General features: G+C 47.1%; 2 protein-coding genes and 1 long non-coding RNA gene across 4 annotated transcripts; 1 reads left to right on the top strand and 2 right to left on the bottom strand.

Annotated features, from left to right (window-relative positions):
* Positions 1 to 1,202: 1,202 nt before the first annotated feature.
* LOC119371952 (NEDD8-activating enzyme E1 regulatory subunit) lies at positions 1,203 to 2,997 on the bottom strand. The gene has a single exon (XM_037642402.2). It carries the CDS (start codon positions 2,931 to 2,933, stop codon positions 1,320 to 1,322), a length of 1,614 nt encoding a protein of 537 aa, XP_037498330.1. The 5' UTR covers positions 2,934 to 2,997; the 3' UTR covers positions 1,203 to 1,319.
* Positions 2,998 to 16,508: 13,511 nt separating this feature from the next.
* On the bottom strand, positions 16,509 to 23,174 carry LOC119371955 (uncharacterized). The gene is made up of 3 exons (XR_005179363.2): positions 23,036 to 23,174; positions 22,157 to 22,309; positions 16,509 to 16,744 (listed from the first exon to the last, which is right to left on the bottom strand). It is a non-coding gene; the product is annotated as an uncharacterized LOC119371955 (long non-coding RNA).
* A 4,560-nt stretch (positions 23,175 to 27,734) lies between these two features.
* Positions 27,735 to 66,937, top strand: LOC119371951 (uncharacterized). 2 transcript variants are annotated; one of them, XM_037642399.2, is made up of 9 exons: positions 27,735 to 27,905; positions 35,468 to 35,754; positions 37,388 to 37,547; positions 45,313 to 45,494; positions 50,771 to 51,115; positions 53,191 to 53,457; positions 61,283 to 61,411; positions 65,893 to 65,960; positions 66,621 to 66,937. In XM_037642399.2, the coding sequence occupies exons 2-8, from the start codon at positions 35,473 to 35,475 to the stop codon at positions 65,923 to 65,925; spliced, it is 1,398 nt and encodes a 465-aa protein (XP_037498327.1). In that variant the 5' UTR covers positions 27,735 to 27,905; positions 35,468 to 35,472; the 3' UTR covers positions 65,926 to 65,960; positions 66,621 to 66,937. The 2 variants fall into 2 exon arrangements, with proteins under 2 accessions (XP_037498327.1, XP_037498329.1); XM_037642401.2 differs by lacking the exon at positions 27,735 to 27,905 and adding an exon at positions 28,648 to 28,894 and having other exon boundaries at positions 61,283 to 61,410; positions 65,895 to 65,960.
* The last annotated feature ends 4,835 nt before the right edge of the window (positions 66,938 to 71,772 follow it).

Here is a 71,772-nt window from a genome sequence, read left to right as displayed (position 1 = left end):
ATGGTTCCATTATGGTTAAAGCAGCACAAAGAACACAGACAAAGAAAGAGACAGACAGAATGTGCTCGTCGTGCGTCTTTCTTCATCTGTGTTATTTGCACTGCTTCGATAATATAATTGTAGGGGTTCTACGTCCCAAAACCACGATATGATTATGAGGTATGGCGTAGTGAAGGGCCCCGGAAATTTCGCCCACCTGCGTTTCTTTAACATGCACCTAAATCTAAGTACACAGGCGTCAACTATTTTCACCCCCACTGAAAATGCGGCAGCCGTGGCCAGGATTCGATCCCACAACCTTCGGGTCAGCAGTCGAGCACCATAACCATTAGACCACCGTGACGGGTGCACTGCTTTAACCATAACGGAACTATATATAGGATCGTCAAAGTAGGTGAATAGTCAAACGCTCCTAGAAAGCGTTCTGCATTATTAAATGAATAACCTTTGTTGGAACCTTTGTTGCAGAGAGGATATTTACGTAGGGCTCATCATTTCATTGCATATCTGATAGAAAACAGAGCCCTTATCTGGGGCAACTGTAGTGGCATGTGGTACAGGTGGCTTTGCATATGAGCCAACTTGCCATGTGAATTGTCTCCAGTGGCATGCAATGCAACTGCCAGCCTCCTCTCATGTAGCCGCCACACGGGGAGAGGTTGATAAGAGGTGAGGATGGCTGTTCTTGCCTACCAATTCACTGCAGGATGAGAACTTTCAGCTGAACTTTCTCATACTTAACAGTATGCGAGTCCCACAGATAGGTGATACTTGACAAATAACTTGCCCTGCAATTCAGCCGGTCGGTCCTTTCGCATCAACACCTCTGAATTGGCTATTAACCACTGAAATGACTGAGAGAAGCAGTAAAAGTAAAAGTCGGGTAAAACGAAGGATGTGCCCGACTTCCTCCTCGTCTCTTCTTATCTAGCATTCTTTTAACAAATTTGACAAATGCAGAGCCCATAGTAGGCAGAGTACCTGCACAGCAAGATTCTAGGCCAACCTAAAAAGTCTAAGCTACATGCTATGCTTATGGCACCAGCTACACAAATCTTGTGCCACATGTACCATAATCACAACCATTCTCAATTTTGCCATTAGACATGCGTAGTGAGACTGGAACACCTCACTGGTGATTTGCCATCAATTTTGTCAGGATCCACATATACAATCTCGCAAGATAAGACAAGTAGAAGCACTTGGCTTCACATTTAGTTTATCTCAACACAACTTTCACAATGACATCCGGATTTGCAAGTAACACATAGCCCAAGAAATATCATGCCTAAATCTACAGTCACAGTAGCCTGTTCCCACTACAGCACAAATGTTTCCGAGGTGGTGGTCATGCCATTGAATATAAATGTGTTGTTCAAAGGCACGTACTGTCCCGTGACCAGTTTGATGACCTCCTGAGCTGCACAACCGCCAACAAATGCAGCCACCGTGTGGATCTCCGCTGCCCCATACCGGCACATTTCATGGACGTAGTCATCCTTGGCAACCGGCCCGGAGCCGAACTGTTCGAGCACTTGGCACAGCGACGCCTTCAGCTTGCTGATGTCGGTCTCGAGCTGGTCTTCGAAGAAGCCCGGGTAGCGGTTGTACTGGCTGTAGAAACGGTCGGCAGCTCTCAGCATCAAGTAGAAAATTATCTCACTGTCCGGAGAGTCCAGGCTCGTCAGAATGGTGTCAACGGTGGCCTCCTTGGCGTCATACTCTACCGCCAGAGAGCGACCACGCACGAGACGCAGGGCGTGGGCATTCTTGCAAAAAACTTTCACCTCAGCTTCACTGATGAAGCCTTCTGGCTTTCCCAGCAAAGCCAGAAGCTGCTGGACCCTGTGGTGAACAGCCCTGACGCCCTTGTCCGCTTCGGCATGGTAGATGTTGAGAAGCTTGACATATCGGTCCGTGTCGGACGTCATGTCTGGGAGTGTTCCCCTCACGGGCAAGGCACCTTTACCTTCCTCTTCAACGAAGTCCTTCAGGGCACGGATCAATATCCAGAACGGCTTGCTTTCGGCGGTGATGTTCAGGCAGGCCTCCTCTTCGAAGAGTTTCTTCAGGTGATGGGGCACCTCGGTAGGGCTCAGAGACTTGTTGACAGCCTTGACGGCTTCTTCGAAGTTCTCCTCGTCCTCACTTCCCTGGTCTCCCTTGGGCCTTATCCATCCCTTGATTAAGGCCTTGAAGGCCTGCTTTTCTTGGCCGCTTTTGGGAAGGGCCCGTGAGCCGTTCTGTCGTTGCCACTCGTCTAGAGCTTTGAGAAGGATGACCACGTAGGGCGTGTGACTGTGCTCCTTGTCCGTCAGTTCGGCCATGTTGATCGAGTCGACGAAAGCGCGCAGAGCGGGAAACGGCCTGTCCAGGCGGAGGTCGTCGAAGTCGTTGTCAGGGTGCGTCTCCACGACAGGGTGTTCGTTCATCTGCAGTCGCATGTAGCCGATGAAACCATAAGAACGACACACCAGAAGGGGCACGTTGGCGTCCCACAACCTGGCGGCCAAGGCCAGCAGGGTCTTCTCCTGCAACCCGGTCGCGATGACGGCCGAGAAGTTTGAGAAGTAGGCGGGGTTGTGCTCCAGCAAGTTTTCTGGTGTGTCTTCCACGAAGTCTCCCTGGACGTCCGGGTTCAGTTCGACGAGAAGTCGCGTGGCGGCCTCCGCTCGCGGCTTCCCGATACTGTCGCTGTCGAGGAAGAAGTTGTTACCAACGTCTTCGGGCGTCACTGCGTGGCCGTCTACAATGGTGAAGGCCCCGACGCCTGGGAGTACGATGCTCTTCAGGGCTTCGGTGCCGGTCGCCGTGGCGTTGATGAGGCACACGTGAGACGACTCGAGGGCCGCTTGTCCGTGGTCGCCCCACAGCCTCAGCTGCCGGTCGTACTTCTTGCTCTTCTCGGAGTCGGCGGACCTCGGCCTCATCATTCCACTACACGCGACGGAGAACGGAACGACGCGCCACCGGCTTCAGAATCAGCGATCGAGCGTAAACACGGAAAACTTAGTGTGAAAATGCTGCGTACATACCTCAAATGCAATCGCTAGTTTCAAACTATAATTTACGATAATTTACAACTAACATATTACTGCGCCGCTTGCAAAACAAAATCCAATAAAGCTTGCCGTAGTCACAAAACAACATAACGCAAAATTAGTGTTATTTTTTATCAACAGATGGCAGGTTAATTTGTAAGTTTAAAAATATTTTTCAAGTAATGGTTGGTTTTGACGTAGGGGTTGCGCTAATATTGTTTTCTGAAGCTTTTCGTCGTTGCCAGACAAAATAGAGCGGTAGAGCTGCTTCGTTATTTTCTTGCCTCAAGGAGCGAAATGATTATTTAAAGCTCGCGAAAGGAGTGCGACGCTCTGCCTTAGTGCATCGGCGTGCATGACGTAATTTTCGTCGCGGTCATGGCAAATTGCAAGTAGGGCTCTTGCGTGCGCGTCAGCTTGAGTGATTTGAAGGATCTATGCCAGTGCCACTGATATATGGTTGCAGAAATCAGTTTTGGCACCACCGAGGGCCCCACACAAAAGAAAAACACGCAAGAAAGAAAACGATGTTGGGACTCGGCAAAACGTACCAGGGGTTTATCCTGAATTTCGATGGGAGGAGGAGGAGGGGGCGGGGGGTATAAATCTTTGAAGGGTACGTGCGTGTTTTCACGTAGATGATCTACGTACATAGTAACACGCACTTATTTTGAACAATGAGGGTATCGGCCATTATTTATGGAGCGCACTGAATGCAGCTTCTGGACACAAAAAAAAAAAGAGAAAAACTCGCAAGAAATACACTCACTTGTTTGGTTACAATTCACTACATCAACCCAGATTTACTAATCATGCCGGCAATTTCTACATAGTAATTTGGCCAGATATTTGCCGCGGCCAACATCGCGGGGGTCGTGAACTGGCTCCAAATATCCAGCTTTTACAAATGCGCCTTTTGTCAGACTGAAACAGTGACAACTGCATGGCAATAAAGGCCTGCACTTGTGCTGATAACGCATCAGACACTTTGTCCGCCAAAACACATCACATCCAACACCCATTTTCTCATCTCACTCAGCACCTTCACTGGCCAGGCAGACAAGTTGTTAGCAGAACTTGTAGCTGGGCTAGTTGGTGTATAACTTCGAGCAAAAAAACTTAGATGCCTAAGCTCCAGCAGCAGAAAGAAGCATCTTTCTGACGCTCTTTTGTTGCGTTTCTTCTTTCTGCTGGTGGTGTTTAGGTGTCTAGGTCTTTTACTCGAAGGTAGGTTGTTACTATGCCTGGAAGGTGTGCATTTATCACATGACCAGAAAGCAGATTGAACATACTCAAATAGACCCCTTCAGCAGTGGTACTAAAGTACTCTGTTTGGATCAGTGCAACTATTTCTCATATATGCCATGCAAGCAGCAGGACTGGTCTACGAATTAACACGTATGAACACGTGGCAACCACCTCAGCGTTGCATTATCAGCGGTGTTCTCAACACCACACTATGACCTCAGATGATACCCTCAGTGCAGAGTGACCAGCATCATTAACAACTCGTGAACATCCCTACATTCCCAACGATGCGGAACCACAGGACGATGCACTTATGGACGACTGGTTTCACCTTCTTGAGCACATCACAACAACTGCGTCATGATTGGAACCGAAAATTGCTGACAAGTCGAGTGAATATGCTACTGGCGAGGCATTTAACTTCTATGTACCCCACATATTAAACAATAATGCATCCTGTGAAAAAGTTAAAGAATACGTGACCAGCCAATTGAAAGAATACAATGGAGACCCCTTTACTATAGGCACTTCACCTGGAGGCATTTGAATTGGGTCTCCAAAACCATCAAAAGCCATGACATAATGACCATCGTAGCTACTAAACTTGGCCTCACAAATAGAGATCGGCAAATTTTCGTTGTTGTGGGTATGTTGCAAATGCCACACACAAACATAAGGCTGGTTCAGGTGCACAATTTTTAGCACCCATGGTGAAGCCAATCTGCAGCGAGTGCTATTCCCAATGCTTCTTGAACACAAAACACAATTTGTCACAAGGTGTTACTATCACACACAAGTAGCCATTTGAATAAACCTTTGTCCATGCCAAACCGGCCATGTTGTTGTTAAAGCAAATGTCACGTTTTATCCCTTGCATCGCATGCACAGCCAACCACTTGAAGGGACACAAACCTTAAACGGATTTTTCCACAGCCCACGCTAGACTGTAGCTCCATCGACAATGGACACCTTGAAGTTTCCGCAGACAGGCCTATCGCAGGGAGCCCATGGCGAAGTCAAATCCACTGCTATGATGTCCAGTGATCAACCACCTAAATTACGTGCATAGACTATGATTTCAGCACCGCCTTGTCGAATAAAACAAAGTGCAGCTGTTACTACTTGCTATGACTTAAAGGAGACCACCTTCTCACACAGACAACAAAATGAAATCAACAGAGAGACATGTTCAGTTAAGGATGAAGATCATTCGCTTTTATTAGCAACGAATGAATGTTCACATGTACAGTCGCACCCAGTATGAGTTGCAACATGCTGCCCATGGTCAAAGCGGCGTCACACGGCCCAGTGGCGCCGACATAGGAAACAATCAGTGACACAAACCCTCTTTCGGCTTTTGGTATTTCCAAAGCCCATTTCATGTTTGCCGTTGTTACAGTGGGAGCTTGGGGCCCCTCCAACCATGGCCACCTTGTTGCAACTGATATCGAGTGCTACTGCACATTTCTAACTGCTTCACAATGTCGCAGATCTCTTCACAGCAGCAGCCCTAGACAACTGTCTGCCACCAAAGCATCATCCATCAACACCAAACTTTATTTATTCAATCATTTATCAGGTCAACCAATGAGAACAGTGGGTGTAGGGCACCGTTCGGTGCAATCACAGGAGGTATCGCATTCATATCATTCCTCGATGCTCATGGAACTCCCGCAGCCCTTCAGGTCGATGGAGTTTAAAGGGTGTCTGCTTTCAGACAGCAGCTGCCTATGCTAGTGGTTGGCGCGGTGTTGTTTCAAGTGCTGCACAAGCAGGTGCTGACTGCCAAACCTTGACGGACACAGGTGGCACACATAAGACAGTCGATGCTCTGCATGATAGGCCGCACGCCTCAACAGATGATTTGCTCCGAACGGTTCACCACAGACAGAACATGTGGTCAAGTCGTCGTCCAACTCTGCACCGTCACCCTCGGCTTGCTTGGACATGGTACAGCAGGGATGCTCTTCCTGTTGGGACCAAAGCATAGTGTTAAGATATAACTGCTTCATCCATTCTGTAAATAGGTAATTATATATTAATAATAATTACTAAGGTTTTACATCCCAATACCACGATATCCTTACAAGAGACGCCGTGGTGGTGGGCTCCAAAAATTTCGACTACCTCAGGTTGACTGGGAAGTAGCGGGCACGTAGTGATAACGCAACAAAAGTACATGAGATATGGCAGAAAGACTTCAAGCTAATGCACCTAAATCTAAGCACATGGGCCTCTAGCATTTCGCCTCCATCGAAATGCGGCCTCGGCGGCCGGGTTTGATCCCGCGACCTTCGGCTCAACAGTCAAGCACCATAACCACTAGACCACCACAACGGGTTCTGTAAATGGATATTAGGAGGACTTGTTGCTGGACTAAATGTCTTTGCGTCGTTTCAAGAGGACATCACCACTAAGTAGTGTGTGTGAATGTGGCTGAACTATGTGCAGAATGGCACTACATTCCAACTGGCGACCAAAGACAACTGACCATTTACCACTCACCCCCTCAAACCCTAGTGCATGCTACTGCAAAGATTTCTTCACTGTTTATTTTTATCAGGTCATATATACAAAGAAAAAAAAAAAAACAAATCTGGCTTTTTCTAAATGACTACGTCAAGTACGTGGGAGTGGCCCACTTCGGTTTAGGAAACTAGCGCCACCTGAAGGACGTGAATAAAGTTTTTCATAAGATACCATACCATACTGAAGTATGCAACACAACGGCGGTGCCACTGCACAGAGCGTAATGAAGGTGCATATCACGAATGTCTGGGCTTACGTCGCAGCTTTGTAAATCTCACCTGCAAACTGTTACACTGTTGTCCACTCGAATGTATATTTTAAATGTGTAGCAGAATGAACTAATCTTGATATTCTGACGTGATTGTGGCATCGGTGATTAATCGGAGTGGTGCACACGTAGTGGCGCCACATGAATTGCGGCTTTGTTGACCTTGTAGCACCTACGTGTGCACATTTCCAACTGAAAATTTGGTCCTCGTGTTGCAATTTAGTAAATGTGGTACTGTCCTTACAAGGATATCAGTAAACTGTCATTCGTGGTTTGTCTCTGGCATTGCAAGCAAGCCTGTATTTGTTTATCTTCAGATTTCCTTGTCACAATACTGGCATCCCAAAAGAAACATAGAAAACTTAAGGGAGAACTTATGCAGTAAAATATTAGTTAAACGAACTATTCAGTTGTACGAACATTTTTAAATCCTCCACAGAAGTGTCACTGCACCCAATGCTAACTCACTTCAGCTTAACCATTCACTGCACAGCGCATTTCAGTTCAACGAACCTATTCCGTGACACCATCAAATGCCTCACAGGTCATGTTAAACATGTTCACAGGTCACTTCAACAAGCACAACTGCACATTTTGTAGCACAGTTTTACCGCGTGTTTGTGCACATGTTTTACCATGCAATCATACAAAGTTGCTAAGTGTAACTAGCTCCCAAGCTTAAAAAAATCTCGCCAAACAGCCTAGCTCGTATGGAAGCACTGGCCTGCATGTTGCGCCATGCAATATACACTCCAAGGCAAATGGGAGTGTGCCTCCCAATAATCGTCATCTAGCTTGCTTGCGTTTTCTTTCCTGAAAACTGTGAGCAGGCTACTTTCCTGTCAACAGTGCTATGTCACACTAATAACCACATGCAAATCATGACCGGGAAGTAGTGGGCACGTGTTGATGACGCAATGAAAGTACGTGAGATAAATGAGGATTATTGCTATGTGGCAGAAAGACTCTAACATAATTACAATGAATCTACCCTCCTCCTTCAACACCTCGCTGCACCGGCAACGCTGCAGTTGATTGTGCCTGGTGTTACTGGTCAAATCACAATTGTGCCTGGCGTTACTGGCCAAATCAATTACTGGACAATCATTCTTATAAACAAAAGTACTATATTGGCTTATGCTTGAGTCTAGAATATCACCAACAGGAATGTAGCCTTACCTCCTGCTCTTCAATCTGTTCAGATTCATGCTCCTCCAAAGGCTCCTGCTTGATGGTTACCGGCAGAACACCGGTGTCGCCCGGCACAAGAACAATGGTGCTATTTTTGTTCACCGTAGCAGGAGTCCCGTCGACAGAGTTACTGTCACTGCCGAAGGGGGTTTCGATACGGGGGGAAGGGGCAGCGTCCACTTCCCTCTGAGGCTCCGGGTCAGCAGGTGTCTTGGCCACATCTGCCGGTGAAGCTGAGATAAAACAATGCGTGTCAACTTAACGCGCCAGTCGCTGCACCACTTTACGAAGAGATCTTAACCCTCTGTTGCCCAATGTAGCACTCCCGTAACGCCGTTCTTGTACCTCGAAATTCCGATTCAGGTGAGGAAATCCTAACCCACAAACTATCGCATTGTTTCGTAATACTCGAATGCCAGCCTAATCAGTCAATGTATCAGAAGGCAGCCGAGGTGCTGCTCAAGCCTTCATGTGCCAGTGGCCTATTAAGGAAACTATTAACCTCCCATTCTTCATCTCATGCGAAGCTGTGTAAGACTAAGACTAAGAGGTGGACAAATGTGGTGGTCCGTGAATGCGCAGAAACTCTAACGAAGAAGCAACGCTAGCATACGCTACCTCGAAGGGTCTCCGCACTTTCACTAGTCTCTCTTCAGGTTTTGTCACCATATATAGCTAGGGATGATACTCGCTGCAGCCTGAATCGCTGCCCTTGAAATCCTTTAGGTGTTCTAAATATCCTTCGAACTAACGTCACCAAATGCAAAGTTTTAAACACGCATTTCTCAAAGACAGTGATAGAGAAATCAAAAGCCACAACAGAAGAAACTTGTATAGATCACAGCTCATGATAAAAACCGGGGCCGTACGCTTCAGATTCACTGATTAAGGGGGGACATGGTGTGTGGAGATATTTTCTGTATCTTATGTCCAAATGTGATGAAATTAAATAGACTTGTTTGGTTTTTCATGCTGGTTTCAAATATACAATAATTTTTCTTGTAAGCAAACTGGTTTACGAGATACACAAAGCTGCCTCTCTATTGTTTCCAGAGACAATAGGAGAAAAGCCGTTCAGCCAAAAGTGAATATTATGAGATAGCTAGATACTACTATATGCAATAAGTGCAATGCTGCAAACAGTTTTCAGATCAGATCATAACTAGTCATTCTGCAGATGATCGAAATTCAATGTTTGTACCATGACTACCGTAAAGAAAAAACAAAATCAATTAAAAAAATCTATGAGCAGAAAATTAGAATTCTGCTCTCAGCACTTTGTGATACACAGCTTGGGCTTTATGTTAAAAAAGTAATTACAGCTCTAGTTGTTCTAGATCATGAGATATCACTCCGACAAGCTAAATAAATGACCCAAAAACATTTAACGTTCAGCTCGTACTTGTTGCACAGATCTAAACTGCAGATGAAATACTGATCTTATAACACTTCTCTTAGGATTTACATGCGAAATAATAGCTGTAGATGTCAATAATATAATTTAAAAAACACTTTTTTCTTTGATGATTTTTTGGTCTCCACAAGCCATGTCCCCCCTTAACCATCTGTACAGTGCTTGGGCAGTGATTCTTTTTTTTTCGTTCGTGTGCTTTACCTTTATGCTATTATCTCCCCCTTTCTCTTAATCAACTCCCGAGCTCGAATACATGGGCAATAGGTGACATCTATTCTGAGCAAATAAAAAATAATTAATTTTGACACGGCTCTTGGAATGGCGCAAGTTGAATTGCTTGTTGAACATGGTAGTGTCTTCAGCAAAGTTACCGTCTGCAGTAATATGTTGCACAGTGAAGTTAAATAAAGCTAGCTGTCCACTTGGGAAACGTGCACAAATGTGCACATCGCGTTTCAAGCCAGTTGAAGTAACACGTGTTGCTTGACAAGCTTCTACAGTTAATGTGTACAATTGTAAACACCGCCGCTGAAGGGGATATCAGTGTCATAGCGAGAAGCTGCAATACAAGTTGGGACAGAACCACTGCGAACATAAACCAGTCACAGAACCAAGGCATCAGCTTAAGCGAACACACAAACAAGCATAAATGAGGAATCAACAAAGAAACATACTAAAGGCAATATCAATTAATCAATATAAACAGTCAGAGAAAACGTACGGTAAAAATCAAACGTGTGGAACAAGAAACTAACAGGGTGCGAATATCGAAACAGTCAATGAAACAATGCTGGTGTACACTGCATGCGCCGCTATACATATCTTCCTGCCAAATGTGAAAAAACTCCTTTCTTTTTTTTTCACGTAGTAGTTCCGTGATGGCACTGCCTTCTACTTGTCTTCGGATAAGGCCCACGTGTCGGCTACAAGCAGTGGCAGCCTGAAATAAGGAAGTCACTTGACTCGGGGTAAAGAAAACAGGTGCCTGGTTACCAAATAGGGTTCCTTTTTTATTTCTTTCTTACACTCTCACGCAGTAGTCAATGGCCTTGTTTATTCAAACAATAGAAATAATATTTTGTACAAGTTTTCAATAGACAAAAGTCACATAGAGTGAACAGCTGTCGACTACAGCATGTAGGTATGTATGTTTTTAAAGTGGAACACTTAAAAGAAATACTAATTAAGTTTGGACTGATTAAGCGTTACTTTGAAAGTTGCTTTTCATTAACATTTACACTAGCATGGCTTATCTTTAATTATAAAAATGGAGGTTAAATTTATTGAACTTCATGACTAACTAACAGCACTGGTACACAAATGCGACATTATGGAATTCAATATGAATTTATGGCTTTTGGTCATTGTGGCATGATGCTTGGAAACTTAATATCAAATTGAGTCCACAGCTTTAGCAAAGATCCACAAAACAGAACATCTCTGCTGGTAAAAATTTAACTAGGCCCAAGCAAGCAAACACTGTCAAAATCCATGACATCCCAACGAGCAAGTGTGAAGAGTAGATGTTTTTTGTGATTCACTCAGCATCTTCTAATGCGTAATTTACTAACACAACTTAAATCACCTTTCTCTTAAGTGTCCTTTTAATGGATGCACAGCTGGAGGGATAAGAACCGACACAGCATTTCATTCTGATTCTTATATGCGTCAAGCGTCGTGCTGTAAATTGGTGTCGCCACTTGGCACTAGAGAAATTCAGATGTTACTTGGCACCTCAACTATCACAATTTATACTTGTGTTGGATGTGCAAGCGAACGATGCTCGATTAATGATGACGATCAGACATAATACGACAGCAAGCTCGCAGCACTCAGCATTTCTGTGCGATGAAATCTCAGTAAATAAAAATCGTTTTGTGCTTGACTGCTGCTCCCTTATACATCTTTATTAGTACATGAAACCTCAACCAAAATGAAACATTTTCTTGACTCATTTGTGGTATGTTAAATTAGGTTATATGGTACAATATCTCTGCGAGTAATTTGAAGTAAAGGCGATACGTCTAATCAAACTTGCGTATCTGAGGTTACATCTCCCTTTCTTCTGTAGTCCTACCAAAGAGTTTCTCGCAACTACCTAAAGAGAAATCTGATGTTAACACCTGTTATGTGCATGAAAATGCTGCCGCATGTCATATTTGAACTGGCAGAGTTCTTAAACAGGCCAGACACCTCGAAGACGTGCCTGGATAGAAGCAGTCCGTCCGTCACAATGGTTCATTCTGTACTAAAACAGCATGTAAAAAGCAGTTCTATTCTCAGCAATGCGCAGGAACAAGTTTTAGAACTTTGTTTTGAGAACTTCCCTTAAGACGTACAATTTTACAAAACTTAAAAAGTACTGATTAGCTGCTAAAGTTCGACGTCAGACGACAAGGTCTGTGCTCAGTCTGCTACAGTTTGTTGCTCATTTCTTCTTTTAAATGCTTCATTATGCAATGCAGGAGAGTAAACATTTTATTTATTTACTTATTTATTTAATTCAAAGTACCTTAAAGGTCCCATGGGGAGTGACGTTCACCTGGAAGATGTCATACAGGTAAATAAAAGTTATAAGTTAAAAGCCATAACAATATTTTAGCCCAAGTTTCGCTCAGTGTCAGGCAACAAAAGCCATTTTGTAACCCTATGACATTAAACAGGTAAGGACTGAAGGTGTAAAATTTGGTAGAACCCACACCATCATACTTTATGGAACAAAAAGAAAAGAAAACAGAAAGAATTGAAATTTTTAGTCATAACTATGCGGATATCATTTCTGAAAGAAAGCCCGCATAAAGTACATTGGAGTTTAGTCGATTACACTAACACATAGGCAATAAGAAGCACGAAAGTGCACTAACTTTGACCACCTGTGTTCACTAAATGAGCAGCATGAGCAAAATATGTGAGCCTTTCCACATTCAGAATGCGGTCACTGTGCCCACGAATCGAACCCACATCATGTTGAGTGGCAGATTGCACCAGCCCCTAAACCACTGCGATGAACACTCATTCTGACTGGGTCTCCTGTGTTTATTTATACGTTACACATTGTACAAAGGCTCAAATGAGAACATCCTGCCTGTGGTGTCCTTACACAGTAGAACACAAGTCACGTGTATAATGTGACATGCACTAAATATGTAAAATAAATAGGTCATAGCACTTGGAAAGCACTGTAAGAAAACACTCAAAACATGACACTGTCATGTAAACATATATGCAAAAAAATGTCATATCCTATAAATACATACAAAAGATGTTCAAGTTGACAGAAAGACTACAGATGCACTTGTGCATACACACAAATATTTCACATTTGAGTGGACCACCCTACTGCGGTAAGGCTGACATTTTGGCAAGTCGGTACGAATCATTCATAAAATGAGGGTTGCGGTGCATGGAAGTTTGAAGGAACACAGCCACGAGCACACACACACACACAACTGACATTCTTGTCTGGGAAAATACGCGTTAAACAGAAAATGGTACAAATTGTACAGGGGCGAAAAGTTACCTGCATGGACACTCATGTTAGGTGCTTGGTGACTAAAACACAATGCTTGGACCAAGTGACAGACACTTCTAGCTTTACTGGAGAGAACGCGGTAATCGCAAGAGGTCAAAATTCAGCCACAGTGATTTCAAAGGATCTTGCTTTTGATGCATACCACACTGTGCCAGGTTGGTGCATCCAGCGTCTCAGTGGTAGCACAAAAACTGCCAGAAGTCCTGTGCTCCGAGCGTCATGTCTCATTCGTTGAGCACCGTACCCTCCTGTGCAGACTGAACTACCACACACACTAAAGCTTTGGTTTGGGCCAGTTGGCTCATCGCTGAAAACGTAAATGGGTAGCGCAAAGATTGAGGACAGTGGAGGTACAAGAACACAGGCTGGGCGCAGTCCCGTATTCGCCCACCTTGTGTTCTTGTGCCTTCACTATCCTCGTTCTTCGCACTACTCATCAATGTTTTGCCAAATGCACTCCATTTGTTAAGTTCAGAACAGCAATGATAATGCTCACACAGGCTGTATACAGCAGCTCATACAGTAGGGATACCAAACAGTAGGTATTACCAGCAAGCACAGTTCAAATGAGTTTGACTTAGCTTAAGAACAGAATAACAGCCTTGCCAGGAGCTCCATGAGAGAACGAGCACATAAAACACAGTTGGCAAAGCTTCTAATGGGCACAGTGTGAACACATTTTTCTGATGACCAGTTTGCTGCAAACACTGACATTAACCTTACATGCTGACACGCAAAGCACTGACATAAGCACAAAATCACGTCTCTCAAAAAACGACGAAGGAGAAAGTGCGTAACCACTACTGGTATTACAACTTCAGACTAAATGAAGTCTTTATGAAATCTGCAAATGCTCGAGCATCAACGCATGCTCCAAAGTCGGTTAAAACCCAAGAAAAAATATAAGCTCCACCCACAACCGTCCATGTGTCACCAAGTAAGCCTAAGTAGACACTCCATCCAATTGCATTTGATTATCTCTGTCATGTCAAGCACTTTTGCGCATTTAGGATATACTAGTCAATTTTACCATACAGATTTACGCTCACGTCGCATTGTTGGTAGTCGGTGCTTGGTTCGGTCCGTTCTTTCCATGTCTTCGTTTCTAGCGCTGTTTTGCAGTCATGAGTGAAAGATGTTAGCTAATAGTTGGGCAATCTTGTGCCCAGAAAGCAAACCAGTCTTCAAGTGACAGAATAAGTGGTAAGCATAACTGGAACTCGTTAAAATAGAACCACAATCCTTAAGACTAGGATCTTCAAAGCAAACTTTGCAAACGTTGTCATTGCATTTATGGCAACACCCAGTCCCACACACCATGAACACTAGTAGATTTTCACACCAAGTTGAGCACTACAGAGTGCTCTGCAATGTCAAGTACACTTCTGCTATCATTCAAACTTCATATTAAAGGGATACTGAACAAAATTTTTGCTGCCAAGATTTTCAGTTAAATTGAAAGATTGGGTGCTGAAATCGATAGACACAACATTCATTTCAGGCAGAAACTAGAGGAAAATAATGAATTTAATGTGCTTTTCACAAACTGCAGTGTCTAGCAGCTGCGCCGTGAACTAGAGGAGGCGACGTTTGGTGACAATTCACACGCCAGAAACGTGCATGCCAACAATGCCAGCCGTCGCCCGCGTCTCTCAACCCGCTCAGCTCCCACTACGGTTCCCAGAACCACTACGAACAGCACCGGCAGCGAACAATGCTCCCGGCTGGGTAAAGCATCAGCACCTTTCTAAAAGGGGGAGAGTGAATTGTGAAGGAGAGGTGGAGAAAGGGGAGAGGAGAACAGGAACATGTGCGCCCTGCATGCGCCTCTGTGAAAGTGACATTAAGGCTCGCGCTCGCCTGCAGCCGCCACGCGCTGACAATCCACCAAGAATACAGCCAACTATTAAAAAAATACGTGAAATAAACTGTTTATCGCAACAGTCGCCTCTTTCGAGAAGAATTTCAATGTTTTCATTAGTTTTTCTAATTTTTGTTCAGTATCCCTTTCGTGTACCCTCAGCAGTGCTCGAGTCAGTCTGAAAATCTATCGCAGTGATCATGATGCGCACAGAATTTAAATGGTGCCATCAAAGCAATGCCGACATTTGCAGATCGCATGATACATCTTGCATGTGGCAATACAGTAACGGCGGTTATCGACAGAAAGGACAGAAATATCCACTATGACGATGTCTGGCCTTAGTTATATTAATACTTCATTTCAAGTGTCATGGTGCCGAATATCAAGGTGACGCTATAAGCTACTGACCAAAGCTTATAATGTATTCACAAATGCATGCGAATCTCCACATGCAGGCACATAAGAACAAAAGTAGCTAAAAAAAAGCAGCACACATCATTATGCGTGTGTATTATATACACAACCTACCCAATTAGCCCCCCCCCCCCCCCCAAACAAATTTCTTTATGACAGAACTGATCAGCATATAATGAAAAATGCTACAAAATATACAACTAGGGCTACAACATAGCGTTCATCATTTTTCTCCACAGAAAGATACGAAGATGTCATTATATCTTGTAACATTAGAACTGTAGCTTACCTAAACATGCAAACTTATCAATAATTTTTCTTACAATGATTTTGGCACAGCTGCTGAACAAGTAAACCGGGTTATGTGTACTACCTGGACTACAGGCTTACTAACGTTTTCCTGTGATAGTGGTCGCAAATCTGTCCCGCCAGTTGCATCATTAGGACAGATGCAAGTTGGTATGTGAAAAGTCAGAAAATAGAGAATTGTCACCCAGCTCGCTTGCAGCAGGAAGCTACAAAAAAAAAAATCCATATGAATTTCTCAGAAAGAAAGCTTCCCAGTTGAAAATCAACTTGTCCTGGTCTGGGATTCAAAGCCAGGACCAATGCCTTTCCGGGGAAGTCGATTTACCACCTGTGATGTGTAGGACACTTGCAGATCGCAGCACAAGCGCTAATTGACAACTCAAAGTGCAGGGACACAGAACATACAAGTCAGTTCTGCGAAGGTCAAGGGCATTGCAAGGGTGTTGCAAGCGCATTGCAAGGGCCTCACATAACTGATCCTCTAAGTTCTGTATTCGTGTGCTTCGAGTTGTCAATACGTTCTCACACTGCAATCCGCGAGCCTCCTGTATAGCCCAGATGGTCAAGTGACTGCCCCTGAAAGGCATTGTTCCCAGGTTTAAATCCCAGACCAGGAAAAATCTTGTCAACTGGGAATCTTCAGTACCGTGAAATCTGCACGGATTTACTTAGTAGCTTTGTGCTACACATAAGTGGATGACAACTTTTTCCTTTTCGTGATACCAGGAAAGGCAGTCACCAAGCGTCCAACAAGAGTTTCGCAAAAGTGATCTGCAACCACGGTGAACAATTAGCTGTTCCTGTGCTGGACTGCAGCGGAGCAAGGCCATTTTTTATGAATTGGCTGGGATCCTGTGCCTGGACGCATGGGAGACCAAGTGGTGCTTCAGTCTGAACGTCATGCCACACAGGCTGCATTCGAATGGCCTTTCACCTGCATAGACAACAGAAGCACCGAGTGCTGTACGTCACAAGGCAGCTACTAACTGCTCTCCTAAACGACTGAATGTGTCAGAGTGCAATGCTACTATGCAGTCATTGCCATTGCTTTTTTGTGAATCTTACTTTGCTTGACGCTTTTTGTGCAAATGCTTTTTTTTTTTTCAGAAAACCACAAAACCTCCAGAGTATCACCGTCATTGTGCGTTACTTCGATATCAGCAGTCTATTCGTTATCTTCTGTCTTCGTTATTTTTCACGTTTTTGTATCAACACTTCTGCATGTTTTCGACTTTTGCAGATTTGCAGGCAAGGCCACAAGGACAGTGTGTAAGAAGTGCGATATCTTTTGCAACAGAAGTCAAGCGTGCTTTTGTTGAATACCACGCAACATGTTGCTGCTGGCATTCTGGTAAAAAAAAATCACAGAGACGTCAACAGCAAAGCACTTGTAGTTGGATGCTAGAGAGGTCGCCAGAGGATCTTATGCGCGTTTGTTAGTATTGTACTAAGCCTCAAAAACGACTTGATAGAGCTTCCCTAGCCTGTTCCACTGAGCCAAGTAAATGTCAAGAGATCACAACAGCAGCATTGAAAAGGTGGCTGTCATCACTGTAACATCTTCGCTCCGGGCTCACACTTTCTAAAGCCCAGGGGAACGAGACACCGAGGTTGTGACATCCACTTTGACCCAAACGAAGACTTCACAATTTGTTTTCTGGGAATCTCAGGGCATTCAGTAACAGCGCTGAATTCCCAACAAAATTATGGAACGACTGCCACTCGTGTGTGGCACTCAGCAGACTGGAGAAAATATTCCTGTACAAGTGAGACTCATCATTTGCACGTTCTGGATGAAACGTCTAGTGAGATTCATCCCTATAGCAACAATTACAATGCTAATCAGAGTGACTATGGCTTTCGCGTTGACGTTATTAGCCCCAATTCTAATACCCAAGCTTGAACGCGTGAATCTCTATAAGCTAGCACAAATTTCGCCTCTTGTTAATAGCGGGAGCATTTATTGCAAGGACTCTGAGCAGTTGATCATTATCAGGGGAAACAGGAGAAAGTGCAACGTTGCATCCTTCAGCACTTTCTTCTTCATTTCCTTCATTTAAATAGAAATGGGAGACTCCCTCAACTACCATTACTTTAAGACAGTGTAGATCCCTAGAACCACGGCATTCTGGAAAAAGTACGGCTCTGGTGACCAAGCCAGAGTTTGACAAGTTGCACAGCGCGAACGGTGCACATTGAGAAGAGGCACATGAAACCCTTGGGGAGGTCATTGTTGAAGTCTGCTGCATGCCATTGGTAATGACTTCATCTGTGTAATTAGTAATGACCGGAAGCAATAGAAATCTCAGAATGACATCTACAGATTGTATGTAAAGGCATGGTAATCAACACAGCCTGTTGCTTAATTGCTTGAATGGAATCAAGTTGACCACTAAAGTGAGCCAGTTGTGGAATGCCAATACATGTGCATACGCAAATATAATTCCCTCCTCAGCACAGTGAAAGTGGATTAACAATTTCCAGTTGCACATCGTTGATTTGCAAGTCTAAAGTTGGAGACTGTTCCCAGTGATGTCATGGTGTGTCACTGTATCTTTGAGTGCTAGCATATGACACATTCGTGTATTTGAAATGTCTGATCAGCGTTCCAGAGGCAGAACAGCATCTAGAGCAGATCAGTCAGCCCGAAGGGCATCACCATGGCTGTCTTTTCAACATCTCCTTGTACAATGGGGTCAACTAGATCAACAGAAAGTCGAGCTAGTTGATAGGGGTTCATCATGGTAGTGGGTAACGTGTACAAAATCGAACAGAAGAGAACATAAACAAAGTACACAACAGCGTCTGCGTTGTCCGGTTCTCTGCTGTTGTGTGTTTCTATGTCTGAATCCTTTACCTTCTTTCAAGGGGATTTGATGCTGCGCTTGCATTAAGTCTACCTTTGAGAAAATGGCTTATGCTGATATCGTGGATATGTGGTATTGAGCACCTGTCCGGTGTCATGACTTGGTTTAATGCCTGACAGCCCTGCATCGGCGCCAGCCTCCCGAAGCTCACTTCGGGATCATGTGGCACGAAGCTGCCCGGGACTTGAAGGCCTGATGATCACCAGTTCCAGCATTCGGTCAAAGCCTTGTTGGGAAACAATTAACTCCTCCAGGGTCAAGCAGGTGAGGCTGTGCATGCACCTTAGGGGCTGATGCTGGTGATGTAATTGCAGGCGTTGTGCTTCACCTTGGAGCCAGTGTATGGCTGCTTTGTTAACTCGGAAAGTGTCACAAATAACAGCCATAAGGTATGAAATTGACAACGACGACAAAGCCCTCAAAGCATTCGAATTGGCATGGGCAATGCTAGGCGCTCAAGGCTAGGCGCTCAAGGCACGTGAACCGAGCCATCAAGAAGAAGGACAGGTGAGCTGGCATTGTCTGCGTGGGCTCAGCAGTAGAAGGTTGCACCGCCAGCAGACGCACTGGCGATGGGAGTGACTGGCGTTCGGGTCTGCGGCCGGTGACGGCGGCGCCCCAGGTGTGGCCAGTGAACTTGCAGCGTTCGAGCAAGGCTGCTCAGAGATGCAGCTGCCACACACAGCAAGTACGGACGTTCTTGACGCAAGCCCTCTTCTGAAGCAAGCCATTGAAGGCAATCCCCAGAGTGCCACGACAATGATGGAACACCACGCTGGGTGAACGAGTCAACGATGACGTGAGGCCTAACGAGCCTAAAAGCTATCCACGCCAGCAGGACGACGGCTTTCCGCCAAGTCCGAATAGATGGTCAGCAACTGCATTACATTGTGCAATGCTCACTCACTCCTGACTGTTTTCTTCCTCCATGCCGTGAATTGGACCATCATCCACATGCTTAGCAACACAACACTTCAGTTGGTACAGGCAACAATGGTGGTGATGCGTTCATATTCAGGAAACAATGAAATCTGGCAACATGAAATGGCAAATCACCTCGATAAAAGATCAGATTGCAACATCAGATACAGCTGATCGCCAACAAGCCAACAATTGAGAAAGCATCTATCACTGGAAAGCGGCACATGCAAATATGCATGTGAACGGCCCAGCTTTGAGAACCACATTTCTGTATGCTCCCTAGCGGCGGGTTTTTTGCATAGGACATCGCCGCCACCGAAATCTGTGATTTAAAAGCTTTGCTTAACATAATGTGTGGACACTAGGCACCAGTGTCTGTCTGTTTCTGCAGACTCAATGGTTGGAGTTGCGAAAGTTTGCTTACATGGGGTCTTGGAGGCACCTGCTGCATATATCGACGAGAAGACGAAAGTGCAAAAGGAAGCCTGCACATATGACAGCAAATTTTACATCAGCCACAATAGAAATACATTGGATATCTTGTTCATGCCTGAATGCAGAGGCAGTCAGCAGTATCCTAAGCGGTAATGATGGTATTGTCGACCACATGAAGGCAAGATGCAGTGTGTGAATGATGCTGAGTTTATGATGCCAGCGCCAGGCTCGCCTCAGTATTGGTGTCAACGTGGAATCGCAGGCTGCTGTCATGATCGATGAGAGAGAGAACCAATGGAGGATGCTCTGACAAGTACTAAACACTGGTCACCCTCAGTGCCAGTTCGTACCATTTCATGCGTAATCACAGGGCTTGTGGGAGGAATTTGCAGGCTGCATTGTCATCTTTCCGACGGTAGGAGGAGATTCTCCACACTGGTCACCGGTGTTGTGTACCAGGCTGGTAGTTTTGCATGTGAACGTCGCCTTTTCTGTATAGCTGCTGCTGTATTGGCACCGGCAAGTTTGTTCACATACGTCCCGGAGCTAAAGTCCCGTATCTGCTTCCAGTGTCATGTGAACAGTGAAGCCACTGCCACGACTGCATCAGCGAGCTTAGGGAGCCGTTTATAGGCAGCTTAAGGCGAAGACCATCTGCATGTTAACTCGAAGTCATCGAAGGCACAGCTCCTGTAACACAATGCTGTTGGCATGGGCGTTTGTTGTGCCGGGTGGCTGTCGCATGTGGCGCAGCAGTAGACTGAGGGTCTGGTCTCCAAGCTCCGTACTCTGTAGTAGCTGTTTCAGTCACTGCAGCTCTGACGGGGTGACAGTGACGCTGTTCCGCGGCTGCTCGAGCATTGTGTATGCGTTGGCTGCAAGCTGAACGACCAGTAGATCCAGCACCTCAGTTGCTGTAGTTGGGGGAAGGCAGCTGACCATGTTCCAACACCTTTCTTGGTTGGTAGTAATGCATCGGGTAGCGAATTGAAATCCAACCTGCAGGAACCATGCTTCTGGATTAGCTGTCCAAAATGGCGGTACCTTCACGCTAATGGAACAGGCTGCTGGTGCACTGGGTGGATTATTCATGGCGTGGATGCAGTAGTTGCTGAGCCTTGTAGCGATCGAGTCGCTACTGTGGGACGAGTGTACGCGAGGGGCAGCCACACACAGATGAGAGATGACTTGTCGGTGTGTCTCAACTACACAGCTGACATTTCTTTTTTTAACAGCGGAGCTGTTTTTCTAGTTGTTTCTCTTCGGCCCAATATTTAAAGGAGGGTGGGGTGGCCTAGCCACTCTTGCTTTGTGATTAGAAGTACATGCACATATACATACCTCTTTCATATACACACATACACATGCACATACAAGAAGCACCCCCTTGTGGAAGGCTGGGCTCCCACTTGCATGATGCACGACTCTAAGCACTGCCTGGAAGTGTTAAGTCGGCTTCACTCATGCCCATGGTGGCGAACACAGAACTCTTTCAACCATAGGGCGTCCCATAGTACTCGAGCATAGAAGCAGGCATCTGGCCAACAGACTTTGTAAAATGTTTTTGGGGTGAAACGATTCATGACTTGAGAAAAAAAACATGGCAGCACAAAAGGAATGAGGATGAGACGGCACCACTGGACAGTTGGAAGTTAGCGCCAGAGCCCTGTTCTCGTGTCGTTCCTATCGCGCTACCGTTTTCTTACTTGTCGACCAATGAACCCTTGCAAACAAATAACGTCACGGCATCAAGGTTGCCAAAGACGAAACCATCGCTGCAAGAGAGTTGGAAGTCAGCAGTGAGCATGTCCCTCCTTATGTCGCGTCTTTCATTTTGTGCACTGTTAATACAGTTGAACACCTTTATAAGAGACACTGATATAAGAGACACGTGGGGTATAAGAGACACCAGTGTGCTACATGAAAGTAAGGGTTGATAGGAAAATGCATCACTTAGTACCCTGCTTATAAGAGACACCTCATATAACAGGCAAGAATTTCTCCCCCATGCGTGCCTCTTATAAAGGGGTTCAACTGTAGTTGATCATGAACAACCTAGTAGACCAAACTTCCGTCCAACAGAATTCAGACAAAAGATTACGAAATGCTGACCAATCACTGACCAGTGTGCGTCCGCTCGTGTCTCAGTAGGAAGCTGCGGAATGTGAACACCTGGGGGCAGAACCTGCACGGAAATCTTGGATTTTCCATCGGCTTCTTACGAGGCCGACGCTGCGGCTGTTGATGCTGCCAATGATTCAAACAGTGACCCCCACCTGCAAGCCATAAAAACGGTCTTCGACTGCGCATCTTTGCAGAGACAAGAAAGCTACGACAAAACTAACTTTGTTTAAATGACTATACAAACAATGCAGTAGCTTTTACTTAAAGGGACACTAAAGTGAAACACTAAATCACTTTAGACAGAAAAACTAATCTCTCAGAACTCTATTGTCATTAATTTCACCACCATCAGATAATTATCAGAAGAGGAAATGAAAGTCAAAGTCTCGTGTTTGAATTCGGTGCTGAAACTGCAGCATGTGAATGACAGCGTGACGTTGTGAATTTCAGTCTTTTCACGTATTTTTACCACATCGCTTCAATGAAATTTTCGGAACCTTGCTATGTTATGACTTTGGGTCCCTTAGAACGCAACATAAATCATTTTTAGTGAAAAACTATTACGAAGGCCTTAGCAGACGACGTTACAATTTATGACACCATAACGAGCTGGTGCGAGAACTTCAAGGCAGAGTATTCACCTGTATTTTCTTTCTTGCGCGTTTTCTCGCTTACGTAAAATCTTCTCGCGGTATGAGTGGTGCTTTCGGTATGGTGAAATTGTAATTTATTATATACGATGTTAATCGTTTTTCTTTTTAGTGTCCCTTTAACAAAGGTGTGTCACTGGCGACTTTTCAGACCGCATCAAATATGAACTTAACAGTGCAGAATAGAACTTAATCAAATACTTTCCAATACTGAACAGCCATTCTTACAATAAATACTGTCACAGGCTGAAGTGGCGCAACCGGTAGGGGAGTTGACACTCTTTCTGCATGCGAAGTGATAATACACACAGACGTAACAAGAATTATGCCTTAAAGGCAACTCTGCATTGTAATAAAAGCTAATAATATACAAATAAAAACTTAATCTATACGAATCTTTTTATGAATATACGACTTGCACACGAGAAAGGTGCATATACCTGTCATATTTCCTGACCACTGTAATCACCGAGGCATGGCAAAGATGTGGAACACAAGCAGTTTGCAGCATACACCAATGGCCAGCACGAGAGGTCTCTAAGAGCGAGAATCTCTTGTAACGGCTGTGATAGCTGGAGTCAGTAACACGGCAAGAGACTACAGTACAAGACAGCCGAGCCAAAATGACGATGCCATCAATAAAAGAACTGCGTGCACACTGAAAGTCACAATCACTTTAGAAATTCTTTGTAAACGACAATAGCCAAATGAATCCAACCGACATTTAGGCCAAGAAAACCATAGGGGACATTAATTGTTGTCGCTAACTATAGCATAGTCATTATGACATACATAGAAATGAATTAAAGTGGATGAAAAATCACCCTTTGCGTCGGCGGGATAGGAACGCGCAATCTTCGTAATACGCATACGATAGAAGATGCTTCTCCATCCACTTCGTAAGTATTACAGTAATTCGAAGGTGGTGGGTTTGGATCTCACCGACATAAGAGGGTGATTTTTGGTCCACTTTAATTCATTTCCATGTATGCCATAATTACTATGCTACAGTTAACGACAAGAATGTCCCCTGCGAATTCCTTGGCCTAATCGTCAGTTGGATTCACCTGATTGTGTCTAACAAAGAAACGAGCTCCTCGAAAAAGTTTTCCTTCTTTCATTTGTAAATGACCATACTGGATATGTATGCACTGAATGTCATCTACAACGGGACCAAGAGGTTAACGAATGGGAGTGGATTTGCACCTACTTTACACAGAGCGATAAATCAAGGACAATGAAAGAGGGAAGTGGCACGACATACACTGCAGAAACAATGCATTTGGGATGGACAGTCTGTGGCTTTAACGAAAACACTGCAAAATAACAAGGCGCAAGAAAGAAGCAGTCAACTGTACCACCGCGGGTCCCTTGTTTCAGCCTTGCCCCCTTGGTGCTGTTTTAACTCGTATAACCCCCCTCCACTCCTCGTTTGCAGTCATTTTCTCATGTCCCTCGGTTCTTTATTCGAGTCCCTTCCATGTACATTTTTGCACAGCACGAAAGCAAACTTGAGCTCAAGTCGGCATTCGATAGTTCTACCTCTTAGTTTGTTTCTTCTGCTGGTTTTATTCTCAGTGTCGCATACCAACTAGCCTATTTACCCACTGTACCAACAAACAAACAAACAAACACCTTTGACAAATGGCAACAGCACATACTATTATCCAAAACCTAGTGACTATGATCAAAGCAGAAACACATGGCAAAAGAGCAACAATGGCACAAAGGCATATTGCATACCGCACATACACACACAACTGCTATGTGCTTAGCCTTCAAACAAAAAAAAATAAATCGTTCATGAAAATGGATAAGTCCACTCAGCTCCCTTCTTTGCCCTCGCTACATAAAGTAGCTATGAATTCGATGCTCATAGAAAAAGTTGGGTGTGCATACACGTACACAATGAAAGAGAAAGTGCACCCCTAACTTTTTGTACGAACTGGCTACCAACTAGGTCAACTTTCTGTCCTTCTAAGCCTCAAAGCCAGTTGGTTGTGGCTCTATTCAGACCACATGCTGTCACAGATTTGCGAAATTCAGGCCCAAGCTGCATGTCTCCTGGTGAGGGCCTCCTGGAACCTCAGGGCCTGCAATATAAGTATTTCCACGTTGCAGTTGAGTAAAAAAGACGGGATTCTAGCATTCAGCATTCCTTGGTTTTCATTCCAGTAAGAAGATTTGTCATGCGCTTTTGCACTTTTTCCCCAACAAAAACTTTGGCCTGCACTTCATGCGGCAATTACGTTCGCAATATAAAGTAGAATATCCTGCCACTCAAAAATCCAGCAACTGCTATGTTCATGTGCATCCCCATCTTTTCAAACATTTTCCATTCTTTATAGTGAAAACATTTCTGGATTTCTATAGTGACAATTTAGGTAAGGGTATCTTACTGAAGTGGCACTGCTTTGCAACTATTATTACGAATGCCATGTCACCCCCAACCGCATGCAGTATATATATTGATACGTGGAAATTAACTTTAAAGGTTGACCTAGGCTTTTCACAAAATATTTGACACTTTTGGGAAGTACAACTGCTTACAGCAGCTGCTTTGGTTCTTCAAAAGAAAGAGATAATGCAACATTTTACACGTGTGCGCGAATACTGAAATATGGTGTCGCCAGAAAACAAATGCAACCACTGGCTTTATCTTTATAACATACAGGTGGACGTGGTGACAATGGCAAAGTATCCAAAGTTCGCAAAAGCGTACACAGCACATGGGAGAAGGGTGATGAGTCAATGCTGCTGGTAACAAGTAAACAATGTTCTAGCTGAAAAAAAGGGTGGATGCCTGAAGCACAAGCAGAGCCTATCATTCAATTATGATCATTACTCATCGAATTCGACAGTCTCAGTGGGAGAAGACTGGCAGGCTGGTGAGAGCTTGTGTTTGGAGGATATCCTGCACTTCCATTACGGAGTGCAAAGGTTTAGATACTGTGATTGTAGGCGGCGCCAAGTCACACATCTCTTCAACCTTAAGGTTCACTGCTGTAATAAAGGACTGTTGCAGATCGCACTTGTTGCCAAGATCTGCTGCGTGATACATGCAAGAAAATAGCATTCTGCATTTCTTAAAGTGTCATGTAATTTCGTTTTGCCGGCTCAGTAAGCCTTTGCTAACAGATTCACACTGTGAGGGGGATCAGTTTTTACAACATGGGGCCGTGAGATTTGCCTCCCGTCTATCCCGTAAATCTTGCTTAACTAGCAGCAGTCAATGCCACCTTAATTGTAATCTCTTCTTTTAAACGTTGAAGGTTGTGGGTTCAGCCCCAGAGGCGGCAAGTTGTTCTTTTGCCTACTTTCATTTTCTTTTATCTCAAAATTGACAGAGTTCAACCGAAAGCTACAAATAACGGCTCCTACAGTTTCATTGGTTAGGTATGGTTGCGTCTATGGTCTCGACCAACTCTCAGTTTCATAGAGCTTTTTTCTTTTTAACGTCTCATTCCTTGAAGCTGTTCCAAAGATGGCAACAGATGCAAGTGGGGAAAAAGCCCACCAAAATTTTTTTCTGCTTCTCTCGTGGCAAGTGCAGCAGGCTTATGAGCCGTGGCAATCGGCTGCGTAAGGGTGCCTGGCTTTGCTGTACTCTACAAATTGTCCACAAAAAGTACAGGCAAACAGGTGCCCACCGTAACGTCTTCTCAACTGGACCGTACTGCTGATGCACACAAGAGAAAGCTCCTCATCTGGGGTATTACGCGCCAACTCTGATTACGAGGCATGCTGTAGCGGAGGTCTCCGGAAATTTGGACCACCTGCTGTTCTTTACCGTGCACTGACATCGCACAGTCCACAGGCCTCTAGCATTTCGCCTCCATCAAAATGCGACCGCCATGGCTGGAATAGAACCCGCGACCTTCGGGTCAGCAGTCAAGCACCGTAACCACTGACCCACCGGGGTGGACAGAGAAGGCTCTTTAACAAAGAACAGAGAATTCTGTCACAATATACAAACGTTTCTACACGCTACTCTGTATAGGGGAAGGGTATTGAGGACAGGTAGGCCCTAGAATGAGGAGTGCAGGAAAAGAAAAAAATATTATTATTGTGATATATGCATGTGAAAACGTAGTGGTTGCAATGTAAGTCACTGTACAGTTTATCAATTAAGTTAATGTCCTGCAGGAACCCGAACAGAAATTTCAAAATTTGACGTTGCTGAGAAGACGTAGGTTCAAGTATTTTCCCGGGATCTTGGGGCGCTTGGGAAGTTGAGCACATCTTTGGCGACAAGTTCTTTCTTCTCTGTATGCCTGGAAATCTAACACAACATCACATAATCACATATGCATATTATGTTTAGCACAGTACGACTGAATGGAGGACATAGCGAGAGTACAAGACAGCATAGCACAATACAGAGGGTCCTGCACACGCATTTTTAGGTCGATGACGACCGTTCAAACGGTCCCAATTAAAATAGCTTTGGATCCACACAACAAGCTTTGTGGATGATTTACTACGCTTTACGACAAGGCTATGCGTTTCGTTAGTATGAGGGTTGTTTCTGTTATTTCAAACCCTACCCACCCCCCACGGGAAATTTAATTTTTGAATCCTTCGGCACAAATATCCGCGAATTTCTTCAATACTCCGATCGCGTCGCAAGTTTTCTGTGAAGGATACATGTGACGAGAAGGGCTTGTACGCGGGCACCACATCTGCTTAGAAGCGTGGTTGGTCATTGATAACTAGTCGAAGCGTATGACCAAGTTTCAGAAGCCACAAATGGCTACAACTACCGCAAATTTGCGCGTCTCTGTACCAGCACAGGGACCGAACGGGCGAACTCCGCGGCAAAAGAAAGAAATTATGAGCGCGAGCGCGATCGCTTATTTCGACGGGCAAACTGTCAAAACAGAGGCGTTGGCGCTATTTTGAGGTGACGTTTTCCTGCGCTTTGAAAACTGCGATGTTGACGAGCTGACAAGCAGTAGTAATACCTGGTAATAGTGGCAGCAGTAAGTACCGCTTCGCCTGAGAAGTAACGACGTCGACGTCGCTTTCAGGACACCAGAAATACAACAGCCCTTCGATGCAGCGACAGCGATAACGTGCATTGGACAACTCGTCGAAAGTAAGCGAAACTTTGCTACGCATATTCGCACTGATAGCTGACACGCTCCCATGGAGCGCCGAAGCATCCGCTCATGAAAGAAGCAACACAAATTCACAGCGGAAAGAGGGAAGTGGCGAAGTAAGTGCATTTCGCGCCAATATTGAAGTGGCTGCGCACGCTGACAGTTAGGATTGTCGTTAGAATAATTTCAGTCAGTGACACAACGTTAACGAAACTAAACTGTCTCGCATTTGTTTTACCTTCCCAATCGCTTGTAGCTGCGAGACATGCAGAACGTTTTTTTGGAGAGCAATAGTTTTGACAGTATAAGTGCTAGTTCTGTGCAGTAGTGCGTAACGATCACCATCAACTGATATGGTGGTTAATAATAATTTGGGTTACTAACACCGCCCGTTCGTTCATTAATGAACACACTGCTAACGCTGTAATCATGTAATCGTACTAAAACAATCGCAAAGCTCGACATTGGTTAAACTGAACTTTTCATGTTGTCACGCCGAATTAATTTTCAGCAAGATGCATTTGTAAACGTAATGAGCGGTGGCCCATTGGATCTAGCAATAAATTCACTACCTGTTAAAACCTTGATGCCGCACGAATAAAGAACTACCACGACGAACTTTGAGTCCGCAAAGCGCGTCAGTGTGTCAGCGGATTTGGTTTCGGATTTCAGGGGACTCACTTTCGCTTGCAGCGCCCGCCGCTACTTAGTCATTGGCATCGATATCAGTCAGCCCCTCGGCAAGCGTTTTTTTACACCGCGCGCAAGCAGCCATCCGTGCGCGTATTTGCCTTTAGTTTCCGTTGTTCCGTCTAAGCAAGTTCTCTTAGTAGTTGTCACAAACGACGTTCCAGTCGTTCTCAGCAGGCTCGTGAAAACATGCCGGGCCATCGGCGTTGAAAAGCCCGAAGCGGAGTTCTACGAAGCCAACTGACCGGTCGCCACAAACTGCACAAAGGACCACGTTGTTGTTGCCGCGAACGAGGTACGTAGGCGGCGCGTTTTTGACAGCGTTTTTCTATCTCATTCGCGAAACGTTAATTTCGACGACTCGGTCTTCACACCGAAGCGATGCTGTTTGAACGTATTTTGCCGTGTATAACAACGCTGGCGGGAAAGCACGTGGGTGCCGCTTTGACCCACGCCTAAACTTTTGAAACGGGTCGGCGCTGATGGAAGCTTGCAACATAGGCGGTTTAGCTTTCGGATGGTTTCCGATGTCCGCTCGTAGTTTGACAGCTAGTGAGCCGGCAGAAATCGTGTCGATATGCGGGATCGCGGCTAGAACGCGCTTCGAGCTCGCCGGTACTCGAAAGCGGCGCGGTAACGATCCGCAAGCGAAACAAGCGCTCTCTTTTCAACTACGCAGCCGTCCAACAATGACGCTTCGGGGTTGCGCGCGAAATTGTCGGGATTCTCGGATTGCCGGCTCGGGTTATTTTTGCGGGGATAATCGTCGGTTAACGCACGCATTTTTGACTCCGCGCGTTTCGGTTAGTTGTTTTTTCTAACGCCGGAGGACGAAGAAAATCAAGAAAAGGCTCAAAAGTGAAAGTAGTCTTGGCTCGTACGGCTGCGTCGCTCTGTTGATCTTTTGTCTCTCTTCCTTGCAAGGCGTCTCCGGCACCGTATCGCTTCTTTGTAGAGCTGCTGATACGCTGTTGGCGCCGATAACACCGGCGATAGAGATGTACTACACTGGTTTCGCGGTTTCGGAAAGAAAAAAAAAAATGATGCCTTGTTTAGGGCTGAGTTCTTTGTTTATTGGAACCCGGCTACTCTCGGCACCTTCGCTTCTCGGAAGCGCGCGCGCTTGACTTCAGTGGTTTGTGCGCGCTGCATTTGAACAGAGCTAAACGCATACTTTTTACTACGCTGCTGCATATGTAGTCGGGAAACTGTAACTTTTGTATACTACGTAGCATAACAGGAAACATAAGAAATAGGCTATGCTCAAGACTTATTGCATTGCAAGAAAGAAAGCTTATCCCGTGAAGGATTTTCGTTTTTTGTTATTTCTAGTTTTCGGGCTATCCGGTGTCGATTTCACGTTTTCCCGCGCCTGCGGCACTTTCTGCGAACTTTCTGTGGCTGTATTAGCGTCTTGAATTGGGCTGGTTGGTACATATTAATTTTGAACGAAGACAGCGCTGGAACAGGGCGAAGTCTGTGTCCTCTCGTCTTCGTCCTGTTCCAGCGCTGTTTTTTTTTTTTTCTGTGACAGCATCATAGCCAAAGCTACGTAAGCGGAGCTTCTGCACATGTGTTACTCCGAGCAACCCTACTCCCGCAGCATACCCGCACGGCATGCCGGGAAGGCACTGCTTCCGGTTGTTCTGTGCCGCCATATCTGAGGCCGTGCCCCCCAGGTGTGCCTCTGCGTGATACGCAAGTTGAGCCGTTTTTTGCGCCCGCCACCCAAAATCATGGTTAATTACGCCGTATTTGGGTGCAGCAATCGCACAAAATTGAAGAGTGACACGCGTGAGAACACAAAAACGGTTAAATTTTATTCGTTGCCGAATGTTATTCGCGGTCAATGTAGCCGTGCTCTGGAGGTCTCGGCGAAGCGTCGTGACGAATGTTTCAGCCGCCTTCGCCGCGCTCCAAAGGCTTTGTGTAAGCGCCTGAGAGTGGTTTACCTGCAAATAGAAACTCAGTTGAGTTCATATTCTGACAGCTGTGTATAAAAAAGAAGGAAAGCCGCGAACGAGACACGAAAAAAAAATCGCGTTGACACAGTAAATGCATTCAGATTCTGCCACACTGCACTGGCGAAAACATCTGCGAAAATCATGACACAGTAAAGTACTCAACGTTAGACTGTCCATATTTACACATGCGCGGTACATTGCGAGCTAAAATGAGACGCACACGCTTTTGTTTTTCTCGCTAAAGTGGACTTCTGGCTGCGAGTTTTGTACACTTGCATCAAAGCACAGGTGACTTGCAGCCTTGGTCTCGTTAAATAATTTAACGCCCTAGAGATACATTTTCATCGCGATCGATCAAAGCTGTAGGTGAGTCAATCACGTCGAAATTTAAGTCTCGTCCGCACTCTACTGCAATCGAAAGTACCCCGCGTAGCGGTGCTTTTACATGCATTACTTCGCAAGCGCTGTTAACACCGCTGCTTCAACCAGGTTCGTAGAGACTCGCACTGCTATCAAATTGTTTGGTACGCTCACCCTTCGCGCTTACAGCTGAAATTTAAGTCCAACGCTGAAGATTATCCTACCTTTGCGCGCACAACGACGCAGTCGCCGTAACTTTTCAGCGAGGGTTCCTGGACAAACCCACTCTTCCGAAGATTTCTTGGCTTTCAGTTGTTCATGCGTCACAAAACTGGTAGCGTGCACCAAGTACCCCTTGATGTCTGAAAGTTCAAGCTTCGGTACGAGTGCGATCTCGAATGGGGCTTAATTCCTTGCTCGTCAGAATGAGTGGACGCAACCGCTGAGAGCCACTTTGTCCGTGTATCGCTTTTTCGCATCGGCGTCCAATTTCTCGGCGTACACGCTCAAGCGAGCCGGGTGCTCATCGCCCATGGCTGCAGCAGCTTCACAACCAGTAAATGCAATACTTTTTGAGCCAAATAAATTAGAACAAGAGGAATGTGGAGCAAATACAGCTTGTAGGCAGCGGACGGTGAATGCACCGGTCGGGACGGACGGCCTTCAAAATGGCGGCCACGCGGTTGCCAGCACAGCCGGCGCACTTTCCGCTATCGCTTCCGCCAACCTGACGTCACGTGAATACAACCTATTGTTTGCAGGCGCAGGAAAGCGTGAAATCGACACCAGGTAGCCCGAAAACTAAAAATAGCAAAAGACGAAAATCCTTCACGAGATAAGCTTTCTTACTTGCAATGCAGTAAGTCTTGAGCGTAATGCCTATTTCCTTTTATGTTTCATTTTATGCTACGTAGCCTACAAAAGTTACCGTTCCCGGACTACATATGCGGCAGCGTAGGAACACGTGTGTGCTTCGGTTCCGTAGCTGTGCTGCCACAGAAAATTGTCGCCAGGTGTAGCTGACTGTGAAGACTTTCGCACTGTGTACACAAGAGCGAGGTGTCCGGAAGTGAGTGGTTTTTTTCTTTTGTGGACTTACGCGGCTGCTACATTAGCGCAAACTCCGCAATCGCGTTGGATATACGTTATCCTGCGCGTTAAGACTGCGTTAGATAGTGTGCCGATCGCTTTTGAAGCCGTGGGAAAGTTCTCTGTAAAGTTAAAAGTTTGCAGTGTAAAGTAAAAAAAAAACTAGCTTGTAAAATGTCGGCGCGCGCTTTTGGACTGAACGGGCATTTTGTGTGCCACCGGCAGCGAGGTATTTGTGGAAGCATCGCGTTATTTCGTACATGCGTTTTTCTGCATTGCAAAAAGAAAGTTGCGTTAGTGTTAGCGTTAGTGTCAGTTCGCATGTTAGCCTGAGTTTTCTTTGTCGTGTTTTATGAGTTTCACTTGCTTGTATATATAGCGTCTTCTTATCGCAATTTGTCGTGGATTGAAAGTTTGTTTGGTCATTACTAGCGTTGAAGCTGGTAATCTTAACTCTGATGTTAATCTTATCCCTGCATCTTATCTGATTACCGTAAGACGAGATGCAAAGATAAGACTACCACCCGACATTGCTTGTTTCGACTTGCGGTGGGTTTTGTTTTATCATTTGGATGCACTGGCTAGACTTTCCGCGCTTGCTCACGAAAAAAAGGAATTGTCGAGTTGCGAAAATGTAACTTTGCGCGGCTGTTTCGTTTGCATTAAAAAAAAAAAAAAAAAAAAAAAACGTTAGGCATGGTTTCCCGACCGGGAAACCCGGGAATTTTACGGATTTTGGATAGTCAGGAAATACTCAGGGAAATTGTGTTTCCATCAGGGAAAATCCACAGTAACTTTATTGAAAGGGAACGAAAGTCGCGGTAAATCTGGCTCGAGGTTTTTTGAACGCATTTTTCAAATGGAACGGCCGCTGCGGGGAATGGGCGCACCTCGATGCTCTCCTCGCCTTCGGAGCGGCGGGACCATGAACCACGGCACATCGTATCGCGCGATGTTGTCAGGGTGTTCTGTGACTACGCCCTGTGGTTCTGTATTCTTTGTCGCGCGTGCTCTGCGTGTTAGCGCCCGATATGGTGTTTTTGTTGTCGCCGTGTGCCAAGTAACAAGCATGATTAGTTGCATAGGCGGTTGCAGTAGATGTAACGAGCTTGAGTTTCTTGCAAGCGATCGATCAGGAAGCGGATGTCGTCGGCAAGGCTAATATCTTTCAAGCCATCCCAGTCGGCGAAAAAAAAAAAAAAAAAAAAGACGACGACGCTTGTGGGCGGTTATCGGAGATCTCACTCGCTCTGATACCGAGCTTCAAAGATGCTGTTTAGGACTCTGTGAAGAGTAGAATAAATTTCCAGGCACGAGCGAGCGTAACTAACAATCTCATTTACAGCAAGTGAAAGCTGCTTTTTTTTTTTTTTTTTTGGTGAGGGTGCACTGCTGAAAGAAGTTTTCGACCGATATTTTTGGGGGCTGCAGCTCGCAATTATCTGCCACGACACTACTTACGTGGATGTTTTGCTACAAAGCGGAATAACAAAACTTTTCAGAGCCAAGGCATAGCGGCGGCCGAAATTCGCGACACCGGCACGGGTCCCACTTGCTCGATTCGGCGCGCGATGTCGGAAAACAAACGTGGCCACCATAATCGGTTGTGCCGTAATTCAGGCTGTTGCCGTGCTTTCATGCGATCTTAGCCCGCAGCTATTTTGCTTTTTTTTTTTTTGCGATAGCAATTATATGACACTCCACGCGAATTTTTTGCCTTCGCCATGATCTTCCTTATCAAGTCCAAACCGCGATTACATCGCCCCGCGCGTCGTATACTCTGTGTGCGAGTGAGAGTGCGCGAGCGCTGCCGACGAACGAGGCTTAAGCAAAGATGAAACGAGCCGACCGTCCCCTTCGCGCCATGGGCACATGAGATAGGAGCCCGAGGGTTGGGGGGGGGGGGGGGGGGGCTGCGCGAGTCCGACAGGAAGTGCGTACTTATACCAGCGGGTGTGGTCGCGTGCGCCGCGAGATCAGCAGACGGCTCATACCTTTGTAGGTGCTGTGCTCTAATGCAAAACTTCCGTTAAAGCCATAGCAGTGGCGGATCCAGAGAGGGGGGGAGGGGAGTAGCGGTGATCTTCCACCTCCTTTGTCAGGCTGCTTGTCGAATTTCCCCTTTTTGTCAGGTTGCTTTGCCTACCAATGCCCAAAAGGGGTAAAGGGAATCTTGTCCCTGCTGTCTACCTCTCCTCATCACTCTACCCTTTCCTGCTTCCCTATGCACATTTCCAACGAAGGCTTCTTAGGCGCCGCCATAATCCTCTGGGCTGTTGTAAATATGCGTGACGTTTTTTCGGCAAGTTGTAATTATAATTAAACCACATTAGAAATAATTTCAGTAAGTAATTAGTGACCTAATTGAAGTGCTTTTAGGAGTAATTTTGCCATCCCTGCCTCAGTTCTTCATCCAGTGCGACAAAGTATGCAGAGGAGTGAAAATAGAAATAGAAAATTGAGGCAGCACTCATCACACCAACATGACCTCCTCCGTACCCTCTGCCACATTAAAGAATGCAGGAGCTTGTGGACGCTAGCCGCAGCTGACAGGGAGGGTGACGACTTTGGCTGCGAAGCTTGCATCTAGGAGACGTAACATGCCTTTTGTAAAACATTCCTCAGGCATTGTCTTAGCATTTCCGATAATTAATTTGCGATGTGGCCTGGTCAGAGGCCGTTTAAATGCCAACTCCAACATAATTTTTAATTGTTTAAAACTGAACGCTTATTTTCTTATTGCATGTGCATACGTAGAAAGCTTTTGTGCATAATTCTACGATTGGAATTTGAACAGGAGCATCACAGATTCAGCTTGAAGAAAAATTATACCTAAATGTCACTGTTACCAGTTGTCGGTATCATGTATGACAGGGGCATGACCTGGAGCTTGTCAGGGCTTATTGTCATGGCCTCCGATAGGGAGTACGGAACCTTTTGAAAGGCCATGTTTCGGACCTGCGTCAAAGCTAAAAACAATGGGTGTGTGTGTGTGTGTCATCTCCTTACGCACTCTTACATTGCTTCTAACAAGTAAACTGTACTATTACCATACCTGGGTTCTTACCGAGATTGGTTCAGTGATGTACACTGCCGGCTGTTAGCCAAAGCAAAATGTATTTTAATGACTGGATGTCATTGCAGAAGGGAACAGAGTGGGTCAGGCAATAAGTATGAGTTAGAGACATCTTAGTCAAAATCAAGAAGAAATGGGATTAGGCAGGGCATGTAGCCCAAAGGCAAGATAACCACTGGTCATTAAGATGAACAGACCGGATTCCAAGAGAAGGCAAGTGCACGGAGGGGAGGCAGAAAGTTAGGCAGGCAGATGAGATTAAGAAGTTTGCGGGGATAACATGGCAGCAGATAGCACAGGACCGGGTTGATTGGCGGAACATGGGAGAGGCCTTTGCCATTCAGTGGGCGTAGTCAGTCTGATGATGACATCGTTACAGACGTCATGGCTAAATCTGAGGACAACGAGGCTGCCGACCTGGACACCAACGCAGTCGAGGCCGCCCCCAGAAGCAAGAGCAGTGGCGGTGGCAAGCGCCGTGGTGGGAACGGCCAGTGGAGCCCCCGCAACACTCTGCTAGTGCGGGACTTCCTGGTGCCCTGCCTCGACAATGGATTCTACGGCGATGATCTGCAATGGTTGAACCGTTCTCGCGGCATCTTCCTCATCCGCTGGACCCACCAGGGCAGCAAAAGCTTCAACCGCGAGGGGCGCAACGTCTTCCGGGTGAGCCCCACCTTTTTCATCTCTCTTTGAATGCGTATAGCTCTGTGCCACTGAAAAACGAAGCTTCTCTAGTTTTTCTTACAAAGTTGCATGCAACGAGTTTTCTAAAGTTATCTTTAGAGCATGGTCCCTTTCATCTGGGCATGCAATACTGTGCAGGCTTCAAAAGTGTTGCATTTGCCGATGTCTCACTTCATACAACCAAATAATGAGGTCCCGCTTCACCTCATGATAACATAAAAGTAACAAAGAAAAAGACTGTGTCAGTGCTGCGGCCTTGATTGATTGGGAGCTCTTTTCTTTTGTGACACACAACCTAAGGAAACCAACAGACAGTGAAGCTGAGGAAGGTATTTAGGTGACATTATTTATATGTTTTAACTGTAGTGTAGTAATTGTGACATGCCGTATTTACTCGAATCTAGGCCGGCCCCGATTCTAAGCCAACCCCCGAAATTCGCAAGGCCGGAAAAAAAAACAACTTAATCATTGTACTCGAATCTATACTTGAATCTAAACCGACCCCCCACATTCGCACATAGTTTTTTCGAAGAAAACATCGGCGTAGATTCAAATAAATACGGTAAATGGATGAAAAATTAACTTGCCACAGGTAGAGACAGGACCTACAACTATGCTGTGTCCTTGCATGTTCTATTCTTCCCGGGTTGTTTCTTTGTGCTATAGCTCCAGAGGTTCGTGTAAAGGATTGCACATTGCATTTCGCATACAGCTATAGTCGGATACAACCTAAGAAGTCTGGAGAGGCCCCGCCCAGATGGTCGAAGCACTCCAGTCGATCACGTCCGCGACTAAAGAAATAGTCCCACCATGCCCGTTGGTGCAGGCTTGTGTGCATCCATCCGCCTTCGAAGAGAAAATGTAGACTTCTGCGCTTGTATCTGATTAGAGTAGACTCAATAAATGGAACCTGAAGGGACCAAAAAAATATGTTCCGTGGAGTTCCCTGTACTGAGAGATGAACAGGGTTCAGGTACAAAACCAATCATAGTACGAGCAGTTGTTCTATTTAAGCAGCAATTCTGTTTAAGAGATCTCCATTTACTGAGGATCTACTGTACAATCTTCTAAAGCAACAGGCGTTGACTTTCCGATGCTTACTATCACCAGTGATCCAAAAATATGGCAGATCTGTGATGTTCTTGAAGAAAGCATAACAGGAAAGCACTCTGCCGGGAGTGTCTGTGCAGAAGTGGCTGTGGCAACAACCGATCAGAGGGTCTCGCACATTGAGAATGCTGTCAAACAGGCCTTTGTTGTCAATTTGTTTTTTTTTTTCTTTTTCTCACCTTCCTACATGGTCAACATAGGCAAAGAGGCAGGGAACGAAATGATGAAACTGAACTTTGGATTGATGCCAAGGTAGCAGGAGAGATGAGACAGCCCCTTGAGGGTGGCACCTTGATCTTGAGAGATTTCTGTATTGTTGCGATGTGGTAGAACCTAAGCAAACTTTCCGTTATGTCTAGAGCTCTCTGCAGTTGCAGTGTCTGTATTGGCCAGTTAAAACTCAACTGATCAATCAGTCAATAAAACGTGTTTTTTTTTATCAGCTGCTGCATTGCTCACATGCGAGGGTGCACTGACCGCACGCTTGGCGATTCTCTCGCAGGACTGGTCGGTCATGAAGCGCAAGTGGGACGACCAGGACCCCAACCGGCTGTCAAAGGCCAAGCAGCGCGTGCGAGCTGCCTTTCGCAAGCTGCCAAATGTCCGCCGCATCAACGAGGGTGCCGCCCCTCATCGCATCTACCGCATAAAGGACATCGATGGTAAGCTCTTTTCCCTATTCTTTTAACAGCGAAGCTGTTTAGCAAGTCGTTCCTTGTCCAGCAAACCAAAAAACTGTCATCATCATAAACGTGTATGTGCCACAGAAATTGGGTAATTCCCACTACTAACCACTGGTCCACTAAAAATGAACAAGGCAAGAGTTAGCCCAACAAATGGCTGCGAAGCGATGGCGGTGAGCCGAAGACCACAAGTACGTACAACGAGAGAATACTAGGGGACGGGAAAGGCAACGGCGGCTGCAAGAAGACCCCGTAGCTATAAGGCCTACGCAAACGATGACGTGCCCATAAATCTATTAGAGGCGCGAACACTTGGTTTCAGCGTGAGATTCTGTCTCTGCAGTTTGGACCTCCGTGTCGTCTCTGTGACTGTCTGTGGTTTAACTCGAACCTCTCTGCACGGAGAATCAACGTAGAAACAACCTAGCATCGCCTAGCTAATGCCTAGCAACAACCTAGAAGCAACCTAGAAACAAACCCTCATCACCTAGCTAAGGCCTAGAAACAACCTAAGCAACCAGATTAGTCTTCAGACTCGTCCAGTTTCACTTTGTCAAGCCTTGCGCGTCTTAGTCTAGTAAGCTTTCTTCTTGGATAAGGTTCATTGTTCTCTTGTATCAGTAGCTGGGCTACGAGTTGTAGTTAGGTACAACTTTAGAAGTCCGCGCCATTTCCCTCTCTAAGGTGGGTGCACACAAGCCTGCACTGATGGGCACGCACTCCAGGCTGATGTCATGAGCCCGATGGTCGGTGAACTACGTCTTCGGAAAATGCTTCCGAGTGCACGAACGGGACTTTTTTTTTTACTAGCAGTGGTGATTGGCTGCCCCACCTCGGCCGTCTGTGCGAGGCCTCTCCAGACTTCTTATGTGGTATCTGTCTATAGACCAGGCAAGTTCGGGAGGCGGCTCGAAGGGAGAACAATGAGTCAGGCAGTAAGCGAAGTTAGAGTGACATACCGGGACCTCCCGATGTCTTCAGAGTGCTTGCTGAGAGCAAATCCTTCATAATCGAGAATCTGACGTGTAGAGCGGAGACACGATGGTTGAAGTCAGGAGAGCTGCGCGTGATCATGAACGTCACTGCAACTTACGCCACACGTGTAGCTTCATAAGCAACTCCTCACGTCATATTGCGTCATAGAAGGCCATAGCCGCTGATGATTGTGAATTGTGGCTGGCCACGTTGTTTGGTAAGTTTGGCTTCAAAGTTGCTGTCCAGCCACGTAGCCGTATGCATGCTTATTAGGTAGCAAGCATTTCTTGTTCACCAGTGTACAAAAAAAGTGGGAGATGCAGTTTATCAAAGGCAGTTTATCATTTTATTTTAGCTACCGCAAGTCAAAGGCAGTTTATCAACTGCCTTTGACTTGCGTATCAACGTATCCAAGATGAGAGGGGGGTTTTTAAATGCGCACTGTAGATCTTGCACTGTTATGACCACGTGTGACCCGTCTTACGACGAGTGTTCAGTTGTGAGTAGAAATAGAAATCGGCTAACCCAGGAGATTATTGAGGCGGAGTTAATTGATAGATTAGGTGACGCATGTGTATCACAATCGTCTATTGCTCTTTCTAGGAAAGAGTTATGTTTCTTGCGTCGGGAGATGAATTTTGTGCCGACAGCGCACACGTGATGTGTCACGGCTTCTGTGCTATATATGTGGTTGCCTGGTTCCGAATAAAATACTGTTGTAAGTCAGCGCTCGTGCGTGTCAAGCCTCTTCTCTGTCTTCGTCTTTTGCACTTTCAACCTGTCTCTCACGTAACTCTACAAAACGTTGGTGTAAGAGAATACGGCCGCTCCAGCTGGGAAAGATGCTCTTGCACAGTGTCTTTGCATTGAGAGCGCAGCACGTAGCAGGATATATGAGCCGCCCGCTGATGGCTGCCGAGACAGCGCGTGCGCCAGCGATCGCGACCGCACCCTTAGAATCAAAGTTCAAAGTTGCTGCTCTAGCGACAGCCCCCCCTCCCTCGCGCTTTTTCATGCTCATTCAAGACGGGCGGGACGTTTCCTCTCTGCTTCAACGGCAGGTCTCTCGAGCGGAGTGGTGTTGGCGCATGCGCTCTCCGAGCGACGGAGATGGGCTGGCTCGTTTGATCTCTGCTTCAGCCACATTCGTCACCTGCACTCCCGCACTTTTACCCGCGGTAGAACATACTATGCGCAGGGGGATGTTATCAATTTGGACTTTATACTGGACATGACGGCAAAAGCCCGTCGAGAGTGTCCATGTATGCTATCGCAATAAAAAAAAAAGACAGTGGTTCTCAAATTTCCTGATGCTTATTTTATTGCATGCAGAACGCTTTTTAAGACACTTTTGCGGCAGTGCATTGGTGTCCTCTGGAAAAGCGTACTGAGATTTAGAAGGGACTATTAGTACTAGCTGTCAGGGACACAGCACATTTTGTTCCTTAAAGGGGTCATGAAGGACCCCTTGCGCTTGTTGAAAAAACACATCCTGCGGAAAGCCGACAAGGCTATGAACTGCTCAGCCAAATATTGCAGTCGTGCGCGCCGCGTAAAGGCTACAAGCGGAACGCGAAGTTGCCGTTTTCTCAGGCGCCCTCTTTTCAAACAGAGGCCGGTTCGCGATCTGCATCGCCGCGTCGCGAAAGACATAGCATCCTCATTGGTCGATAGCCGACGTAAATCGAGAGCTTCTTGCCACGGGGTGCCGCCACTTGCCGGCGCTGCACTCCTCAGTACACGGTAGACGCGCTCGCGCACGCGAATCACAGCGGGAGAGCGATCGCGTTTCATGACGCGCATTGACGTAACTTCTTTCCCCTGTGCCATCCCTCCCCGTGTAGCTTCCAGTGCGCTCGTCGGCACGAGAAAAGAGAGAAAGCGCTGAGAGCGTGTGCCCAAACCCCGTAACTCCGCTCATTCTTGACGAATTCGAGAAATTTTTGCGCCAATCGATTCGGGAGGCAGTAAACTCCGATACTGAGGTCATTAGATCATTACTTGGAAAAGTGATGCATGACCCCTTTAATTACTCCTTCGTGCACGCGCCGTGTAATTACGAGTACTAGTATGATCACTGACGTCTCAAAAATTATGGGCCATCATTTGGAGCTGCTGTGTATGGCCTTTCTGCGGCCTTGAGAAACAATAGACAAATGCGTACGCCAGTTTTCTTTTTTCGCCACCCCCACTTGCTCCTGCTTTACGAATCTCCCGAATTTTGAGGTTGCCAGGTTCGCAGGTCCACATTAGCCTTTGCAGTGCCTGTTGAATTATTTGAGGGGCCCTGCAAATGCTAATGGGGCTTAGTCATTGCTTGCACTGTAGGGTGGCTCAACACACTGCTTTTATTTAAATAGCAGTGTTCACATGCACTGTGGACGAGTTAGACGATGTTGAATGGTTTGTAGGTACAGTTAAACCTCGTTATAACGAGACGGGCTATAACGAAATAATGGATATAACGAGCAAATCGTAATTCCCCTTGAAAGTCCCCATAGAAACCAATGTATTAAAAACCTCGTTTTAGCGAGGTAAAATTTGCCTGTTATGGGATATAACGAACAAATTTTGTTAGGAAATAAAATTTTGAGCCGATGTCACGACAGTGCACAACGCGAATTTGAGATGGTGCTCAACGCGACAACTATTTAGCAGTTCAAAACTCCCGCCGCGCATCCTCCAGCAAGGCGCGCAAAGCTGACTGCGCGCCAGGGCGCGCCATGCGCACGCCGTTTCTGGAGGAGAGGGCGTTGCACGTGCGCCGCTTGGTATCCGCTTTGCTACCGCCGACAGCCGAGGACTCGGCAACTCCGCGAACATCTCGCCCCCTTTTCTTCTCTGTCTTCTTTATGTTCCCCCTCTCTCCTTCCTCATGGCGCTGAGTCGCGCTCCCTAAAGGGCTGCAGAAAAGAGCGCCCCTTCCTCTTCACAATCTCTCTCTCTGCGCCCGCGAGCCCGTTCCCACTTTCCCCTCGGTTGCCTCGGCGCCTCGGTGCGCAAGGCCGCGACGCGCCTGCAACCGCTGCAACCACTGCAAGTGTTGTCACTCGCCGACGTGAGCCGCGTTGTTTTTGCGTGCGTGTTTTTCTTTAGTGCTTCCGCAGTGCCTTTGTCGTGCTTTTAACGTGCTGCGCTCGTGATTCCAGCAACATGAATGCGCCAGGCGGGAAGCGAAAGCGTATAACGCTAGATCAGAAGGCGGCTATGATAAAAGCCGTCGAATCGGGGACCAAGAAAAGCAAAGTGGCGAGAGACTTTGACGTATCGACGAGTACACTGTCCACCATCTTAAGCAAGCAGCAGTCCATCATCGACGCTGTTGCACGTGGCGTGAAAGGAAGCGCTAAAAGGATGAGGGCTCCTGCCTTTGAAGCGGTCGAAAGGGCCGTTTTTAAATGGTTTTTGGACACGCGGGCCGTGAATCTGCCTGTGAGCGGCGCCTTGCTACAAACAAAAGCAAGAGACTTCGCCTGCATCATGGGCTATGACAACTTCGTAGCAAGTTCGGGTTGGCTACAACGCTTCAAGGAGCGCCATGACATTGTCGGGAGAGTGGTCTGCGGCGAATCGCAATCTGTCGACGAAGCAGAGGCTACAAAGTGGGCGAAAGAAAACATTGTGCGGCTGCTAGAAAGATACAGCGCGGAGGACATTTTTAACGCGGACGAAACCGCTCTCTTTTTCAAGATGTTGCCGCACAAGACTTTAGCCCTCAAAGGTGAGCCGTGTCATGGCGGCAAACAAAGTAAGCTGCGGATCACTGCGCTACTTTGTGCAAACATGACTGGTTCTGAGAAGCTGCCAATTTTCGTAATTGGCAAAAGCACATCCCCCCGCTGCTTTAAGGGGAAGAGGCAGCTCCCAGTCAAGTATATGGCCAATCGCAAAGCCTGGATGACCAGGGAGATTTTTGCAAAATGGCTTTGCGAATGGGACGAGAAGCTGGCAAAGGCGAACCGCAAAGTGTGCCTTGTTCTAGATAACTGCACCGCCCACCACACCGCTGCCGCGCTCAAAAACATCGAGCTGCTGTTCCTACCTGCCAACTGCACAGCAAAAATACAGCCGCTTGACCAAGGCGTGATTATGTCGCTGAAGGCAGTTTACCGCAAGCGCCTGATCGACAGGCTCCTGCTCAACATGAGGATGAAGCGGGACACCGATGTTGACTTGTACGCTGCACTCGAAATGCTTCAAGCGGCGTGGATGAATGTGACGGCGACCACGATCGCAAATTGCTTTCGACATGCCTCATTTGCCGCCGCACCAGACGCCAGCGATGAGCCATTATTAGACGAGCCCGCTACGCCAGACGGTTTCGCCACATCAGACGAAGTCGCAGCATCATGGACGGCACTTCGTGATGCCGGTGTCGTGCCTGACAGCGAGTCGTTTTGCGACTATGTGAGTGCGGACTCGGAAGTGGTGGCAACGGAACAGCTCCTGGATGACGACATTGTGCGCGCTGTCAACGATCCGGATGAGACCAGCGACGATGATTCTGCCGACGAACGTGCCGACAGCGTGCCAAAAGCGTCCAACGTGCCGACAGCGTCGGAGGCATTAGACGCGGTGGACGTACTGCGCCGCTACTACGGCGCTCACGAGGGCGGCGAAGATGGCATGAACATTGCAGCCGCAGCTGAGCGAGCCATCGTTCGCATCAGGAAGATGCAGCAACGTCCAATTACGGACTTCTTTGCAGCTACGGCTGTTTGAAATGCGAGCTGTGTATTTTGTTGAAGTGCAATAAAATAGGTGTGTGACTTTTCCTTTTTATTTGCGGAATGCAGTTATTTTGTTGCGTACCAGCGTGCGGCGAGATGCTATTTCGCCCGCTATTTGTTTTCGGTAAGTACAGCGCATAATATTTGCAGTAAATGCCCGCTGCGGCTATAACGAAATATTGGTTATAACGAGCAAATCACGGCGGCCCTTCAATTTCGTTATAACGAGGTTTAACTGTATTTTCGTTTTCTTTTCTGAAAGTAAGCGTTCTTTGTTATACTCCTCCAAATTTGGGATTTCATGCTAAAAAAATCAGTTGTTTTTTCCATAACCTGCTCCAAATCTGGATTTTTTGTGCTCCAAAAGCAACATTTTGGTGCTAGAAAACTTGCTCCAAATCCTATTTCGGCTGTTGCACCCCTGCCCGTGTCTTCATCGGAGACATGCTTTCTACCACCACATGCACATCCCGGTAAATAATTCGCCATTGAGATGCTCGGCGACAGATCGTCCATCTGCAATGATGCTGCCAGTGGGTTTGATGCGCGTGCAGGCCGCGGAAGAATCGTTTTTCAAGAATTCCGCCATTGTTTTGACGTAGCACTCAAACTACTGCTCGTCGTCACAAGCCCTGCGATCCACGATGTTTTGAAGGCACACGCGCGGCCAGCGTGCACCTAGTCCAAGCGTAACTACATTCTGCCGCAACCGCTGCAAACACTAATGCGGTCGTGTCGACGCGCTTATGGGCAACCACGAAGGTATGCGCACATCCAGCATACGTGCACCGACTCAAAGCAATGCTGCAGTCAAAACCGCGGTAGACGTCATCATAGATAGCAACGACGCAGTTCTGAAGGCATGCGTACGGCCAGCGCGCACGGATTGCAAACGGAACTACCGTTTGCCGCAACCGCTGTGCAGAAAACCGCGGTCACTATCGTCGCGATCATCGATAGCGAATACGCTCAAGTACGCAGCTAACACACCAGAAGAATAAAGGCAATTATTGGCAAGAAAGATTAAAGGCACGAAACGTTTCGGCTTTCCTTTCGCACGCTTATGACTGGTAGTGCGGAGCTTCGGCACTTCGTTTTCAGTTAGCCCCTAGCGAACTTTGGCACGCTCCTTCGCGGCACTACGCGCTCGGCACGCTTCGAGGGTAGCCTGCATTATTTGCTCGTGTATAACCCATGTCTATAACTTCTATAACTCGCATATTGACGCAAGCCGCCTGCCTTGCATTACCGTGAAGCCAACTTGCACACCGAAATTCGCATGTAACCCGCACCCTGAGTTTGGCGCTAAATTTTCTGTATATTTCGTGGGTGTTATATGCGAGAAAACACATTCACTCGGTGTGCGGCCAAGTACGTCTGAGTTAGCAAGAGTTAAATGTAAAGGATGTGGTTGCCGGGACCAAAGGACGAGTCATGATCATCAGATCTTCCCAACTTTTGTGGTCTTAGATGAAATTTCGCTGCAACGAAATTCCGCGACAACGAACTTCTTCGCGCGTCCCGTCAATTTCGTTGTAGCGGGATTTGTCTGTAACTGCATACTTCTTGTGCAAGGCAACGTAAACGCACATTATTAAAAAAATTTTACAGGGAAAATATAGGATACACAAAAGGCTACGTTATGACAACAGCAGACACTAATGGAAAGAGCCTGTCAACATTCACGAAAGAAGTTTTTTAATCAATGTACAATGTTCTGGCTAGTCTTTAAGCTGTGAGGGAGTGCGTTCCATTTTATAGCACCATTGAACTCCACGAGTCTTTGTCCATATACATTGTGACATGATGGTAAGTTAATGCGGATGTTCGTAGTTGCCCTTGTGTTTTGTGCCGGGAAATTAAATATTGTGATGGGTAGTGGGTTATTAAAATATATTATTGCATTAACTGCCTACGCCTCACCGTACGGCAGAACACGAAGCAATTGAAACTTTACATGATCACCAAAGTTTTTCATCATCCTAACTAGCAGCACCCTGTGTCTAAAAACCTCTTCTTCCCCCTCTTGATGTGCGCAGCCTACTTGAATCGGGACCAAGACCAATCAAAGGAGAAGAAGAAGCGTAAGAAGCGCCGGTCGTGCGGATGCGTGGCTGGATGTCCCGACTGCGATCCTCGGGAACAGCGAGTGCAGTCTCCTGCCAGTGTTGCCGACGACGAGGATGAAGACATGGATGAACTGTACGAGGACGACGAAGAGGTAAGATCAAGCGAGACGTCGATGCCCGCGTTATTTGCTAGGCTCGCCGGGGCAGCCACAGCACCGCAATTAGTTTCAGGTGCACTTACGGGGCACTTCAGTCGATGTTCTCTAGTAATACAGTAGAACCTTGGCGATACGATCACAGCTCGTACGAATTTCAAGGCGATGCGAATTCTTCTGTGGTCGTGGCCAAGGTCCATTAGCCTGCAATGTAATGAACTACAGTTGTTGTGATCACCCCGCGACGTTTGATACAAACGTACGCTACCACGCATTTTTGTTTACTGTAGTGAAAGAAAACTTCCCCTGTATCGGTAAAAAGTGAACCAATGAGGAATTGTCAGGTTTTGAAGGACACCCAACAGAAGAACGATTATTCTCATATTAGTAAATTACTCTTTGACGATGCCAAAAACCCCACTCTTGCTGCAAAAGGAGGCATGGTAAGCAAGAAAGTGCACAAAAACAAAGTGCGGGTGCCGATGCCACGTTAAAGTTCCTGCACCAAATGCTGTGACATCATACATTTTGATGGCACCTACTAGGGTCTATGTAGTTCCGAATCGGTTAAGAATGAAGTACATTGTCTTCTCGAGGAGCCATACACTTAACGTAACAAGTTTCACGAAGTTTTGTTAAGGGGGGAGGCTACCCCGGAGACCGAACTTTTTTATTATTGCGATAGCAATTATATGGACAGTCTCGGCTGATTTTTGCCGTCGCCGTCGCCGCCGTCATGCTGCGTATATGTATAAGTATGTATATATACATCAATATCCCAAAGAAAAATAAATCAGAAAAATGCTTCTGAAGCGCGGAATCGAACCAGCGACCTCTCAATTCGCAGCGCGGTGCGCTAAGCACTACTCCACAAAGCGTACATACCTCTGGCAGCTAACGGCGAGCCTTATATACACACCCTTCACCGTTTGCAGTCCTCCGAGACGGAGACGCTTATAAGCGTTTCTTCATTACCAGCGAGATGGCGCTAGGAGCGCGCGGGCGCACTTAAAGGCGTCGGCCAGCTCTCTCGCTTCTTATATTTGCGCAGCGAGAATCTTGCCCTTCCGCTGTCTGCTCGCGCGGGCGCTCGAACAAACTGCCGCAGTGTTTATGATTCTCAGCAGATCGAGTTACGTGGTAGCTCTCACCGCGCGTCGCGTGCGTGTAGCTGAAAGTGTTTCGGATGTCGTGCACGTAACGTACGTGTACTTTTCACGTTTGCGTGTGAGAAGTCCCTACGTACGTGAAATTAAAACTGTCTAGTAGCTGCCGGGTAGTGATAAACGCACGGTAGTCGCAGCGCGTCCATCACGGGCCGCTTTTCTTGCTATCGCATTCATTGCTTCGCCCTTGCGGCGAAACTGTGACTTTTTCTTGAGATATCTTGATGAAACTTTCAGGGTATGTTCACTACACTAAAACTTGAGAAACTGCAAAGTTTCATGAAATTGTGTTGATCAGTTCCCGAGTTACTGAGGTCTAACTGGGTGTTTCACATGTGTGCCTGAGGAAGAGCCGGGAGAAATCCCAGGACATAGTAGAAGGCTGAAATTCCTTGTGGTCATCCCTGGATAGATATCCTAGGGTACTACAAAGCCCTTTTTTTTAATTTCCCCTCCAAAAATTTTTTATGCAACTTTGAATTTGATGTAGCCCACAATGACGAGATTTATCAAAATTTAATTGTTTGTTATTAATTATCAGCACCAGTTTTTAAAAAAAGCAGCTTGTTATACCCTGGCCAGATCATCCAGGAACAGAATAAAAAAAACTGCACGCAAATCTGATGAGCAGTTCTTGAGAAATCGCTTTCCTCAGCACCACAACTAGCTAAAAAATCCATTCTGAGAAAACGGGCTTTGAAAGTTCAGTACATGTGTTTTTCTCAAAAAGCTCCTGCAGAGTAGCTTGAAGTGTCCTTGTGCACTCTTTGCCTCTTTTGTCTTCCCTCCATCTTCTCTAGGTGTCATTTGGAATTTTTTTTTACGCGTAAAGCATTTTTTTCACGAGCTCGCTGGACGGCCAGGTGACCTGGTTGAAGTCCAATGGAGTCCGATATCACTTGGGTTGCTTTGCAGCACCGCTTCATGTAGTGCTGTTCTTTCGGCATCAGGGACCACAAAATAGAGTGGAATGACTGATGCATTTTGTGTCTCCAGTTCAGCGCGAGCTGCGTCACGACGTTTCGCATTCGCATCGATTTCTTCCTTCGTTAGGAAACGCGTCCGCAGATGGAGCGACGGTCCACTCACGCTCGATGGCACCGATTCAGTCAAGGTGCTGGGTCCGGCGATCTCAGAAACACTCGGTGTCACGCTCGATGGCACCGATACGGAGCACATGCCGCGTGTGGCGATCTCGGAAACACTCGGTGCATTTGCGGCTCCAGCCACACTCGATGTATCGGATTCTCGACTGGCGACAGCCTACAGCACAGTTCCGCCGCTGCAAGCGTCTACGTAGTCCGCACCCGCAGCAGAATCGCGGAATTTCGATGCTCGTACAAGCCGCATAGCGCGCCTCCGCGCACAGGACCTCGGCACTGTTTTCGGCTTCATTGCCGGCATCGCCCGCAACAACAAAGACGAAGTGCACAGAAGTAGTGCAAAAAGAAAAAAAGAAGCGAAAATGATCGAAAAGATCGCGCAAGGCGAAGAGCGGCTCGTAAGCAGACGTCTATCCAGGCGTACGGTGCAGAGAACAACAACGAGGCGAGCGCGCTGGACGCGCCATCGACGGGAGCGACCGCCCCCGCTGCTGCGCAGCAGCCAATGGCGGGCGCGCTTTCTCCCGCGAGATATGAATGCGCTGCTCTAGCCAATCAGCGCTCTGCATCGCATCGCAGGAAAACGCCAATAGCGTCTCAACCGTGCCGCCGACGCCATTTTGCAAGGCGGCAAACGAGAGAGAAAGAATTCACGGTCAAAATAACACCAAGATGGCGCGGGACGACCGCATGGTCTGGGAATGGCGCGCGCGCGAAGTTTGGTTTGATTTCGCGATTTGCGCGTGTTTTGGATGCCGCGGCGGCCTCGAAAATAGCACTTTTTTTCCACTTTGCGGTTGAATTAGATGCTGATAATTACAGAATAGGTAGTTTATGAGACATACAACCCAAAAATGTGGTTTTTCAAAAATCGACTTTTTCGCGATTTTTCGGTTTTCAAGGGCCGCGTCCCCCCTTAAGCTTATGTGGCCAAAATAGGCAAAAAAAAAACGCTTTGAGATCCGTGACGTCGCCAGTGGAGATTTCGGTGGGAAATTTATAAGTGAAAGGTTTCACATTGATATTCTTGCCTCTTAATAAACCTATGGTGATGAAATTAACGACACTAATATTTTCAGAGTATAATTTATCAGTTTGAACCTATTTATTGTTTCACTTTATTGTCTCATTAAAGGGGCCCTGCAACACTGAATGACAAATTGTGACTGTTGGCAGAAAATGTTGCTGTGTAGTACTTGGACGACGGTCCTGACTTTGTTTTGTGTTTTTGGTCGCCTGCTGTCATCACGAACTCTTCTTCTGTTTCATTCTTCTACATCCCCTTTCTCCTCGCCCTTGTATAGGATAGCAAACCGGAGGCTTTAACCTCCCTGTCTTTTTCTCTCTCTCCTACAACACTTTACCAAGTTATCATTACAAGGCTTCAATAAAAGAGTTCATTGCCTCATGAATCGACTGTCTCGCAGAAATTGTTAGAATCCGTCAAGTACGAGCAGAATTGAAGGGTTTGTTGCGTGCTTTAAGCGCTTTCTCTGTCCTTTCATACCAGCAAGCAAGCTGAAAGCTATGCAGAGGGGGGTATGACATTAGGGCAAGATGATGTGTCCGTCCATCAGCGCGCATCATGCCCTTGATCACATTTTTTTTTTTTTTTCGAATGCCCTGGTTACTTTCAGTGTGATAAGGACATACCTGCCAAGTCTCCCGGATTACCCGGGAGGCTCCCGGATTTTGAACGTTTCTCCCGGTTGTACGGGTCATAGGAAAATCTCCCGGAAATCCAGTTTTGCCCCACGCGTCCAGTGCTTTGTCTGGCCACATGAGCAAAGTTGTCTGGCCACGTAGTAGAAAGGACGAAAGGATTCTTCTTCTTTTTTTTTTTTTAACGATGGTAGAAAGGTTCAACTCACTTTCATTGCGCATGTAGTAGCGAGCAACGACAGGCCTGGCACCCGGAGCGATGTTATCGCATGTGCCGTTCGCGCTACAGTGACGGCCGGGTCGTTTCACATACCTGCCAAGTCTCCCGGATTACCCGGGAGACTCCCGGATTTTGAACGTTTCTCCCAGTTGTACGGGTCATAGAGAAATCTCCCGGAAATCCAGTTTTGCCCCCCGCGTCCAATGCTTTGTCTGGCCACATGAGCAAAGTTGTCTGGCCACGTAGTAGAAAGGATTCTTCTTCTTCTTTTTAACGATGGTAGAAAGGTTCAACTCAGTTTCATTGCGCATGAAGTAGCTGTGCACTTTGCGCCGCAGTCCAGCACTTAAAAGTGTAGCCGATGTCTGTCGAGATATCGCGTTCGCCAGCGCTCGCGACCGTCCCCGTCTGAACGGCGCCCCTTATGGTCCCTTGCCCGACGAAATAACTGGTAAGCAAGCGACGACAGGCCTAGCACGCGGAGCGATGTTATCGCATGTGCCCTTCGCGCGACGGTGACGGTCGGGTCGTTTCATCTCTGCTTCAACCGCGTTGGTCCCTAGCGCTAGCGCGCATTTACTCGCACGTGAAACAGATGATGCATAAGCGATGGTATCGGTTTGGACTCTGTACAGATCAGCGGCGATCGCAAAATCCCGCTGACATTAGGCAGTTTTAGAATTGCGTATGCTACGTTAGCGTTTGCGGCCTGCTATCCCCCCCCCCCTCCCGTTGAGTAAATCTCCCGGATTCCGTTTCTCCAAACTTGGCAGGTATGTAAGGAGCTCGCACATGGACTCATGGTGGCAGCCACTGTAACTATGCAGCTCACGATGCTCGAATCAGCCAATGGCCGTGGACTGTGGGTTCATTTTGGTTTATGGCAACATTGGTCGAGAGAAGAGTGAGTGGTTTCTGGCTGACTTGGTGAAGTAATTGTAAATTCCAGGCCGCGTACTGTTTGTCTTGTGTGTTCTTAGGATCCCGACTACTGATCGGCAGCGTTTTCTGACCATGCTGAAAAAGTGTTGCAGGGCCCCTGTAAGGGCTTTTTCTTTTGTTTCATTAGTGACCGCACTCATGCTGCCGTGCACGCTGACCTCGCCTATTCTTCTTTGGCAGGCCTACGCTGACAGGCCTACCCAGAACCCAAGGTCGGTGCCTCCGCCCGCCCCTTCGTCGTCGGACATCTGGTCCACAATGCGCTCCCTCATGGAGGCATCCTCTGAGCCTTCCACACCACCCAGGCCCCCCTCCGAAGCGGAGGAGACGGACGAGGCCGCGCTGTCAAGCATGACATGGAGTCCCGCCGACATGGAGGCTGTGTGCACCCTGATGTCCCTGAGGAATGCACGTCGCTGGCCGCAGCAGCCTCCGCAGTCCGCCGCTGACCCACTAGCCCCCACGGCGCAGGGAACAGTGGCAACACCGGCGCCACCCTCAGAAGCCCGCCGGGAGGACCAAGTGGTGAGTGCCTCGTTGCTGGACAGTTTTACGGTGCATAATTCCGATTCAGCGCATAAACTTAGGCCACACTTGGTTTTAACTAGGGATGTGCGAATAGTAAATTTGAGGTTCAAATCGAATAGTGATTTGGTCGAGTAATTTTGAATCGAATAGTATATGTCACATATTATAAAGAGAAATGAGCATATCTGTAATGACCTAGCTAACGTGCACAATAATATTTAAAATTGGAACAAGGCATGTGCGAATGTCATTTTTTCTTGCTGCTAAATGACGTGAAAGCAACTTTGAATACTAGCGGGATCTGAACTTCAGTAGGACGCAAGTGATAGCCATTAAAATACGTAAAGTTTTATAATTTAGAGAAATGATTCATTGGTGTGAAGGTAATACGTTCACTTAACCTTGAAGTGGGGCTTCGCAGCAGTGCGGCGTTGTATTCCTACACTGCAGTGAAACCACCTTTACAGGGGGTTTACATGTGGTCTAATATACGCCTATTCGTTTATTTTGAATACATTGAAATTTTGCATAAATTAAATTTGTGTCAAAGTGAATTCGTATACTGTAATATTCGAAGTGCTTGAATACAGTAGAACCCCGCTGTTACGTTCCTCACTGCTGCGTTTTCCCGGCTGTTACGTCGTTTTCCGCCGTTCCCGGCATAGCTCCCATAGGATACAATGTATTGGGAACCCCGCTGTTACGTCGTAACTGTCGGACCGTTCCCGTATGATACGTCGCGAAGTGCGCCCGGAGCCGACCGAGTGACTACCAAAGAGAGCGGCCATGGCGCATTTTCACGCAGCTTGGCCTCGTTTGACCGTAATATTAGCCGCATGAGAGGCGCAAGCAACAGAATCTTTCAATTGATGCAAACAAAAGCATGGCCTTCGAGATTCAAATTGCAAAAATGGCGTCTATGACGTAACTGCTCGCGAAAGCAAGGCCTTCGAGATTGGCATTTACTATTGACAAAAGCATAGCCTCTGAGATTTGCATTGCACAAACATGGCGTGTATGACGTAATTGCTTGCGAAAGCAAGGCCTTCGAGATTGGCATTCACTTCTGCCATCGCGTTGGCGTAGACTCATCATCATCGTTATTTGTCGGAGAACGGGAGGAGTTCGAGCTGGTTGGAGCTCGCATGGTCGTGCGTGCGGTTCGCGGTCGGACTCGCCGCCCCGGTCGTGATTGCGTGTGCTTATTTATTTCATGCCTACAGCTGTTGGTGTTAAAAAAATCACATACGTTGATTACATTTCTGTGGATGAGGCCGTCCTAAGCTCCGCGTTTCTATCCATCGACTAGATCGCGGCTGAGCGCGCCAATTTTCGTGCTGCTCGTAAGAATTGAAATAAAATTCTGTACCAATAAATATTATGCCGTTTTTCCTGTTTTTCGGCTCTTACGTTTCCCGTCTCTTACGTTTATTTCCTACGGTCCCTTCAAAAACGTATCAGCGGGGTTCTACTGTAGTTGGCTTGCTGATATGAAAAGGGTGCAGTGCTATCCAATAGTTTTGTTTCTGATTCTACTCTCCAGTGTTGCCTTCGTGTAAAAGTAAACAGGTGGAATCAAAGCGTGGTTAATAAGGCATGTATGCATCCCACAAATGTTGCGGGACCGGGGCTAACTGAAAAAGCAAAAAAAAAAGCTTGTTTCTGTTCTCTTTCTTGTTCGAGGAGGGGTACTTTTGGAAGTTTTAACATTAGCTGGTTCGCAAGTATGCCTTTAGGGTTCTTTCTTGCCACCCATGGTGGCTCGTTAGTTAAGTGCTCAGCTGCCGACCACAAAAGGCGCGGGTTCGATTCCAGTTTCGGCGGTCACCCCTAAACATAGCAGGGCCCCTAACATTTCACTTACAGCTTTGATGGAGGTGAAATGTGAGAGGCCCATCTACTGTGTGATGTCAGTGCAAGATAAAGAAACCCAGGTGCTCAAAATTTTCCAGAGCCCTCCACTATGTTGTCTCCATAGCCCTTGTTGCTTTGGGACGTTAGCCACCATAAACCAACCAGTTCTTTACCTGTTCTTGTTCGTAACCCATGTTTCCTGCCCATTTCTGCCTTAGGTTCCCATGGAGGCCGCCATCTCCAGCCCAGAGCCATCATCGGCTGAAGACGAAGGGTCTTTAGCAAAGCACAGCATGCGTGTCTACAAAGAGCAAGTGGCTGCCGCCATGGCTACGGCCCCACGTTCAGCTCAGCCCGGCACTGGCGACAGCCCACCCATGTTCTGGGCCGACGCTGCACCTGCCCAGCAGGGGGAGCAGCTGGTGTCTGCAGCCGCCGGTGACAACGGCGTGGTGTCGGGCTTCTGCCCCAACCATACATCAAAGGTATAGGACACGATGTCAGGTTCCTACCGCTACACACCGTGCAGCTACACGTGTGGCCCTAAAGCCATACACTGGTACCTTTAGCAGCTAATGTTTGCTTAAGGGGAACTCCGGCACGGTTTTGATGCCCACCGATCTCAATAAAATTTTCTAAAAAATGTTCTCTTGGGTACTCTGGTAATACGTGTCAGATGATACGACTGCATGTCAGTTAGTTTCTCTGAAAACGAATCTGAAAGGCTGGTAGCCAATTGCGGAATCAAGCTTTTGAATGCAGGCTTCCCTGTGTTTGTGACATTTGTATCTTATCATGTTGTTAGGAGCAGCGTGGAATTTTAAGCGTGGGCAAAACGAAAAGAAAGAACACACGATGAGGGCTGACTATCAACTGAAAGTTTTTTTTAAAAAAAAGGAGCATCCTACTCACTACGTTTCCCACCTCCCTGATAGACGAATCGGCGTCATTTACCGAGAAAATGGCGACGGCCACCACAGATAATTGTTTAGTTTTCTAAGCTGCATTGTGTCCAGTAAAAAGCGATGGAGGGAAGTTGGGGTTGCGCTGAACATTCAGAAGAACAGAGCAGCGAAGACCAAGGTTGTCTCTTTTGACTCTTTTCTCTCGAACAGCGCTCTTGGGAGAAGCGGCTCACACGCTTTTGTGCGTTTACATTGCAGTGGGGTATGACCATAGGTCTACAAACTCACTCATGAGTCGACTCACTCAGACTCAGATCAAGCCCCGAGTCTGAGTGAGTCCAGGTGAGTAGTATTTTGGTCAGGGAGTCCGAGTGAGTTTGGTTGAGACAAACTTTAGTGAGTCCGGTTGAGGAAAATTTTGGAGAGTCTGAGTCCGAGTGAGCCATAAGCGCTGAATATATTTCTTGAGTGAGTCTGAGCACCAAATTGTTTTGCCGACCTATGGTGATAAGTGCTGAACTTCAGCATTACTATCAGCCTTATGACGGCTCAAGTTGATACTCACTTCTACTCGCAGATACTTCAACGCACTAGCGTTTATACACCAGCTCAACATATTTTAATAGGGGTGTGCGAATACCGAATACAGTAGAACCCCGCTGTTACGTTCCTCACTGCTGCGTTTTCCCGGCTGTTACGTCGTTTTCCGCCGGTCCCGGCATAGCTTCCATAGGATACAATGTATTGGGAACCCCGCTGTTACGTCGTAACTGTCGGACCGTTCCCGTATGATACGTCGCGAAGTGCGCCCGGAGCCAACCGAGTGACTACCAAAGAGAGCGGCCATGGTGCATTTTCACGCAGCTTGGCCTCGTTTGACCGTAATATTAGCCGCATGAGAGGCGCAAGCAACAGAATCTTTCAATTGATGCAAACAAAAGCATGGCCTTCGAGATTCAAATTGCAAAGATGGTGTCTATGACGTAATTGCTTGCGAAAGCAAGGCCTTCGAGATTGGCATTCACTTCTGCCATCGCGTTGGCGTAGACTCATCATCATCGTTATTTGTCGGAGAACGGGAGGAGTTCGAGCTGGTTGGAGCTCGCATGGTCGTGCGTGCGGTTCGCGGTCGGACTCGCCGCGCCAGTCGTGATTGCGTGTGCTTAGTTCTTTCATGCCTACAGCTGTTGGTGTTAAAAAAATCACATACGTTGATTACATTTCTGTGGATAAGGCCGTCCTAAGCTCCGCGTTTCTATCCATCGACTAGATCGCGGCTGAGCGCGCCAATTTTCGTGCTGCTCGTAAGAATTGAAATAAAATTGTGTACCACTAAATATTTTGCCGTTTTTCCTGTTTTTCGGCTCTTACGTTTCCCGTCTCTTACGTTTATTTCCTACGGTCCCTTCAAAAACGTATCAGCGGGGTTCTACTGTAGTAAGTCTCAAATCGAATACCAAATCAAATTAAGAAAAAAAAAAGCCGAATATCGAATCGAATACCGAATAACAAGTTTATTTAGAAGCACGAATGTTTACAAATTGTCATGCAAAAAAAGCAGCTGTTGTACGTGATCTGAGGTCAACTTCTCCCTCCGGGCCATAACAATGTTACCAGCCGTCGAAAACGACTTTTCACTTTGTACACTTGTTGCGGGAATGCCCATGTATTTCATGGCCATCTTGCACAATCCTGGGAAGTGCTGCTTACCTGTTTCTTTCCACAATGCTAGAGGGTCTTGGTCCTTGCTGCAAGTGGGCTCTCGAAGGTACCGCTTAAACTCCTCGATGTTGGCTGTTTCGGTGTAGTGTCTTTTTTCTTATGATGCTTCCAGCTTCTCAATGCTGTCCCAGATACTGCTGACACGCTCCTTGTGAGCTGTAGATGTTGATGCTTCGACACAGTCACTTGATTCTTCTGGAGGGAGCTGCACCTCAGTTCTCGCAAGCTCCAAGAGCCTTGTTTCCTGGATTGCACCTTTCCTTTTGCTCGTCCTGCCTTGGAAACCTTGTCCTCATGCTTTTCAGCAAATTTCTAGCAAACTCTGAGGTGTCATCATCGGCTGCAATACACTCTTTCATAACCATCTGTGTTCCATACAAAAATGGAACAACAGACGACAAAGTTGCATATTTGTGGCCACTAAGATCTTTGGTCGCCAATGCGATTGGTTCAAGAGCTTTGACTAGTCCAGCCACGGCTTTCCACTCCTGTGGTGCCAGGTTGGGCACAATTGTCTCAGAGGTGACCAGCTCCAAACAGATGGCTTCCTTCAGCTGCACAGGACGAGAGAGCATATCGTGCTCACTATTCCATCTTGTATCCATCTCTTGAATAAGTTCCAGAACTGAGAGCTCCATTCGTCGCTGGCAGTCTTTCAGTCTTGCCGCAGCTTGGGCACTGTGTTTGTAATGGCCAACAATTGCACGACACTTCTTGAGAATGGCAGGCACTCCTGCTGTTTCTTCCTTGCCACCTTTCATGGCTAGTTGCAGTGTACGGCCCATACACTGCATTGGGACGCAAGAAATATCCCTAAGGGCCGCGTGAAAGTTTCGTGCATTGTCCGTCACCACATAGACTGGCACTTTCTGCAGTGGCAGCTCCCAGTTATCCATCATTGCTTGCAGGTGCTCCAGGATGTTGCAAGCAGTGTGGCTCTCGGTCACGCTCCGGTTTTCCAACGCAAAGCTTCTCATCTTGAAGTTGGAGGTTAAATAGTGGCAGGTGAGGCTGATATAACTCTGCTTAGACCTCGACGTCCACATGTCACTTGTCAATGAAATCGACTCGACGCCTTCCTGGAAGTGCGCGTGCATTCTCTCCTTCACAGCCATGACTGTGTCTCGGTACAACTCCGGGATGATTGTCCTTGAAAACGTAGTGCGGCTGGGTATCTTGTACAAAGGCTCCATGTCGCTCATCAGCTCTTTAAAACCCCGATTTTCGACACAGCTGTAAGGCTGGAGGTCGAGCGCCAGCATTCGGGCAATCCTTATGGTTATTGCCGTTCTCTCGCGCTGCGACAGGTCCTTGCCCGACTTCAACGCATTTTTGATGAGCGGCTGTGCTCCGTCTAGTCGTCCTTGCTTACAGCTCTCTCTCATGAACACACTGTATAAAGAAAAATGCTTGTTCTTGAGATGATTCGCAAGTGGCATCGTTGTACTCAACGGTGTGCGAAGTCTCATGTCACAGCTTTTGCACGTTGCCTCTTGGGCAGAGTTCTTTACGAAATGTTTCCAAATGGCACTTTTCGTTCGATCACTGATGTCGCACCCGACCAGCAGGACTATCGGACGACGTTTTCCGGCAGCTCGCGTGGATACAATTCGGTAGCAGGACACGTCGGCGTGGTTTATGATTACGAGGGACTTGGTGGTTTCGGATTGCCTGGAGAAATGACTCAAACGGTGCGGAGCCAGCGGTTGGATTGGATTGGATTTGTGGCCCCACCCTTTGTAACGGGCGGTCATCAACCGATGCCCTGGCCTAGAGAACTAAACAATGAATTAAATTTAAAAATGAAAAAGTTAAAAAGCGCACGCAGGAGTGGTTACACACGTGTTAACTAACCGCCACTGACTACGAATATGTTCACGAGAAAAGCTTCGACAAGTCTGAGAATGGGCATCAATGGTGCAATCTTGTACGCATTCCAAATAAATACGGAGGCGTGGCGTTACATCCAGCCGCACGCGAATGGCCCACGTGAACCGCGACAGATGTCACGGCCCTGCATTGACCAATCGCGTGCGGTCACGTGCGGCTGGATGTAATGCCACGCCTCCGTGCTTATTTTGGAATGCGTACAAGATCGCACCATGGATCGCACCACAAGGCACCCTATCTGAGAAGATTAAACAAGCGCCACCTCTATCCCGTTTGTGAAAGTAGAAGAGAAATTGGGTGGCTCTGCGGCCGAGAGGTGGCGCGAGTGCTGCCCAGCCAGCTGTGTGCCGAACTTGGGATCTGGGCTTGATTTAGGCTGTTGTGTGCGCGTCTCTTACCTTTGTCGCGTGCAGGTTTTATTGATTCCTTTTTTTTCTTTTTTTCTTTTTGTTTTTTGAGGCCACGACATTGTGTTCCCCCTTTGCAAAGGGGCAGGCCACTACTACATCATCATCACCATCGGCCGCGCAGCGACGCTGGCGACGCGACGCAACCAGTGCTGCATGCCAGTAATGTTATCTGTGGCAGCCGTGGTGCGTGGTTTTGCGGTTCGTAATGGCACGCTTTCGTTTTGTGCTCGCGAATTGCAGTCTGCGATTCCTCCCAAGTGTATCTACAACTGTTGCATGTGTAGAAAGTGAGACATAGTGCAGCCTGTGCGAGCGGCGCAAACAAAGGGCTGTCTTAGTTGAGTTTCGCGGCTTGCCTGTGTCACGACCACAATTTAATCTGCGTGCTCTCAGGTTCGTGACATTCGAACTTTGTGTAGTTTTGAACAGACTGTGCAGTCTCAAAGTATTGTATGTGTTTCACCCGCCAACCAAACAGACTCGCCGAATATATCGAATATTCGAGTAACCGAATACTTCATATTCGATTCGTATTCGAGTATTCGCACACCCCTAATTTTTATTAATCAGAGGTGTGCCCTGACCCCCCTGCACCACGCAAAATTTTTCAAACGAAGTTCTTGGTAAAAATGTAATGTGGGAGTCATATCTTTCAATAAAAGTGTCCTTACTGGATGGCAGTCACTGATAACTCGTATCTGAAGGTACGAGATCAAAACGCGTATCGGAGAGCACCGATTATGTGATATATTGGCGTTTAAGTGGATTGACATCCTGATCGAAAAATCTCATTATACGCTAACGGACTCATGAGTCGACTCACGCAGACTCGCTCAGACTCAGATCGAGCTGAGAGTCTTGAGTCTGAATGAGTAATATTTAGGTGAGTCTGAGTCCGAGTGAGCCCTAAGGGCGAAATATATTTCATGAGTGAGTCTGAGTGAGCTTCACATTTTTTGCTGACCTACGGGTATGACACACATGAAAAATCGACTAAAAGAATATATCTAAGTGCAAAAAGAAAAGCCCCAGAATTCGCTAGCTATAAACCTCGCCCACAGCCGTCGACCGCCATTTTGCCTTGGCATGTGTGACGTCATGTGTTGCATGGAGCGCAGCCATAGTCTTCTACCAAAGCTACAGCCGCTGCAAATCGTTCAGTTTCAATGCCAAGCTGAATGAAGCTGAAATAGCTCGATTGCATGAGCAGCTGACCACAGAACAAAATCGTTTGTCGGAATGCAGACGCTCGCACAGCAAGCAGCTCGTTATGTCGCGGCTCGCGAGCGTGTCAGTGCTGCCCAACTCTCAGGCCACTTGTGTGTTTATAAAATTATAAATTAAATACACGACCACACACTAAATTTTGCCTGCTTGTTTGTGAATGTCCAAGGATTGACCCACTTAACACAGATTGGATTGAAAATTGGGTGTCATGGCCAATTTAAAAAAAGTAGAAATGGCTTTTAGCACTTCAATCAATTGTGGAATACAGTGGAACCTCGTTAATGCGTACCTGCAGGGAACGCCACATAACTACGCACTGAACGGTAGTACGCATTAAACACCATTTGCATCTCCTCGCGTACACCATCGCCACTAGCAAAGAAATAAAATACACTGCCACAGCAAATATTTCCCAAAGTACCCACTGCGAAGCCTTTTCTTTCTTTCTTGTCAAAGTGGAGAAAAGATTCTGGTACTCTTGCACAACCGCCCGATAGTGCCGATAGCGCGCGGTGGTGACGCCAAGGAGCATTTCGAAACTATTACAGGGTCCGGTATACGCAGTGACCGAAATAGCGACAGAACGGACAGTGTCGGCTTTCTGCGATATGGGTGTGTGTGTCTGTACCACGATCTGCTACTAAACGAAAACTGACACAATTCCACAAACTGGTACGGCTGCGTGGAGCCGATCGTCTCCTGGCTAGTTGCGTGCAGTGCGTCGCCTTCTCGGCTGCCGGGCTGCTTGTTGTACCGCCGTCACTGCCGGGCCACTTGTTGTACCGCACACACTTGTCGTGGCAGTGTTCTTCGTACCCACTTTGCCCAAGACCGTGCTCAGATGCGACGAGTAGCTTGTTCGGTTAACGCGGTGATGACGAACTTCCTGCAAGCGATGCGCACTCCGCGACGCTCTAGCGGTCCTGGCAGCCGACGGAAGCGCGTTTGGGTGGTCGCCCAATGAAAGCGTGCAGCATGGTTACAACAGCGCTACACTTGCTGTACCGTACACGTGCGTTTAGCGTGATAGCGTCAATGCCATGAAGTTTCTCATCGCCCGCGACCAGCAACGCTCAACTCCGCAACAGCGAGCTGCTTTCGTTTCTACAAAGCGGCGCGCGCTTGGACACGGCCCCGCACAATAAGGCGGCAGGGATCGGCGGCCCAGCGCGTTCAGGTTTTCGCCCGACAAGCGTGTAGTAGGCTTAAAGTAATGCTGCGCCGCACGCGTGCCCGAGCAGATATTTGAAGATACTTATTGTGGTAAGGTTGTCGGCGATAAGTCATGCTGGCACATTCGTCGGTGGCCGCTGCCTCACCTTCGTTCTTTCCCGATGCTTACCCGCAAAGGCGTCGCCGCGATCGCGTGGAAGTCGGAATCAGTGATCGACCGATCTACGCACTCCTCGAAAAGACGGAAAACCTTTGGCGGCGCATTGTGGCGTCGGGAAGTTAAGAGGCGCAGTATAATTTTATGGCACAAAAAGTTATCGCAGTACGCAGGGTACGCACTAACCGGTAGGCGTAGGACGAAGCACTACGGCTTAAGTGGCCAGCGAATGCATTAGGCTCTACGAGACTCTGTTGGGGATTCATCGCAACTACGTTTTAACTGTTAGTACGCTCAAAGCGGGTACGTATTAACGAGGTTTGACTGTAATAAATATGCAGTTGTGCGTGGACATTCTTTGTCACTGTTTTGTAAAGATGGCTTTCTGGAAAGAACACAGAATAATTTTTGGCTCAGAACCAAAGTCTCATTAATTTGAATCTTAAGTTTTTGGAAATCACTCCTGCATTGCTTAAAGAAAACTTTTTTTTTGTTTTTTGGTTATGCGAATACAAAAGCCAGCCATTCAAGAGGCTCGTTTTTCAAAAGCTTAAATGGTTTCGGCGAGGTTCTATTTAACTGTCTTTATAGCCTGAGAACGTTGGACGAGGCAGAGCAAGTGCAGGGTAGTACACTCGCGTTCGTAACATGGTCGTTGAACAACTTTTTGTCTGCGTCATCAACCTTATGATCGTCGGGAAATCTTTTCCAGAACTTCTGTTCACACTTGCGGAGTAATAATGGCGCGACATGTGGCATTGTTCAGTGCTCTTAACAACAGTGCGCCTGCCGACTGTTCGGTTCTGAGCGAGCGCTATTCTTACAGTCTGAGCCGAGCACGGCGCACGTGGAAGCGGGCCCCGCCACTTCTCCCATGGCGACCTCGACCACGGTGCCATCCGCCTGGTCCGATCACCCGTCTTCCAACTCCTGGCTTGACAGGAACGAGCCCATGTAAGGGACACCTTTCGGCTTGTATTGCAGATTCAAAGGGACCCTGCGACACTTTTGTAATTGTAGAAAAACATTACTGTGGGGCTGTGTTCCCTCGCAAATGTCCTGCCATAAAAAATTCTTTACATCCATCTAGTATAAGCAGAGTTACGACAAGAGATAAGCAGTGCTTTCCTTCTTTCTTTCTCTCTCTCTTTTTTTTTTTTTTTGCTACAAGATAAACGGGCACTGACATCAATTTTCAAAGCGGACTTTACTCCACCATACAGCTCTGAGCAAATGCGGAGCTCAGGAAATGGTGGTACAATATTTCATTTTGATATTAATGTCAATTTTTGCATGGCACACTGTCATCAAAAGGAGCGTGACGTGAGGCTACAAGATCGATTCTAGTGGCTTCACACCCCAGTATGGCTAATTGTGATGAAGTTTAGTAATGAATACGTCACAATGTGACTGCTTCCATATCGCCAACAGAACCACGGAACACAACGGATAACCGTCATGACGTCTTGCGCGAGCAAGTGACGAGAAGTTTGTACCATGATGGGACATCTGAATACAGTGGGAACTGAAACTAGCTTTTAATAACACGCAGATGTTTCAGGGTGCACCCACATTTTTCAGTACATTTCTAGGCTCTTGATGGAAGCTTCACCTTTCATTTGACACAATAAAAGAACTGAAAATTTTCTATGGGCGTATGAACCTAAGCAATTTCTTCCCTCTTTCGCTCTCTTTTTCTGTATCGGCCGCTACTTTGGTTCGGGTGTGCGGAGTGCTGGCATGGTGGGGTGATTCATGAGCAACTGTGGTTCTCAGAGGCTGCACAACGTAGCATGCAGATTGTCTGCCGGAACACCATTCGTGAAATCAGTCGATACCTGTTGCACCCACTTGCTGCCACCTGCTGCATGGCTGACCACATCATTGCTAAACAGAGCAAACAATATTTGGCTATCTCTGGCACCAAATTGTCAATTCCACGCTATTCACGGTGCAACACTATTTAACGTGTGCGTTCACAAGTGCATCGAATGAAGACTGGCTGCGCTAAAGCTTTTGCGGAGTCTGCCACGGTGGAACAGTGGTTATGGTGCTCGGCTGCTGACCCAAAGGTCGCCGGTTCGATCCCAGCTACGACGGTTGCATTTCGATGGAGGCGAAATGCTAGAGGCCTGTGTACTGTGCTCGTTAAAGTCACCGTTAATGTCAGTGCATGTTAAAGAACACCAGATACAGTAGAACCCCGCTGTTACGTTCCTCACTGCTGCGTTTTCCCGGCTGTTACGTCGTTTTCCGCCGGTCCCGGCATAGCTCCCATAGGATACAATGTAATGGGAACCCCGCTGTTACGTCGTAACTGTCGGCCCGTTCCCGTATGATACGTCGCGAAGTGCGCTCGGAGCCGACCGAGTGACTACCAAAGAGAGCCGCCATGGTGCATTTTCACGCAGCTTGGCCTCGTTTGACCGTAATATTAGCCGCATGAGAGGCGCAAGCAACAGAACCTTTCAATTGATGCAAACAAAAGCATGGCCTTCGAGATTCAAATTGCAAAGATGGCGTCTATGACGTAACTGCTCGCGAAAGCAAGGCCTTCGAGATTGGCATTTACTATTGACAAAAGCATAGCCTTTGAGATTTGTATTGCACAAACATGGCGTGTATGACGTAATTGCTTGCGAAAGCAAGGCCTTCGAGATTGGCATTCACTTCTGCCATCGCGTTGGCGTAGACTCATCATCATCGTTATTTGTCGGAGAGCGGGAGGAGTTCGAGCTGGTTGGAGCTCGCATGGTCGTGCGTGCGGTTCGTGGTCGGACTCGCCGCGCCGGTCGTGATTACGTGTGCTTAGTTCTTTCATGCCTACAGCTGTTGGTGTTAAAAAAATCGCATACGTTGATTACATTTCTGTGGATGAGGCCGTCCTAAGCTCCGCGTTTCTATCCATCGACTAGATCGCGGCTGAGCGCGCCAATTTTCGTGCTGCTCGTAAGAATTGAAATAAAATTCTGTACCACTAAATATTTTGCCGTTTTTCCTGTTTTTTCGGCTGTTACGTTTCCCGTCTCTTACGTTTATTTCCTACGGTCCCTTCAAAAACGTATCAGCGGGGTTCTACTGTAGTATAAATTTATGGAGCCCTCCACTACGGCATCCCTCATGGTCACATTGTGGTTTTGGGACATAAAACTCCAGATATTAAAAGCTTGTGTGGAGCAATGGAACAGCCAAGTGGTCAGTTTTCTGCAGCTGTCAGTACAGTGCACATTGAAATTATCATACCCCCCCTTGTATGCTTCAAACAGTGGTGGGGCTCGTTCATACTCTTTGAGAGGTGTTATATGGCATCTTGCACTGTCGACAATGTCAAGGCCGCAGTTCACTTAAAAATGTCGATGGCAGTTCTAATCGAGGCAAGTTGCGATGGTTGCCTCCGGTTGTGCGAATCTGTGATGTTACCAGTTTTTTCCGAAGTAATTAGTCTTTAAAAATTTAAACAGTGCACATTCCTTCTCTTGATAGGCATTATAACGGTGATCGGGTGATTTAAGATGGCGGTATAATTGAACTCACAATGTAGCATGTGACAGCCGATAGTCTGCTCATCTTTTAAAGGGACTGACATCCAATATTTATGGTACCTGGTACCTGCTTCAGTGCAGCAGAAAGCTTACCAGTCGCTGTCTGGTAGTGGAGGGGTAATGCGGAAAATGCCGTGATACATTTTTTAGTTACAGTTTTTCTATGTGTAGCACTGACACAGTCGTACAATCAACACAAGCTGTGAACAGTGGTAGATGAGCATGATACTTCGTAATTCGTGCTCTGCAGCTCGCTGTACATGCATGCACTGCGGTGCGACATGGTTCCACTTGTTGCGAAGGCAGTGCCGCTTCTCAGTGTTAACTCCTTCTACTTCATTATAAGTTTAGTATAAAGCAAGGATGCCACAGACTGTAATTTTGAGCATACAATAGAACCTCGGTGATATGATCAGGGCTCAAATGAACTTCAGGTGATACGAATGTTTCTGTGCTCCCAGCCAAGGTCCATTAGCCTGCAGTGTAACGGTGTACGGTTGTTGCGAACTGTCATCGCAACATTTGATATGAACGTATGCTACTGTGCAGGTACGAACAGGTGCTGCCCGCGCCGTTGCAGAAGGCACGGCAATCGCGCGCGGCGGCTGGAGCTCAAGTGCGGGTATGCACGCCGTGTAGCCATTTCGTCAGAATAGGCCATCAGTGGAGTGTTGTATCCTCAGAGATTTCGTGTGTCGTCATGTTTAGATTACAGATGGTGTTGGCATCACACTTTTTTTTTAGTTTTTTTGTTTGACACGTTCTAATATTTTCTGGCCTTCATCTATCACAAGCAAACCTCTCCTCGAATCGCTTTCGCCGCAGTGCTCTGGTGTCATGCGGAAAAGTGTACCAAGATTTGCAAGGGGCTACTAGCTGTCACAGGTCACAACACATCAGGTTCATTAATTACACATTCGCCATATATTTATGAGTACAACTATGATTGCTGACGTCTAAAACTCTTACTGCCAATCATTCAGAGCTGTTCATGATGTTGTTGCGGCCCTGGTAAACAATAAATGAAAATGCTTGCCAGCTTTCTTTTGTCGCATACTAATTTTTCGTGTTTTCTGTTGATACGAATTTCGGATGATACGAATGTTTTTCGTGACCCCATGAGATTCTCATCACCGAGGTTTTACTGTGTATTGTGGTGCACCTAAACAACAGCAGACTACGTGCAGCAATCCGGACAACTCATTCACACAACGCCAAGGCCTGTCACCAGGCAACACGGCTTGCTCGTTTTTGAGACCTTTAAGCACAATTTGAAAATACAAATCTTCATGTGGCAAAAAGAATGCTCGATTCTGTTACTATAATTCAGTCTCTACCAGTGTCTTGTGACGTCCTCTGGCTGGTTGTCAGTCCCTTAAGTTTTTGTGTGAAGCACATTTTGCACGAAGCACTAGAGGAGTTGCAAAATATACTAGGCAACTTTCCTGCACGACAAAAATACATGCTAGATGGCGGTGCCCCCCATGCCTGCTGCATTTGTTACGTGCAGTGGAGCATTTCCTATATTTGGCCGTGGCCAGGTTAGAGGGATGTCTCCCCACACTGCATGTAACAATTCTAGCGAGGATGGGAGGCGCCGTCATTGTGCGCAATATTTTGTTGTGCAGGTAAGCTTCCTTGTAGTTTTTGCAACTCGTCTCGTGTAGCGATGCTGTCGCACTTGGCAATTCCGATTCTGAGAATAATGTATATGTTTAAGAAATGCTTGTGGAAATTTCCTAAAAGGAACAGCCGTGACGTAATCAGTGCTCATTCTTGTGGAGCTACCTGTTGCTCTATGGCTGTATGTATAACTTCAAAGTACCTTTTTTGTATGCAGTGCGGACATGTTTTTAATGTGAGATTGCATAATTACATTTCGTTCTTTGTTTGCAGGAGAGCTGATGGCTGTTGGTCGTCGAGGTGACTGGGGCCGTGTGACCAAACCAGTGCATGCTGAGCGTGAGTTGTGGCAATTTTGATCAACTTGCTGACTAAGTTCGCTAAGTTCTAGATGATTTGCTGGCAAATTATTGCCCTATAGCCCTCCATTTAAGGTGTAAGGTAGCTTAGTTTAAACACTCACTGAGAGAAATCTTTTTCTGCACAGCAGTCGTCTTTTTTGCAGCATGTACAGTTTCTTTCAATTCGTGCCGCTTGTACAAATGTCGAAAGCAAGGCAACTTGGCCTGAATGTTGTTTGTGTAAATGCTCTGAAATTGCGTTCCTGAAATCAGTGGTATCTAAGTGTCCCTAATTCGTATGCACTTGGCCACACCCAAGTTAAGACAAATCTGAATTGTATGAGGTGCGATGCGCAGCAAATCTGCTACACAAAAGTGGTGCCAGTGGCTAACCGGAATGAAGTGGTGTAGTCTGCACTGCCATAGTCGTGAATGCAAACCTCATGGAAAACAACAGGAAGGCCAGAATGCTTCGCGCCTGTCCTTCCCTTTGTTCTTGTGCTTATCATTTATGCCATGTCAGCATCGTGCCTTCATAACCGCTTTGTCTCCATCGCATGCTTCTGTAGAGAGCAGCCACAGTTTTATCCGCAGCAGTTTCGTTATTACTCTCTGCAACGCCACCTTGTTGGCCACTGCATTTCTTTCCTTATTGCAGGTGTCCGGGTGAAAAAGAAGACTAAAGGCTTCCCGTGTGTGTGTGGATGCCGCCGCAAACCCGCCATATCCATTCATGTCTGATGAAGTTGCGGCAACGACGACTACAATGATCATTTTGCTCAGGCCTCGACTTGTCTCGTCTTGTTTTGTTACTCTGTGTCACGGCAGCGTGCATAATTACTGCCCCTCCTCCCTCCTTTTCTCACTTTTTCTCTCTATACGTCATTGTGTACAGTATTGTGCTCCATGAATCACAAATAAAGGATGCCAAATGGATTTTTTTTTGCATGACATTTTTTGGCACATTTTTGTAAACCCTTGCCTCCTGTGTCCTTTACTTATCCTGTCCACTAGGAAATGGCAACAGACTGCAAGTGTTGAAATTGCCCATCATTTTTTCCAAGACAATTAGTTGTCACTGAGGGCTGATGCATTGGTATGACGAAACGCCCTATGAAAACACGGGCAATTTAAGAGTAGGTGCTTCTGTGTGCCAGCGAACGCGGGTTGTGGTCCAAAGATTGAGCCAGAGCCCACAGTTGACGAAAGACAAAAAAGTATGCTAAACTCGGCCAGTTACAAACATTTCATAGATGCACACTTGGCTGGTTACGTCGCAGTAAAGTTCGGATGGGCTTAACATTAAAATCTTGGGAACAGTTATCACCTAGCTCAGTATATACAAGCTCATACATTAGAGGATATACAAGAACGTTAAGTGCCCATTAATATTTACCAGGCTTGCGAACAGTCCAGTATACGGCATTTCTCGAAAACACTTCCAGAATGTCAGATCACATTGGAGCATTGGCTGGGGTCTCCCTTCCGTTGGTTGTTGGTTCATGACTTTTCTCGGCGCCACTGATCCGATTGTCTTCTTTGACTTCACCGACTTCCCCTCATCATGCTTCGCTCGACTGGTACAAGCCTTATGTACCGAACTCGCAAAATTAGGGGAATTCCTTCGATATATCGTATAATTCTGTATCAAAAATTTCAAAGAATTCCCCGTATTCTTGGTGCGAATACCTGTGCAAGAATTGGTTTCACGGCGCTGCTTCGCGATAATGCAAGGAAGAAGGCTTCACGGCAGTACGTGGGGATTTTAACCCTGTTATGCCCACTGTATCATATTTGATAGATTGAATATAATGCCTCAAAATAGGTAAAAAACCCATCAAAGCTTCATGGAAAAGCTGTTGTTGGATATGTTATAATGTTATAACATGTTATAATGAAGTTACACTGAGTTACTCATTTAATAAAGTTAATTTTAATTAAGAGTAATCAAGTTATGTTCGAAATAAAATTTCACCCTTCTTTTCCTTAAAATGGACTACAAGAAGAGTATATATGGTGAGTCTTTTCTCACAATTTTTCTCAAGGCAGAACGCCTCTTGGGCATTACAGGATTTTAAAGGCGATAGTCTTTCTTGGGGAACTTCAACGCAGAAATTTTGGTCTGCCTGTCTGTCTTTCTGTTTGTCACTCGATTCAACCACCCGGCCAAAGTTGAACCACTTGCTTACCGCCCACCCATCTTGAACTGGTATACGGCTGTTCATACTTGTGAACGTTGTCGATCAAAAAGACGCATATCTGAGGCGCATCATCACTGGGTAAGGAACACCACTGGGTGGTGTTCTTTTAATAGAAAATACATAGATACGTAATTCTAAAGACCCTAGTTTCTTAAGCTGCGCTGAAAATGCGACGCGCCAACGAAAGCCCTCTGCCACGAAGGAAGGAAAGAACTTTCCTCCTCCGTGCCCTCTGCACAAGCTCGTTTCCCGACGTATTGCCAGATGGCGCCCATATCCCACGCAGCGCTCCTCTATCGTCTTTCGACGACATTTGCAGGCGAAGCACGTAGATACGCGGGCAACTTTTTCTTTAGTTTTTATTTCTTCCGTAGTTTGGGCTGCGGGTCTTATACATAGGCCGGTTTTGCACGAGAAAATGCGGTATCAATGTAGACTGCACCTCATCATCTTCATACGCAGCTGTGCGCACTCTTCGGGAGCCGGAACCCTCTATAGACAGATACAACTTAAAGGGCCCTGCAACAACACTTTTCCAGGTAATCGTCTAATGGCTTCATTAAAAGAGCTTATTGCCTCACGAATCGGCTGCCGCAAAAATTTTAAGAATCCGTCAAATACGAGTGGAGTTATAGGGATTTGCCGCACGCTTTAAGCGCTTTCTCTCCTTTCGTACTAGCCACTGTAGGTCACTGCACGGGCCGGGCCGGGCTTGAGGCTGCGGGCCGGGCCGGACTCGGGCCCGCTCAATAAAAGGCTTAAGTCGGGCCTTCGAGCACACGCGAACGTTACGCATTGCATGGTCTAAGGCACTCTGTGCTAAGCTGAAGTGACACATGCAAAGAGCTGGCTCTTAGTAAAGCTTAGCAAAGAAAATAGAAAAACAGTTGAAGTTGTATCTTTTTTTTCACCAGTAACTTGGTCTAGATACCGGTGCATTTATTTTATGCTGTATGCTCATGAATTCACACACACACACACACACACACACACACACACACACACACACACACACACACACACACACACACACACACACACACACACACACACACACATATATATATATATATATATATATATATATATATATATATATTGTAGCGAAGCGTTGGAAGCCTGTAATGGGTCGCCCTCTCGAGCGCTTACTAGTGGGTCCTCCTCTTCCGCTTTTCTCGGACAGCACGCTCCTCGCGCTCAGAGTCGGCACCCCGCCTTGACTGTCGCAGTCGTGTATCGTCGCCGAGCGCCCGCTAATAAACGTCTTTATAATTTGGTGGAGGGTGCTGGGCTTTCACAACAACTTCGGCCCTCATTCGATACCCCTGGCTCTTCGATCCCGTACCCTGCCGCCTACGATGCCTCAAGACGCCTCCCAGCAAACGGCCCCGCCTACACCGACCTCATGCCCAGGTGTGCCTCGTATCCGCGACCCTCCGGTCTTCACTGGCGCAGATGGCACCGACGTGGAGGACTGGCTCACGATTTACGAGCGCGTGAGTGTCCCCAATAAATGGGACGAGGCAGGAAAACTGACTAACCTGGTTTTCTACGTCGCGGGTGTGGCGGGCTTGTGGTACAACAACCACGCATCAGATTTTACAACGTGGTCTGACTTCAAGACCGCCATTATCAATGTGTTTGGCCGCCCTGCCGTTCGTAAGCTGCAGGCCGAACAGCGCTTACGTGAACGCGCTCAGCAGGCCGGTGAATCATTCTGCCAGTTACATTGAAGACGTCCTCGATTTCTGCAAGAAAGCCGACGCCACCATGTCCGAAGCTGACAAGATCCGGCACATCATGAAAGGCATCGACGACGACGCCTTCACCATGCTGCTCGCCAAGAACCCCAGCACAGTGGCTGAGGTCATAACGCTCTGCCAAAGCTATGAGGAGCTGCGACGGCAGCGATCGATGACCCGTCGCTCTCCATCACGCGACGCCGAGCTCGCTGGCTTGTCGACTGTACCCGACCACTCCGCGTTGCTCGCAGAGATGAAGACTGCGCGAGGAAATCGCGCGCCAATTCTCTCTGCTGGACTTTGCTCGCCCGCAGTATACGTTCAACAGCCGTCGACCACACTTCTGCCGCCGCTCCGTCGAGCAATTGAGCAAGAAATCGCAGAGGTCATGCCCGAGTACCACCAGCACCATACGGCTCCTGCACCCTTGAGTTACGCCCAAGTGGTCGCAAGAACGCCCCCAGCAATCCCTACGGCTGCCCCACACATTTACGCCGAAGCCTCCGCTCGACCTCATTCTTTCGAAGCGAATGTACCGGTAACCTGCGCCGACGTCACGCACAGCCCACGACTGCAGCCCACCGTCCAGTCCTATCAGTTGCCGCCCCGTCAATCTCGTCCTGCACCATGGGCGGGCCCTGCCCCAGCGAACCGATGGCGCACACCTGACAACCGCCCCATATATGCTTCGCATGCGGTTACGCCGGCCACGTGGCGCGCTATTGCAATCGCGTGCAGCCACCTAGAGTCGCGTCGCCTGCCACCAGCCCGGCGAACCGCCCATATTACGACCCACCTACGCCTCTGTCGCCGACGTCTCGCCCCGCTCCATATACCCGCCGTTCACCGTCACCACGACGCCGCTCGCTGTCACCGATGCGCCACGTCTGGTCCCACGAGACCAGGAAAACTAGTCGTCGCAGTCCACGAGGCAAGGGCTGCGATGCTGTCGAACTGCGAAAGCCCTCAGAGAAGCCCATCGAACGTGATAGACGTGTTTGTGGACGGTGTTCGTGCATCTGCCCTTATCGACACTGGAGCCGCCGTATCCGTTATGGACGCAAAGCTTAGCCGAATACTGCGAAAAGTGACGACGCCACTTTCCGGTCTCTCCCTCCGTACAGCCAGCGCCCAAAGCATTCACCCTACAGCGGTATGCACAGCCCGCGTCATGATTAAGGACGCTATGTATGTACGCCGTCGAATTGATCATAATTCCTGCATGCTCTCACGACGTCATCCTCGGATGGGATTTTCTCTCCCGCCACGACGCCGTAATTCATTGCGCACCCGCCGAAATAGAGCTCTCACCATTCTCTAATTTGACGCCGGCAGACAGTCCATCGGCTGCGAGCAAGGTACTCGTCAAAGACGACATAAAAGTGCCTGCAAACTCGTCAACGGCGGTGTCAGTCTACTGTGCCAGCCTATCCGACACCGTTGCACTCCTCTCGCCAAATGACCGTGTTTGCACGAAGAAAGGCTTGCTGGTGCCTTTCGCGACCGTTCAAGTCACCCAGGGCAGCACCTCTATTTTTGTAATCAACCCCTCCCCGTACAGTGTTACGTCGGTGCGAGGGGAATGTCTGGGCAGCGTAGAACCCCTCGAAGACGCACAAATTATGGACGAGCCCGATGTTTCGCATGGCCGAAGTTCGAGTACACTCAGTGCTGTTTCGACGTCTGGTTCATCACACGCTGACGTATTTGGTTCCTCCATAGCTGACAACCTTACGCAGGTCCAGCGTTCCCAGCTTTTGGACCTGTTGGAAGAATTTCGCCCTTCTTTCGATGTCGCTCAATCTTCTCTCGGCCGCACGTCGGCCGTTACGCATGGCATCGACACTGGCGACCACCTGCCACTGCG

Source organism: Rhipicephalus sanguineus, chromosome 10 (assembly GCF_013339695.2).
Source record: "Rhipicephalus sanguineus isolate Rsan-2018 chromosome 10, BIME_Rsan_1.4, whole genome shotgun sequence".
In the NCBI taxonomy this organism is placed as follows: Eukaryota; Metazoa; Arthropoda; class Arachnida; order Ixodida; family Ixodidae; genus Rhipicephalus; species Rhipicephalus sanguineus.
The sequence above is the reverse complement of the archived record's forward strand: the minus strand, read 5'-3'. Positions and strand labels throughout refer to the sequence as shown.

What these genes read in the sequence shown, in the direction of transcription:
- LOC119371952 (XM_037642402.2), bottom strand. Translation starts at nt 2,933, where the DNA reads ATGATGAGGCCGAGGTCCGCCGACTCCGAGAAGAGCAAGAAGTACGAC.
- LOC119371951 (XM_037642399.2), top strand. Translation starts at nt 35,473, where the DNA reads ATGGCTAAATCTGAGGACAACGAGGCTGCCGACCTGGACACCAACGCA. An exon ending in AGGGGCGCAACGTCTTCCGG is followed by an intron (nt 35,755 to 37,387) that starts GTGAGCCCCACC and finishes ATTCTCTCGCAG; the next exon opens with GACTGGTCGGTCATGAAGCG. An exon ending in TGTACGAGGACGACGAAGAG is followed by an intron (nt 45,495 to 50,770) that starts GTAAGATCAAGC and finishes CTTCTTTGGCAG; the next exon opens with GCCTACGCTGACAGGCCTAC.